The following is a 69593-nucleotide window of genomic DNA, read 5'->3' on the forward strand; positions in this document are numbered from 1 at the left end:
ACACACCTAACCACTGAGATCTTAAATCATATTTATGACACAGGAAACATCGCTGGTGAATAGTGGTGATATGGTACGTTCCATATTCATAACTTTACCAAAAAAAAAACGGAGCAACAGAATGCTCACTTCACAGAACAATTAGCCTTGTGAAATCTAACAAAGATCTTACTCCGAATCATGATGATGAGATTGAGACCAAAACTAAAATCGGAAATTTCAACAGCACAGTTTGAATTTTTACATTAAAAATGATAACAGAGAGATGCATGTTCGATTCTTCTGTTTATTTAAAGAATTTTGTATTTTATTCCACAATATCGTTTCTTTTGCCTTCTTGCATTTTATCCAGTGTTTACCTTTGAGTGCTTTCCCAGACGACAAAATCCGTCATTTTTACATTAATTAAACGTTTGCAGACGTTAAATCAATGTAAAAATGACAAATTTTGTTGTCTGGGTTCGTTCAAAATATATAAGTGTTTTACATCAAAACAACATTTTCCATGATTAACAATAGAGGTTAATGAGATAAAGTCTCAGCGAAAACGTGTCAACGAAAAAAAGACGGTTGCCAAATAACGTTTGACATAAAAGATGAAGTTAAAACCAAAGTGGCAGTTTAGAATAAACCTGGGTTTCGGCGTTACATGACTTGGAATTTTAGTTTTGGTCTCAATTTCATCATCATGATTCAGAGTAAGATCTTTGTTAGATGATTCACAAGGGTAATTGTTCTGTGGAGTGAGCATTTGGTTGCTCCGGTTTTCTTTGGTAAAGTTATGAATATGAAACGTACCATATCACTAAGGATGTTTCCGGTGTCATAAATATGATTTAAGATCTCAGTGGTTAGGTCTAAACCTCACTCATCTAAAGCTTCGAGAATTTCAACTGTAAAAGAAATGATATTGTGGAATAAAATACAAAATTCTCTAAATAAACAGAAGGCGTCGTTGGATTTAGAATTTTGTAATAGTTGAGGATTCTAATATATTGTAAGTTTGCATGCAGACGGCGACGCAGGATACATGTCAATTTTATCTGAGCAAACATTAAATAGTTTAAAAATAAATTTAATGCACTTTTTAGTTTTAAGATCACAGTGGTTAGGTCTAAACCCCACTCATCTAAAGCTTCGATAATTTCAACTATAAAAGAAATGATATTGTGGAATAAAATACAATATTCTCTAAATAAACAGAAGGCGACGTTGGATTTGGAATTTTCTAATAGTTGAGAATTCTAATATATTCTAAGTTTGCATACAGACGGTGACGTAGGATACATGTCGATTTTATGTGAGCAAACATTTCAATTTAATAGTTCAAACATTTTGCGCTAAATTTCATTTCAACTTATTTTTCTTTGTCGGAATAGAAAAGAAACAATATTGTGGAATAAAATACAAGTCAAAACTGTAGCCGAATAGGGAACTAGCCGAATCGGACTGGCCGAATCGGACTAGCCGAATTGGACTGTAGCCGAATAGGGAACTAGCCGAATCGGACTAGCCGAATTGGACTAGCCGAATCGGACTAGCCGAATAGTAGCAGACCCAAGCTATGCTGTTCTTACAACTTGCCTATTACCTTGCCTTGTCCACTCCCAGTGACTACCTACTATTCTTCTAGAAGTGAACTCTTGTATATAGCGACCTTTCTTATCTGTGTTTCTGATTCTGAACATCTGGTCGTAAACTAGGCTATTTTCTTGATGTAAAAAACTTGCGTAATAAGTAGGCTTTATTGTGTTCTTTTATTGTGTGCTTCTGCGATTATTTTCTCTTGTATCAGTCACCTGCTTTAAGTTATATAACGGAAAGGAAATCTTAAATTTGTTTTCGTCATCATGCACTGGCTACATAAATCCATCATTGTTAAATCTTTCAAAGGATGGCATCTCGCCTGGTGCGAGACAAATTTTCTGCAGATGTCCAGACTTCAAGGCCAGCAAACTTATTTATACATGTCATGCATTGTGATTCAACGTCTGCAGACGTTGAATCAATGTAAAAACGACGGGTTTTGCCAGCTGGGTTGTGTGTTTTTGTGAATGTGCAAAATCGCTCATTACAAAATCGCTCATTACAGAAACTCTTTTAGTGGAAGGAAGTCGAGTTACAACCGTGTTTATCTGTCTGCTATTCTTCATTCACATTGCAAAACATTTCTGCAATCTTGGAACAACAAGTGCATAAGTCAGACATAAATACAAACTTGCAAACACGTTGACAACTAAAAGTAGCCTACTTCGGTTATTTTATCTATAAAAGAAACCCGTTGTGTCAAATAGCACAAAACGTGTGTGGCAAAATGTTTGATGGCAGGCGTTAGAACTTCCATCAAAGCATTTTCCCACAGTGTTCAAAATGTTCTGGAAGAGAACTCTTTTCCATAAAAATAGCGGCTTTTTTCATCTGTATTTCTGAACATCTGGTCGGAAACTAGGCTGTTTTCTGCATGTGAAAAACTTTCATAGCAAGTATCCAACAGTCATTTCACCAGAGCAATATTGTTAATTGGCTCAAACGGCGAAATACAAACTTGCATAGACGTTGACAGCTCAACGTAGCCTAGGTTATTTCATCTGTAATAGAAACCCGTTGTGTCGAATAGCACGAAACGTGTGTTGCAAAATGTTTGATGCCAGGCGTTGGAACTTCGATCAAAGCATTCTCCCTCTGTGTTCAAAATGGTGGTGTTGACGCCTTGGGAGTTTCTCGTGTGAAGCGTCGCTTTTAGACCTTGCTGTGAAGTACCTGGCGCAAGAAAGTTTACGTAAGTCAGCACTTTTATGATTGCATCATGTGATGCCCCCCCTCCCGATTTTTCCTGGACCTGGCGACATTTAGTCCTCTCTAATTTTTTTCCTTTTCTTTTGTAAGGCACGGCGTTTGTTGAATAGTGATGGCGCGTGTCGAGTGACCTCGTCACCAAAAAAGGCAAAAATCGCAGCCCTGCTCAGAGGCTATATTCACAATATATGGCAAATATAGCCTTTGCCTAAAAATAAATATGTCAATGTTCAGAGTTGAACTGACTGGTAAAGCGGCGGTCGAACACCTTGTGGCTAGAATACGGTACGATACTGATAAGCCCAGCCTCATGGGCAAAACACGTGTCTATCGCTGTCAATTCTTGCTACTAATCGGCTGCCGAGAAACATGTTGTTGATTGAATGGTCTGAATGGCTAGCATGGAAGCTACACTGTTATGGTTAGCGAATCGTAACTGCTCTCTGTACTAGTGAGTGCTCAGCCTTGTGCTGATAGCCAGGAAGAACGCCTTTCTTCACAATGTTCAGGAAGTGCTTTTATCTGGGTCTGCTTGTTGTTGCTGTCATTGCACATTTACCACACATTTTTGTACAGATTGTTTTGTTAGATAGATTGCAAATAATTATCCCGCCAGAATAACTGTGGTGTTTGGACGCTGTTGTTTTAATTCCCAAATATTACCACCAAATTATTACATGCTTGAGAGTATGAACATATCTTGGTAATTTAGAAATCGATTAACTGTTTAAATTAACAAACATGATTTTCAGAGATCCTTGAAAAAATGGTGCAAATTCGTACATGGACTATAACCATTGATTGATACCCATAAAACTACTGTGTTTATTTCAGATTTCACTTTATATACCGGTACCGTAAAACGGGGTGACTTTACACTTGCCAGGTGGCTTTACACAAAGCGGGGTTTTGCACAAAAAATCAATTTACTGCTTTGCTGATAGGTTTTTTCAATTTTTTTCTTTCCAGCATGGTTCATCAATAATTAGTCTATAATAAATGGGTATAGATTAGTTGTTTTGAGTATTAGGTCATCACAATAAAATATAATTAAGAAATCTTTCAAAAAATTTTTTTGGACGGGCGGCTAATCTTCTTATAGGCTCACATATTATAATGTAAATATTATTTAAATCAGGAATATAAAGCTTTTGTTATCCATTATATTGGCTTTCAGGATTAGGCATTTCGAAAAGATATTGCCTTTCAATTTATTTGCTGTTGAACCATAGGCATACGAAGCCGAGCAACGTTATCAAGTTTAACATATTAAAGATTATTATATTTACAAAAAACACAAAACTACGCAACAATTAAATATCGAACGTTTTCGACATCACAAGACGTCCTCTTCAGGAATAATATACATACAACTTAACTACATCTAAATAAAATACAATGGTTAACTAAATCTATAAACAGGAAAAGACAAAAACTGCACAGTACTTCTGACTAGCTCAAACTCAACGATAGGCTCCACGAGAATCAAAGGCAACTGCATCAAAAGGTGTTAAACAGATCACATGATATGGTAGAAAGGCAAGGTGCGAAAAAACTAATTTTAAAATACAGAGAGCAAGAAAGACAAGCCGCAAGCATACAATTGTCTGTTCAAAAGTGGATTGTTACGTTTTATGTACAAGGCTTCCAAGATCTTAGTTTGATACCCAGACCTGCCTTTAGACATGATCTCAAATTGCTTGATAGAAACGTTGTTTTGACATTCTGTACATGAGAAAATGTGATCTTTAATTGCGCTTTTCTGTACAGAATTCAAATTGAGGTGTTCCCCAGCTCTAGTCGATAAATGTCTTGTTGACATACCGATGTATGTCAGGCTTGCATCACGCAAACAACTGAATTTATAAACGACATTAGAACATAGAGCAAGGGCGTAGGCGACTTCAGCTGGAAATATCTGCCTACTTTGAACGTTCGATACACAGGGTAAATGTCACAATCAAATTTCTTTTTGACAATTTTAGCTAGATTTTTTGAAAATCTTACCGAATCTTTTCCCAAGAATGGTACATCTTGGGAAAATACAACTTATCTGTGACATTTATCTTTCAGTTTCGTATCCAAAAAAGCTTTTAATATTTTATCAAAAAAGTGTGACTGGTATCCATTTAAATGTAGCATATTTTTCAACTTGTTAGTTTCATTGTGGAACAATAAGTCCGTCGAGCAAACCAAACGGGCACAAGATGAAAGACATAAGATTACGGCTAATCCAGATTTCCACTTATTTGGGCAAAAAGCGTTGTAATTTAAAAGTAGGCCAATGTTGGTGGGTTTTCTCCAGATTTGTTGTCAAACGAGTCATAATTTATTTTTACTTCTACATCTAAAAAGGCAATAGTGTCATAAGATTTTTCAACTGTAAATTTGATATTTTGATGTTGAGCATTTAAAAAGTTTAAAAATTGGGAACAAGACCGATCATTGTCAAAAACTGCAAAAATATCGTCAACATAACGTACATACATTTTAGGGTAAAAATCACGGAACACTTCAAACATTTTCGTTTCTAAGTGCGCTAAAAAGAAGTTGGACCAAGTGGAGAACCCATGGTGACGCCATCGATCACCATTGTATTTTATTTAGATGTAGTTAAGTTGTATGTATATTATTCCTGAAGAGGACATCTTGTGATGTCGAAAACGTTCGATATTTAATAGTTGCGTAGTTTTGTGTTTTTTGTAAATATAATAATCTTTAATATGTTTAACTTGATAAGGTTGCTCGGCTTCGTATGCCTATGGTTCAACAAGACAAACTCTCTACCGAAGCTGTATCAATTTATTTGTTATTCCACATTTTAAAAAAAGTGGGCGATCTCCAGGTGACTTTACACAGTTTTGATTTTTTAAAAATATTATTTCAGACTGAATTAAGTAATTAAAACGTAGCTGAAGAAGTAATTTAAATATGCCACGAACATATCATCGAAAATTGGGAACTCGGAGATATCGGGATTATCATGTTGAGAATCTTACTGCCGCTGTAAATGACTACAAGAATGGACTTTCTCTACGAAAATGTGAGGAAAAGCATGGTGTACCATTTAGTACAATTCAAAAAAGCGCCAAAGGTTTACACAAAATGCCATATGGTGGCCAGACAGTTTTTACAAAAGAGCAAGAAGAGTCGCTGGTGAAAGTGATACAAGTATGCGGAGACTGGAGTTGTCCATTATCTACATTAGAAATTCGAATGATCGCTCAGGGAATGCTGAACAAAGAAGGTCGAAATGTTTCATGTTTCAAAAATAACCTTCCTGGTACAGAATGGGCTCACAGCTTCTTAACACGACACGAAAGTGAAATATCAGTAAGACAAGCGCAGAACATCAAAACTGTTCGTGCTCAGACAGATGCAGATTGCATAAACAAGTATTTCGATAATTTAGCTGAAAGCATCGCCAATATTCCAGCAACCCACATCATTAACTATGACGAGACAAACATGTCTGATGACCCTGGAAAATCTAAATTGGTTTTCAAGAGAGGAACGAAATACCCTGAGAGGATAATGAACCAGACAAAGAGTTCGACTTCTGTTATGTTTGCTGGAACCGCTGCGGGATATGTATTTGCTCCATACATCGTGTTCAAGGCTGAACATATGTGGGATTCATGGTGCAATGGTGGACCACCCGATGCAAGATACAACCACTCGAAGAGTGGTTGGTTTGATAGTACATGCTTTTATGACTGGTTCACAACAGTTATTCTTCCCGTTTGTAGGATCCTAGATGGACACAAGGTTCTTGTGGGTGACAATTTGTCTTCCCACCTGAACGTTGATATCATCGGTTTGTGCGAAAAACATGATATTCGTTTTGTTTTCTTGCCACCCAACAGCACCCATTTGACTCAACCACTTGATGTCTGTTTTTACCGACCCTTGAAGATGAAGTGGCGAAAAATCCTCTCAAATTGGAAAGAGCAAAACAGACGACAAACAACATTGCCAAAAGATGCGATGGCACCCCTATTGAAGCAATTGTGTGAAGAAATTGGTTTTCATAAGAATGCAAGTCTGATATCTGGCTTCAAGGCAACAGGGATCTTTCCATTGAACAGACAACACGTTTTGAAAAGGTTGCCCGATTCTGCTGAACGTCAGTCAGCTGCAAAAGAGAATGTCAATGACCCTGTGCTTGATCATCTTCGTGCAATTTGCTGTCCTGAAAAAGCTCCTGCTACTGGTACTCGGAGAAAAAGAGTTCATGTTCAGCCTGGAAAATCTGTGGCAATAGAGGATATCCCTAGGACTTCAGAGAAACCAGTTGTGTCCAAGATACGAACCAAACGAAGAAGGAAATGTCTGGAAGACGATGAGAGTGAACAAGAAAATGAATCAGAGGAGTCTGGTGAAGAGGCCGCGGAGAATACCGAGGATGGTGTAGAGACTGATCAGGAGATTAACAGTGCTGGAGATGATTTAGCAAGCTTTACTCCAAAACGTGGAAACATCAAAGTTGGAGACTGGGTATCGGACCGGTTAGATTCACAGAAAGAAAAATCTACAGGGGAATTGTGCTGAAGACGTACACAGATGAAGACGATGCTGATTTTTCGGTGAAGTTTATGCGGCATCTGCGAGAAAACATATACGCATGGCCACAGGAAGATGATATCTGTGACATTGTTTTTGATTTGATCGACAAGGTGTTGCAATCACCATCTATTGGTAGACGAGATGAACTGACCTTTGATCTCTGAAATATACAATTTTAATTTGAACTTACCCTGAGTAATATCAATCTTTCTTCTTCTAACTCAATTAAATTGCTTGGTGTAACATTAAATCAACACTTGTGTTTAGAAAACTTTGTCAGTTCCACTGTTAAATCTTGCTTTTTTCATCTTAGAAATATTGGTTCCATCAGACAGTTTATTAATGTTGATGCTTGTAAAACTTTAACTCATGCACTTGTGACATCCAGGCTTGATTGTTCAAATTCATTGTTAAATAACATTCCACATTATATATACTATTTTGCGTCTTCAAAGAGTTCAGAATGCTGCTGCTAGGCTAATTACTTTAACACGTAAACGTGAGCATATCACTCCTATACTAAAATCCCTGCATTGGCTTCCAGTATTGTATCGTATTTGCTTCAAAATATGTCTATTAATTTATAAAGTTTTTCATGGTTTTGCTCCGAACTATCTGGACACTTTGCTTGTTCATTATAAACCTGCCAGAACTTTGCGTTCTCAACATCAATTGCTCTTGTGCAACCCTTCATGTAAGACACAATATGGAAATCGTACTTTCCCAGTTGTTGCTGCCAGTTGCTGGAACTGTTTGCCTATTTGTGTGAAAGAAGCTGAAAATTTAAATGAATTCAAAGCTCGCTTGAAAACGTTCTATTTCAATGAACATTATGACTGAATGTACCGTATTAATGATCACCATTGTCATGTACAGCGCCCAGGAGCATAGTTTGACTGTGGATGTGGCACTATATAAATATTGTTATTATTATTATTAACTTTCTGCATTGTTTAAAAGTGTACTTGTAGTCTTGTACCCATACTGGTGAATGGTGACTTGTATCTGATGAATTTGTAGCCCTAACTCAGTAAAAACCTTTTTTTAAAAACTTAAAAATGTGTAAAGCCACCCCAATAGAGCCATGACATTATACAATGAGGTTTTTCAGCACCTGTGTAAAGTCACCTGTTTGACGAGGTGACTTTACACAGTTTTCAGATTTAAAAAAATCAATAAATAAACCAAAGAAAATAATTGTAATGTTAGTACTACAATCACTATATATTAAGGTTTATTTATGCCAGCTTTGAAGGTATAATGATTAGTAGCCTTGTAGATATTTTAAAAAAGGTAAAAAAGTCGTGTAAAGTCACCCCGTTTTACAGTAACTCTGTTTTTGTGTGTTAATTTATTAATGCAGCACAGCTAACATTGCATACAAACTGAAAAATGGAAGACCTTAATGAAGAAGAATTTCATGTTCCACAGTTGCATGATGATGAAGAAGATGGTGATTCAGACAAAGAGGTAAAGGAAGTTTTGAAATATGATGTGCAATATACATTAATTATATATCTGTTGTTCTTGTGTATTTTAATTAATTAGTTTTTCATACTTTGCTTACTGCTTAGCTGTGTAATGTGTATACTGTATAGGCTACACTTTATATGATCTGTATAAGTATATACTGTATGCAGTTACCTTATTAAATTTCTTGTGCATGATGTTCGGTACTATGAACTCAGAAGCAGTGATCTTTGTTCTGTTTTTTTCAAAGTGGCTATTTTTATACAGTGGTTGCGATTAAAAATCATTGTATTGTGATAGGCGTTGCCAGAGTTCAGGTTATTTGGCAGCGCTGTTGTGGGAAATATAGCCACTGCCTTTTTTCTTTCTTTTGATGAATTTGATCTTTAACTTAGAACTGCATTTTGTTCATCAGATGTAGTAAAAGTGTACCGTATATATAATTGTTCTTCCTGACGAGAACACTATAAGGTGTTGAAAACGTTTGATATAAAATTTGTTTTAATTTAGTCTTTTCTGTGGGTGTAGAAAATAAACGTAAATATGCAAAATCTGATATGACATGTATATATGTTGTTATAATTTGAAACAGCGACAGATGTTCAAATGTATACTGTTATTAACTCCACAAGTGGTTCAACTTAAATATTATGATTTGTATCATCAATTTCTGTTTATTTCAGCTTGAAGTTGCCTTTAAATCAGGTTTGCTAAAACCTGGAATTTTCCGTCCTATCACTGCCCCTCCTCCTGTTATAAATGATCAGGTAAGCTACATTATGGTACTTGAGAAAGATCATTGATATATCATGAAGTAGCTATTCATAAATACCGCTGTGTTTCGGATCAGCGTATTCTGGTACGGGCGACTTGGCGCAAGACAATTGACCGCACCGCAGCCGACCTGTCACAGAGACATCTCAAAGCCAAACTATTTGGTGCGAATTTTATTTCATCTATTGACTGCATCTTGCCTTGTGAAGATATCTTTGTTTAATGAAGTGCCTAGTGAAAAAGTGATAATGGGTAATTAACACTTGTAAATAAAAGTATCTGCACAATGCAAAATATGCTTAATATATAAATCACGGTGAAGATGTCCCTGCGGCATGTCGGCCTTGATCGATTGTCGAGTATCAAGACGACCACGGCCGACTAGACTATGCGAGCCATTGTGCTTTTATAATTATAAAAGTGGAATGAAGTAAAACATGTTTTCAGTTCATCATTATATATACGATGCTTTAACTTCTATACATCAACATGCGTTGCTTGCATTAGTGAAATGACATTGCACCAGTATTAAGCCCTATCTTGTTTATATTAGGAAGGCCTTTTACAAAAACTTGAGGATATGAAGCAGCTAGATTTGGATTGGATTGAAAGGTTAGATGTAACTGTGCAAGCAAAAAGAGATAGTGGAGATGATGGTAAGCAAAAATTAATTCTACGATAGGACAATCATTACACAGGTCTACAAATTTCAACTTTTTTTTAGGTTTGGGTTTTGACAACTGATTTTGGCTAATTTTGGGGCGCTGAATCCGAAAATGAACTCAGATTTTCTCTATCACATCAAGTTTTCTTTTTATCATTGCCATTATTTTATGAAATTGACCAATTTTTACCCTTTTTAGTGCAGTAAAATGTCAAATATAATTATTTTCTGACAGCTATAAACTTTCAAACATAGAGATATTTTTTACACTAAATTCATAAATTGGTTCAGATTTCCTCTAAAATAAAAAAAATTCCTGTTATGATAATCGTAATAGGACATAGTGGAGATTGGTAGCGTTGAGTTTTTCCATGCTGGCTTGAACTCCCTGTTTGGCTTCTCAGGCGTTATCTGTGGGTCAGCTGCTATCACTGTGCAGCAGGGTTACCAGATGTAAATTTGTCAAGGAGCCAACTGCACGTTCAAAAAGGGCCAAAAAAGAGCCAACATTTAAAACAAGGGGATAAAAATAGGGCCAACTCAATTTTCAAGTCTAAGAAGCAATTTCACTGAATTAGCAACACATTCTTAGGCTTAGCAATATAGCTAAATATTTCACCTAAACAAAATCATTAAAGTAATACCTTAGTTACGGAAATATTTACTGTGTACCGTACACAAAACTAAGGAAAATCGACAAACGTTGTTGTTTGAAATAGGAATCAATCAGCCAAACATTTCCAGATTCAATTCACTATCATCCTCTCATTCGAGTTCACAGCATACACAATGTCTGTGGTAAGTTTTTCCCCAATTACCGTACTATTGTATTTCCTACCGGTACAGTACCGCTCTCATATCCTGCTTTCTACTTCTTTGGCATCCTAGTCTTTTGGATCAAGTCCAACAAACACAATTGAAATAAAATAGTATACCTGTATTACACTGCCACAGTAGCCTAACTAGTGTTATTGTGTTACAACCTTCACCAGAAGACAAGGCAAAAAGAATCACTTGCAAAAAGACATTCTACAATCCCTCACATTTTGAAAACGGCCAAACAAGGCCCAAAAAAAGCTAAAGGGCTAAACTAAAACTTAAGAAACCAAGTGGTTTCAAAAAGCGCCAGAGAGCCAACCCAAACTTGGAAATGATTTCGTTTATTGCAACAATATAGAAGGGCTTCTTCTAGAAATGGAATTACCACAGTATGATGCAGACGAATGGAGACTTTTCATTGATAGCTCCAAACAAAGTTTGAAGTGTGTGCTACTTCACAATGGTAATGTGTACGGTTCTATTCTGATAGGACATTCGGTGACAATGAAAGAAGAGTATCAGAACATCAAAACCGTTCTTGAAAAGTTAAAGTACTGTACCATGAGCATTAGGGTGGTCCTTAAAAATCATTTTTTTGAAATTTGCTGCTCCTAACCCTTAAAAAGTTTCCTCCTTACAAAAAATGAGGTCTTGAAAAACATTTTTAAATTTGAAGATAATTTAGAGGGTGCACAAGACCCCTCAAGTTTTGCGTCCCCCTAAAAATGCAAAATTTGGATATCTCGAAAACCGTTAGAGCTAGAGATGTGCTTTTGGTGTCTAAAGATGCAGAAGACAAGGTTTTCTATATGCTTTCTGAACATTGAGTATGCCTATCTTAAGTAGAAAAGCAGTTATTTTGAAAAAACTACTTTTTAGGGGGTTTTGCGTGTAAGATTCTTAGCTAAATAATAGTGTACACCAAAAAACACAATTCTACAATTTATCTTTCTAACCTGTTAAATTGTGATGTTACCAGTAAACAAATAGAACATTGCAAACATGTGTTGTAGGGTAGTAGGGTGGTCCTTACACAAGTAGCAGGGTCGGGTAAGGTGGTCCTTACGAGAAAATGAACTTAAATTCTGAGATTCGGTAATTTGTTTTTGAAAAAGGCTACAAAAGCACTTCTTGTAATCAAAGATAGGAAAACAATGCGCAAAGCATAAGCTTAGCATTATGACAAATTATTGGGCTTTATCAGAATATCACTGACCGCAAAATTAACTAGCTTTTCGCATTGCTTTGGCATAAAAATCACATAGTTTTTCTTTCCGCATTGTTAATTGTTTGCCAACACGTGCTTGTCAGCTAAAGTGGCTTTATTGCAGTTTGGAAATCGTTTCCGAAGGTCTGCAACCACCTGCATCAGATACTGAACCTGTTCTTCATTGTGATGATGGTTTTATTCCTCTGTGACAGGTGCGGTTTTATTCCTCTATGAAAGCTACACCTTGCTCAGCGTGGTCATCTGTGACAGTTAGAGTGTCTACTATCTTTGATGACTCACAGTAAGCATCACAGATTGCACACTGCACAGGTTTCTGGATCCTGTTCCATAAACTCAGTTGATATGTCCAGTTTTTTGAACAGTGACAATGACCCCTTAGTGACTTGGTCAGACAACTCCAGTCGATCAGTCATTGCAGAATTGATTGTCAGTCGTTAAGGGGCATCCTCAGTTTCTTCCCGCTCTTGTATTGCTTTAATCATGAGTCTTTTGGTTTGGGCCGATACAGAACGATCAAAAAAGGCAAGGACCGCTAGTTCTCCAGACAGATACCACAGGTGGAAGGAAAACCTGGATAATACAGCATTCGACACTGCAGTGTTAATGCTGGAATATGCTTTAAAAGACTTCAAAAGATTTAGATCGGTATTCGGGGCTGCAACAGGAGATTGTATCTATGCCTTAAGGTACAATTTTGTAGCAAAAATACACATCTGCAAGAGCCCACTCCTTTCTCTTTCTGTAAGTTTAAACTGGTCATAAAACATCTAAACTTTTAATGAGTACAAAATCTTCGACATTTCTTGATGCATTGGGCCAGGAGTCATAAAATGAACACCCCTCAGAGAAATAGCTCCCATAAAACTTAATGAGAGCTCTATAAATTCTCTGTTATCATCACATAAATCTTTTCTTTCCTTCAAAGATTTTTCAGCCCAAGCTATTAGATCCACATCGATGACTGTATCAGCTATTTCTCTGTTTTCAGCTATTGTGGTGAACCTTGTCTTGTCTGTAAACTCCCAGCGTGTTTGAAATCTTTTAAATACTAGAACATCTGGTGAAGCAGTGCTTCCCATGATTGTGGTAAAAGCTGTTTGTACTAGCAGCTCATGAATATGATGGCGGCATGCTAGATACAATAGGTCTTTTTGCAGCTCTTGTTCAATGAGGACACATGAGCCAAGCTTTCGCCCTGTGTTGGAAGCAGTAGTGCCAAATGATAATGCAATCACTTGTTCTTTTAGACCCCATTCATTGAGAGCTTTTACAGCAGCTTTTGCTTGTTTTGATCCCGTTCCGTTTGGCAATTTTGCTACTTGCAGCAGCTGAGATACCCCATTACCAGTTACAATAATCGGCAAGCGGTCGACATGCTGTTTGGTTGTTAAGTCTCTGAGAAGCTTTCCAGTTTTCATCCCAGTTGACAACCACAGGAACATTAGCTCGAAACTCAGCTAGACTTAGGGACATGAAAACAGTACTTACAGGTTGTAAAGATTATGAACATTGTGTATCTGCTACCCAGGTCGCTGGATTTCTAGTCACTTTAAACAGTGATATTTGTTTACTTGTAACATCACAACTTAACAGGTTAGAAAGGTAAATTGTAGAATTGTTGTTTTTGGTCTACACTATTGTTTAACTAAGAATCTTACACGCAAAACCCCCTAAAAAGTAGTTTTTTCAAAATAACTGCTTTTCTACTCAAGATAGGCATAATCAATGTTCAGAAAGCATATAGAAAACCTTGTCTTCTGCATCTTTAGACACCAAAAGCACATCTCTAGCTCTAACGGTTTTCGAGATATCCAAATTTTGCATTTTTAGGGGGACGCAAAACTTGAGGGGTCTTGTGCATCCTCTAAATTATCTTCAAATTTAAAAATGTTTTGCAAGACCTCATTTTTTGTAAGGAGGAAACTTTTTAAGGGTTAGGAGCAGTAAATTTCAAAAAAATGATTTTTAAGGACCACCCTAATGAGCATGGTTGGCTCATCTGTGTAGATTTAAAAATGCTGAACTTTTTGCTGGGGCAACAAAGTGGCTACACCAAATACCCATGTTTCCTACGCTACTGGGACAGCAGGGCCAAGGATCCGGTACACGACAACTGGGCGAGACAAAGTGGGCGATACCCACTTGGGCGAGACCAGGTGGGCGACGAGACAAGTGGGCGACGGACCATGTGGGCGACGAGTCAAGTGGGCGACAAGCCAAGTGGGCGACGGACCAAGTGGGCGACGAGCCAAGTGGGCGATGAGCCAAGTGGGCGACGGAAGCGAAAGTTTAGCCGTTCGGAAAAAATATGACTTTTAATTTTTACTTTAAAATACAATGGTTGATTTGTGGAAGGGAGGCAATGAGAGTTCTCACGCTGAGTTTCACGAAGCATTGGAAGCAACATTTTCATTATTTTTTGTGTAATAGCGCTTTGCATTGTGACATCATCTTGACACATTATTTTGCGATTTGCGGCGTCAGGGTTTATCGTAAAGCTTAAGAGAAACCTCTCAGAAAAGAGACAAACGAATGGCCAAAGAGTGGTTTAAGTCAGTTATGAACGCTCCCTAACCGTTATCGAAGCTTCTCAGTATAAAATATGACTTTTAATTTTTACTTTAAAATACAATGGTTGATTTGTGGAAGGGAGGCAATGAGAGTTCTCACGCTGAGTTTCACGAAGCATTGGAAGCAACATTTTCATTATTTTTTGTAGTCTAGCATAGTCTAGTAATAGCGCTTGCTGTTTGATGTTAATTTGCATTGTGACATCATCTTGACACATTATTTTGCAACACACAATCCAGTCTCTGAATATTATAAACACTTGCGGTAGGTCACTAGGTCAGCCAGTGGTGAGATCTTAACTACTAAGTAGCTGGTTTGGTAGGTACATGCATTAGACATTTGAAAGTTTGTAGTGATTTTCAAGCGAAACAGAAGTTTTTGTTAGTTGTTCGAGTGTGTTATTGTTTAAAATACATGTAAAAACTTACATACGAATCATTAACTACGGCGATTAGCATAAATTTGATGCTCTAAAAATAATCCATTAAAATAAAAATTTTGACAGAATATCTAAAAATAAAGTCATATTTTTCAATTTTTAGGTCATAAACAAAATGGCCCTAGTAATGACTGTCAGTCACAATGTGTTCTGTAAACTGCTGATTAGGGTGTATGGTTTTTTACAACCTATAGTGAAACCATTGTTTTTTGTCGGGAAATACGTAGTTACGACCACATGTGAAATATTTTTTCTCAACTCCATGGTTTCGAGGTCCCAACTGCCACTTTTCTACATTTAAACAAACCTTATCTACAGTGTGTAACAAAAAAATAAACGCATCTCTTGATTTTCATTAACTGATCTATTTTTTTGCTTCTGCTTCAAAGGCACCAAACCCAATATGTTAGCAAGTGCAACAATAACTTCTGTCCATTTTTTATTATTACGAGAACATGTAAGTTGAGTACTGAGCACACAAAAAAGTAGATACATTTTTGGTACACACTGTATGAAACCATCAACATTACTACAATGTCCAATGTACTCCTTTGATGCTTGACTGCACCAAAATTTTGAAATATCAGTCAGAAAACAAACATTTTAAACACTACCATAACACAAAAAGCACATAATCACATCAAAAACGAACAACAAGATTGAAATTTATTGCAGCAACATTCAGGGCTGTGGAGCCGGAGCTGTGGAGCCAAGCATTTTCTCTGGAGCTGGAGCCTTTTTTTAAATGTCTGTGGAGCAGGAGCTACAAAAGTTTTATCTGCTTCAGCTTCAGGGTTGGGTAGCCTAATCTTGATTAGCTTAAAATTAGGGAGGTATGCTAAAATTAAAAAAATCTGAGTACCCCCCAAAATTGTGCCACTGGGTGTAAAAAAACATATTATGAAAAAATTTTTGGGTTGCCCCTCCGGGAACTCCCCGCTACCGGGGGGTCTAACAAGCGATTTCCAAAATGCATGGGATTTGACACCTAACTTTTGAATCGGTGGCCATAGAAAGCTGAGACTGGTCGTAAAAGTTTCGTCTTGAAAAGTTAAGATAGGAATGTAACAGTTTCAGAAGTTTCAGGTGTGTAGTTTGGCCCGTACAAGCCCATTTTGGCCCAAAATGACCCATTTAGCCTACCACGATGGTACCAAATCAAAAATTTGGCAATAATTGGCCTTAATGAGTCGGAAATGGGCCTAAATTTTTGATTAATAAGCTATGATAGGGTTGCAATATTTTTGCATGAGTCATATATGCCCGACTTGACTATGCTTCAGGCACATCATTTCCTGCAAACACCAGAGTGTGTTACTTCTTTTTCGTCAATTGATATGTTCAAATCGACATTACATAAATCAACAATTCTCAGCTTGATCGATGTTTGCTTGCAAGAACACTGTAACGAAGGAGCTTGCTTGCTCTATTCCTTCAATCTTTTGCAAAAGGCTTGGCAACTCAAAAAGGGTCTCTGTTTGGTTTTGGTCCTGCTGCAAATGAGGACACAGGATCGCTGCTGAAAATTGGATCGGCAAGTGATGATGTCCTACAGAAACTGGATAATCTACCAGTTCACAACCTGGGTGAAGAACGTATGTCGGATTAGTGAACTACAAGATAAATATTTATGGTAAATAAAATCTTGATACAGTCTCCAGAAGTGTAATTCTCAATAAAAGCACGGATTTACTTAAAAATATTCTGAAGATTGACAAAAAGAAATGGGAAAAATCAGTACAAGACAGCAAAGAAATTAGACTGCAATGGAAGGAAAAGATGAAAGCTTATGAAGAAAAAGGTTACTCTGAAAAAGAAGCTCTTAATATCAGAGCAGAGCAGAGTAAACTTGCTGATTTAGATTTCCTGAAAGCGCAAAATCCACCAGGGCCTTTCACCACTTCTGAGGAAGTGAGTGCTTACCTTCTAAGTGATGTTGTAACAGATCACACATAAAAAACAAAAGACTTTGCACTGAATTTCGCTATGCAAAGAAGACATGCCACTCCCTAAAATCAAGTGCTTCAATATTCCGACTGAAATGAGACTATAAAAATTCCAGATTAGAAGACTACGGCAACAACCTTATCAGCTAGTTAGATAATCCACGTTCATGTGCAACTATAACAATGTTAGACCTCCAAAGTGTGCTTTCTGCTCTGCATTTGCTTACAGAGGCAAATTCAAGCTCCACATCAAATGACCAGGAAGCTGATTCTGCAGCACCAGCCTATCAAGTTGGTGAGTTTGTAGCTGCCATCTGGATTGAAGGAAGTGAATGACACTGGTACCTTGCTAACATTGTTGAAATTGTGAATGATGAGGCCTTACTACTTACATACTTCAAGAAGGTTGGCAACAGTAGACATGGAGAAATATGGATTTCCCCTGAAAATCCTGAACTTCTTGTTACTGATACTTATCAGATCATTCATAATAGCTTGGATGTGTCGTATGTCAGATCTGCCCGGATCAAATGCTATGTTTCAAATGAAACAGTTCAACTATTGAATAAAGCTCTTAATGAAAAGATAAAAAACACTAACTAATTTGATATCTGGAACTACACAATACTTCCATAACATTGGACTTTTGAAACATAACTATGATTATTCTTTATATGCGTCAGACAAAGCTGTCCATATCCAAAACAAAACAACAAAATAATACACAAACTGCAAATGCACAAACAAACAAACTATCATTTAATATTACATAGCAATAGCCTCCTGTTCTTATTATTTTATCAGTATATATACAGTATATGCTGAATATTATATATATAATACGTCGTATTGGTAACTGACACGTACATAGATTTATATTTCAAAAAAGCAAACATGGGCAAGAAAATTGAAAATGCTTTATAATGACTGGCTGTAATACCTATATTTCAATTTTTATGACATTACCCAAAATGTCTCTGATTTTAAACGTAATGACGTCATATAATCAATCAATTTTCTACAACTAGACATGCATATGATTCATTTGAAAGTACTAATTCGAATCATAACGTTTTAAACAAAAAAATATCCCGATTTCAAACTTATTAAGGTAAAATTTTGAATTTCATACAATCACGATAGGCCAAATAGGCCGTTTTGGACTAAAATGGGCCTGTCCATACACCTGACACTTCTGAAACTGTTACATTCCTATCTTAACTTTTCAAAACGAAACTTTTGAGACTGGTTCCAGCCTTCTATGACAACCGGTTCAAATTGTAGGTATCAAATCCCATGTATTTTGACAATCGCTCATAAAACCCCCCGGTAGCGGGGAGTTCCCGGGGGGGCAATCCAAAATTTTTTTCATAATATGTTTTTTTACTCCCAGTGACATAATTTTGGGGGGTACTCAGAGTTTGTACTCAAAATTTGTATTTTAACATACCCCCCTATTAAAATCAAGTAGTAATACTGATAAGCTGATGACATGAAGCTGAAAAATTACTACTTTAGTGTGCTTGCCCCTTTAAACAGAATTTTATATATAATACTACAATGCAAATTACTAAACCGTTGTGTCCTACTGTGGTAAATGCTATATTATAATCTATAAACAATACACATACTTAATGGAGCCGGAGTTGGAGTAATTTTTTAAAAATTTGCAGCTCCCGAGCTATTGCATGAATGCTTGATGGCTCCGAAGCTAGAGCCAGAGCTATTTGATGAATGCTTGATGGCGCTGGAGCCGAAGCCAATGCTCTCTTACAGTGGCTCCACAGCCTTGGCAACATTGAATGCTGCAAGTAATCAGTGCATCATCGAAATAAGATAACCTCTTATTCTGTCATCAACCCTCATTAAATTTTTCCTGTGCCTGCATATCATTACTATCCTTTACTTTTCCTTAAGTAATGCGTTTTTTCACAAAACCAATTGCTCTTTCATTTGACATCTGGTTGTTGTTTAATGAATTCATGCCAGATGTTTGGGGTAGCGAGTGATAAACATGGTGAACATTGCATGGTAATGTCATAAAAAGAGGCAAGTTTCTTTTTACTTCTCAACAACTTTGGGTTGTTTCTTTATTTAATGGGTTGGTAGTTATTTTATGGACATTCGGGTGCTAGTAGCTGAAGTTGCCATTTTACAGAGTTACAAAACTACCATAAAATATTCTGTGAATGAATTGAATAAGGAAAAGTATAATGATATGCTGCAGGTGGCTTAGTGGTTAGTGCGCTCGCCTCTGAAGCGGTAGGCATGGGTTCGATACCTTGTCGGGTCATACCAAAGACTTTTTAAAAATGGTACTGAATCTAATTTCTGCTTGGCACTGAGCAATGAAGTGGATTCGGGTAATAATGTACTCAGTTGCGCCTCTATACGGCTGCATTGACACTGTCTGCTTTGTAAAGCGCTGTAGAGCAACGTATTCTGCGATGGATACAGCGCTATATAAAAACTAAAATTATTATTATTATTATTATAAGTACAATAGCTGTTTTTTTTAATAATTAATCTATAAAACTCTTAGCTTCAGAGACTGCCGAGTAACTCATTCTAAGTCACAAAACGGCTGGGATGGGAAGCTGCACATCCCGGCAACAGCACTTCATGTTTGTCAATTTTGAGTGACCCGTTTGAGTTGACTACCTACCAGCAAACAGTGCTGGACCCTGTCAGCGACAATCTTTAAACTAAACAGCTCAATATGTTATTCCCTATAACATTGCAGCAAGGCTAAAGTATCTTTGGCTTGCTAATGAGATTAATTATTGAACTTGCAATTATAGTGCAAGTCGACCCCCGGTGTTTTCATAAAACTGACTTGGACACTTTTAGGGCCCTTGCAGCCACTGATTGGGGCCCTTCCAGCCCCATAGCTCTTTGAACCCCAGGCTAGTGACCACTGTGGCACACTTTTTTATATCTAACTCTTAATGTTACTCATATGTCATATCATACTAACTGCAAAAAGCTTCAAAGTCCTTTTTAGTGGTTAAAATTCCCATCTCCAGTAGGATGATTTTACATCAAATTTCTTTCTTGAGTTGGGACCTTGAATTGTTGGAGTAGGAAAAGAATATTTGAGATAATGAGTTTTCAGCTTATTTCCCGACAAAAAAAATTGGTTTCGTTGGAAAATTTGAAAAAAAGTTTTGAAACTGTACACCCTACTGCTGATGCGGCTACGCAGCGTCTAGACTAGAGCATTCGGATTAAAAATATCAGTTGACTTTAAGTGCCCAAGTTAAAATTATGACTTATGCATCTTGAGAAGTCCCACATAGTCTGTGGTGGATCCTGTCCATTAAAGTTTTATTGGTACTTTCACATACAACATTGTAAATGTAAGTTAATAGCAAGTCTCTATGAGACATTGGATTTTCCGCGCACATACGATTTATAGCGTCTAGAACACTAATTGTGCGCTGTTTTTTTTTCGATCATTGACCGATTTTTTAGAAAAATGTCTGAAAAAAATATAGCCAATTCGGTCAAAATGTGCAAAAAAATATATAGTCGATTCGGCCAAGTGTTGCAAGGTTGAGTTTCGCTGATGAACGTTGAAGAAACGTTTGTCTGTTCTAACTTTTCTCAGATAAAACACGAAAACGTTTCTCATCGAAAATCCAATGTTGTAGCGAGTCAGGAAGTGCAAATTTTGGTTTGTATCAGCTACTTGAAAGGAAATATTTTCATCAGAAAAAATGACCGAAATAAATAAAAAATGACCGAATTTTTACAAGTCATTTCGGACAAATGACCGAAAAGTCTCAGCAAAAAAAAAAACAGATTGCGCGTGCTATGTTGGTGGCTACAACGTTTTTATTAGCATCGATGGTGACCGGAAGTTTTTGCAACATACTCCATTGATAATGATATTTGAAATTCTTGATGATACCTTGGTCTGAAAGATGGACAGAAGAAGTTGTGTTTGCTGGAAATAAAACACAACTTCTACTTGCTTGGTGAGTTTTGTCGATGTTGTTGTTACGATGGTTGTTCAAATGTTCAAGAGCTTTTCCCGTGCCTTCCATATCCGTGAAATTTGCGCCTGTGCCACATCAAATTTTGCTGCAACAACTCTGGGGCGTTTTCATCTCTAACTCTTTGATTACAATTACTCTTACTACCACTCTTTGACCTTTCGTTTGTCTCTTTTTTGAGAAGTTTCTCTTAAGCTTCACGATAAACCCTGACGCCGCAAATTGCAAAATAATGTGTCATGATGATGTCACAATGCAAATTAACATCAAACAGCAAGCGCTATTACTATTATTATCACGTGCCGTCTCCGATCCGAAGGTTGGCTGTCACTTTCTTCCACAAGTCACGTTCTTCCGCTACTCTTTTTGTTTCTCCAATGCTTGACAAATCAGCCCACTGTATAACGTCATCTCCCCATGTTCGTCTCCTTCTTCCCCTGCACCTCTTTTCTTCCACCATACCTTCAATAACCAATTGATGTAGCTGTCCTGCCGATCCTCTCAAAATATGTCCCGCGAATTTCATCTTTTGTCTTGCTAAGTCGTTTGCCCATGTATCTTGCACTCCAATTCTTTTCCTAATTGCTTCGTTTGTAATGTGTTTTTTATATGATATTTTTAATATTCTTCTGTAGCACCAGAGTTGAAAAGCATTAATTTTTTTGCGAATTTCTTTGCTGTAGGTCCAAGTTTCACTTCCATATGACATGACTGGTTTGATGTAACAGGATAGAAGTCTCAGTTTTTATTGTAAATTTATTTCTCCTCTTAAAAATTCCTTGCATTTCCAAAATGACGCTTTTGCTTGACCGATTCTTCTTTTTATATCATTGGTGCATCTTCCATCTTGTGTAATGAGGGACCCTAGGTATGTGTATGTGGAGACCTGATCCAATTGTTCTCCTTCCAGCTTAATGTTTATTTTATTATTTCCATTGCTTTTTTTGATGAGCATTGTCTTTGTTTTCTTCAAATTGAGTTTCATTCCGTATTTTTTACTGATTTCATTGATTTTGTCCATGCTTTCTTGTAGTTTTTCTTCTGTGTCGGCGAGTATGACAGTGTCATCTGCGTATCGTATGTTGCTTACTATTTGACCATTGAATTTTACTCCGTTTTTGTTTAGTGTTGTTAATGTTTCCTTGATTATTGCTTCGCTGTACAAATTGAATAATATTGGTGAGAGTATGCAATGCATCCCTGCCAAACCCCTTTGAATATCGGGAAAAATTCTGTGAGACTGCTACCACTTCGAACTGCTGCTGTTTGTTTAAAATATATGTTTTTTATTTGTAAGTCTTCTTTCTAAGAACGGGACATTAAATTTTTCGAGCAATTGCAGTAATTTGGTATGTTTTATCCTGTCAAATGCTTTGCTGTAATCTATGTATGCAATGTAAGTGTGTTTTCCTTTTTCTATTCTCCGTTCGCCAATTGTTCTTAGAAGGAAGATTGCATTTCTTGTTCTGGATCCTTTTTTATATCCAACTTGATTTTCATCAATTTGTTGTTGTATTATTGGGGTGATCCTTTTTTTGATGATGTGGAGCAGAATTTTGCTGGCGTGTGAAATCAGACTTATAGTCCTGTGTTCTTAATTCACATCTCATTGTTTTTGTTATTTTTGATATTGGGATCAAGATACTCTTAGTGAAGTCATCCGGAATTTCACCACTATTGTACATCTCGTTTATTAGTTTCGTCATGTTCTGCAATCCCGTTTCTCCTAGTTGTTTCAGAAGTTCCACAGGAATTTCATCTATCCCACTTGATTTTCCATCTGGGAGTCTTTCTATGACATCTCTAACTTCATGTTCCATTATTTTTGTAACTTCAGATTTTGCTGGTAAAATTTCTATATTGTCTCGTTCATCATCATATAGTTCTGACACATATTCTTGCCATCTGTTGGTTATTCCTTCTTGAGTTTGTATTACTTGTCCATCTTTATCGATCAGCCCCATCTTTGCAGCTGGAGTTTGACCTTTCATTTCTTTTAGTTTGGTGAACAGTTTTGGCGATCTCATGTCATCTAAATGCTCCAACTCTTTGCACTTTTTTTTTCCAGTAATCTTCTTTTGCTTTTCTACACATTTGTCGGATCTTTTTGTTTAGTTTTTTGTACAGAAGTGCGTTTCTCTTAAGCTTCACGATAAACCCTGACGCCGCAAATTGCAAAATAATGTGTCAAGATGAAGTCACAATGCTTCGTGAAACTCAGCGTGAGAACTCTCATTGCCTCCCTTCCACAAATCAACCATTGTACTTTAAAGTAAAAATTAAAAGTCATATTTTACACTGACAAGCTTTGATAACGGTTAGGGAACGTTCATAACTGACTTCAACCACCCTTTAGCCATTCGTTTGTCTCTTTTCTGAGAGGTTTCTCTTAAGCTTTACGATAAACCCTGACGCCGCAAATTGCAAAATAATGTGTCAAGATGATGTCACAATGCAAATTAACATCAAACAGCAAGCCAAGCCTTTAAACTCATATTTTTTTCCGGCAGCCATCGTGGCCTACCGGGAGCTCCTTTTCGGCGGCCAAATTTGCGCGCTTGGAGGCCAAAATACAAATAACGATAGCACAAGTAAATAGAATTAAACTTGCTACAATGCTAAAATGATCACTTAGATCACTAATGCAAGCAACGCATGTTGATGTATAGAAGTTAAAGCATCGTATATATAATGATGAACTGAAAACATGTTTTACTTCATTCCACTTTTATAATTATAAAAGCAAAATGGCTCGCATAGTCGGCCGTGGTCGTCTTGATACTCGACAATCGATCAAGGCCGACATGCCGCAGGGACATCTTCACCGTGATTTATATATTAAGCATATTTTGCATTGTGCAGATACTTTTATTTACAAGTGTTAATTACCCATTATCACTTTTTCACTAGGCACTTCATTAAACAAAGATATCTTCACAAGGCAAGATGCAGTCAATAGATGAAATAAAATTCGCGCCAAATAGTTTGGCTTTGAGATGTCTCTGTGACAGGTCGGCTGCGGTGCGATCAATTGTCTTGCGCCAAGTCGCCCGTACCAGAATACGCTGATCCGAAACACAGCGGTATTTATGAATAGCTACTTCATGATATATCAATGATCTTTCTCAAGTACCATAATGTAGCTTACCTGATCATTTATAACAGGAGGAGGGGCAGTGATAGGACGGAAAATTCCAGGTTTTAGCAAACCTGATTTAAAGGCAACTTCAAGCTGAAATAAACAGAAATTGATGATACAAATCATAATATTTAAGTTGAACCACTTGTGGAGTTAATAACAGTATACATTTGAACATCTGTCGCTGTTTCAAATTATAACAACATATATACATGTCATATCAGATTTTGCATATTTACGTTTATTTTCTACACTCACAGAAAAGACTAAATTAAAACAAATTTTATATCGAACGTTTTCAACACCTTATAGTGTTCTCGTCAGGAAGAACAATTATATATACGGTACACTTTTACTACATCTGATGAACAAAATGCAGTTCTAAGTTAAAGATCAAATTCATCAAAAGAAAGAGAAAAGGCAGTGGCTATATTTCCCACAACAGCGCTGCCAAATAACCTGAACTCTGGCAACGCCTATCACAATACAATGATTTTTAATTGCAACCACTGTATAAAAATAGCCACTTTGAAAAAAACAGAACAAAGATCACTGCTTCTGAGTTCTGAGTACCGAACATCATGCACAAGAAATTTAATAAGGTAACTGCATACAGTATATACAGATCATATAAAGTGTAGCCTATACAGTATACACATTACACAGCTAAGCAGTAAGCAAAGTATGAAAAACTAATTAATTAAAATACACAAGAACAACAGATACTTAATGTATATTGCACACATGACTTCCTTTATCTCTTTGTCTGAATCACCATCTTCTTCATCATCATGCAACTGTGGAACATGAAATTCTTCTTCATTAAGGTCTTCCATTTTTCAGTTTGTATGCAATGTTAGCTGTGCTGCATTAATAAATTAACACACAAAAACAGAGTTACTGTAAAACGGGGTGACTTTACACGACTTTTTTACCTTTTTTAAAATATCTACAAGGCTACTAATCATTATACCTTCAAAGCTGGCATAAATAAACCTTAATATATAGTGATTGCAGTACTAACATTACAATTATTTTCTTTGGTTTATTTATTGATTTTTTTAAATCTGAAAACTGTGTAAAGTCACCTCGTCAAACAGGTGACTTTACACAGGTGCTGAAAAACCTTATTGTATAATGTCATGGCTCTATTGGGGTGGCTTTACACATTTTTAAGTTTTAAAAAAAAGGTTTTTACTGAGTTAGAGCTACAAATTCATCAGATACAAGTCACCATTCACCAGTATGGGTACAAGACTACAAGTACACTCTTAAACAATGCAGAAAGTTCAAATTAAAATTGTATATTTCAGAGATCAAAGGTCAGTTCATCTCGTCTACCAATAGATGGTGATTGCAACACCTTGTCGATCAAATCAAAGACAATGTCACAGATATCATCTTCCTGTGGCCATGCGTATATGTTTTCTCGCAGATGCCGCATAAACTTCACCGAAAAATCAGCATCGTCTTCATCTGTGTACGTCTTCAGCACAATTCCCCTGTAGATTTTTCTTTCTGTGAATCTAACCGGTCCGATACCCAGTCTCCAACTTTGATGTTTCCACGTTTTGGAATAGAGCTTGCTAAATCATCTCCAGCACTGTTACTCTCCTGATCAGTCTCTACACCATCCTTGGTATTCTCCACGGCCTCTTCACCAGACTCCTCTGATTCATTTTCTTGTTCACTCTCATTGTCTTCCAGGCATTTCCTTCTTCGTTTGGTTCGTATCTTGGACACAACTGGTTTCTCTGAAGTCCTAGGGATATCCTCAATTGCCACAGATTTTCCAGGCTGAACATTAACTCTTTTTCTCCGAGTACCAGTAGCAGGAGCTTTTTCAGGACAGCGAATTGCATGAAGATGATCAAGAACAGCGTCATTGACATTCTTATTTGCAGCTGACTGACGTTCAGCAGAATCAGGCAACCTTTTCAAAACGTGCTGTCTGTCCAATGGAAAGATCCCTGTTGCCTTGAAGCCAGATATCAGACTTGCATTCTTATGAAAACCAATTTCTTCACACAATTGCTTCAAAAGGGGTGCCATCGCATCTTTTGGCAATGTTGTTTGTCGTCTGTTTTGCTCTTTCCAATTTGAGAGGATTTTTCGCCACTTCATCTTCAAGGGTCGGTAAAAACAGACATCAAGTGGTTGAGTCAAATGGGTGCTGTTGGGTGGCAAGAAAACAAAACAAATATCATGTTTTTCGCACAAATTGATGATATCAACGTTCAGGTGGGAAGACAAATTGTCACCCACAAGGACCTTGGGTCCATCTAGGGTCCTACAAACCGGAAGAATAACTGTTGTGAACCAGTCATAAAAGCATGTACTATCAAACCAACCACTCTTCGAGCGGTTGTATCTTGCATCGGGTGGGCCACCATTGCACCATGAATCCCACATATGTTCAGCCTTGAACATAATGCATGGAGCAAATACATATCCCGCAGCGGTTCCAGCAAACATAACAGAAGTCGAACTCTTTGTCTGGTTCATTATCCTCTCAGGGTATTTCGTTCCTCTCTTGAAAACCAATTTAGATTTTTCAGGGTCATCAGACATGTTTGTCTCGTCATAGTTAATGATGTGGGTTGCTGGAATATTGGCGATGCTTTCGGCTAAATTATCGAAATACTTGTTTATGCAATCTGCATCTGTCTGAGCACGAACAGTTTTTATGTTCTGCGCTTGTCTCACTGATATTTCACTTTTGTGTCGTGTTAAGAAGCTGTGAGCCCATTCTGTACCAGGAAGGTTATTTTTGAAACATGAAACATTTCGACCTTCTTTGTTCAGCATTCCCTGAGCGATCATTCGAATTTCTAATGTAGATAATGGACAACTCCAGTCTCCGCATACTTGTATCACTTTCACCAACGACTCTTCTTGCTCTTTTGTAAAAACTGTCTGGCCACCATACGGCATTTTGTGTAAACCTTTGGCGCTTTTTTGAATTGTACTAAATGGTACACCATGCTTTTGCTCACATTTTCGTAGAGAAAGTCCATTCTTGTAGTCATTTACAGCGGCAGTAAGATTCTCAACATGGTAATCCCGATATTTCCGAGTTCCCAATTCTCGATGATATGTTCGTGGCATATTTAAATTACTTCTTCAGCTACGTTTTAATTACTTAATTCAGTCTGAAATAATATTTAAAAAAAATCAAAACTGTGTAAAGTCACCTGGAGATCGCCCACTTTTTTTAAAATGTGGAATAACAAATAAATTGATACAGCTTCGGTAGAGAGTTTGTCTTGTTGAACCATAGGCATACGAAGCCGAGCAACCTTATCAAGTTAAACATATTAAAGATTATTATATTTACAAAAAACACAAAACTACACAACAATTAAATATCGAACGTTTTCGACATCACAAGATGTCCTCTTCAGGAATAATATACATACAACTTAACTACATCTAAATAAAATACAACGGTGATCGATGGCGTCACCATGGGTTCTCCACTTGGTCCAACTTTGGCCAACTTCTTTTAGCGCACTTAGAAACGAAAACGTTTGAAGTGTTCCGTGATTTTTACCCTAAAATGTATGTACGTTATGTTGACAATATTTTTGCAGTTTTTGACAATGATCAGTCTTGTTCCCAATTTTTAAACCTTTTAAATGCTCAACATCAGAATATCAAATTTACAGTTGAAAAATCTTATGACACTATTGCCTTTTTAGATGTAGAAGTAAAATTAATTATGACTCGTTTGACAACAAATCTGGAGAAAACCCACCAACACTGGCCTACTTTTAAATTACAACGCTTTTTGCCCAAATAAGTGGAAATCTGGATTAATCTTATGTCTTTTATCTTGTGCCCGTTTGGTTTGCTCGACGGACTTATTGTTCCACAATGAAACTAACAAGTTAAAAAATATGCTACATTTAAATGGATACCCGTCACACTTTTTTGGTAAAATATTAAAAACTTTTTTGGATACGAAACTGAAAGATAAACCCGAAGAAGACGATTTTAGCAGCTTTTTTGATGTACCATTCTTGGGAAAAGATTTGGTAAGATTTTCAAAAAATCTAGCTAAAATTGTCAAAAAGAAATTTGATTGTGACGTTTACCCTGTGTATCGAACGTTCAAAGTAGGCAGATATTTCCAGCTGAAGTCGCCTGTGACGCCCTTTGCTCTATGTTCTAATGTCGTTTATAAATTCAGTTGTTTGCGTGATGCAAGCCTGACATACATCGGTATGTCAACAAGACATTTATCGACTAGAGCTGGAGAACACCTCAATTTGAATTCTGTACAGAAAAGCGCAATTAAAGATCACATTTTCTCAAGTACAGAATGTCAAAACAACGTTTCTATCAAGCAATTTGAGATCATGTCTAGAGGCAGGTCTGAGTATCAAACTAAGATCTTGGAAGCCTTGTACATAAAACGTCACAATCCACTTTTGAACAGACAATTGTATGCTTGCGGCTTGTCTTTCTTGCTCTCTGTATTTTAAAATTAGTTTTTTCGCACCTTGCCTTTCTACCATATCATGTGATCTGTTTAACACCTTTTGATGCAGTTGCCTTTGATTCTCGTGGAGCCTATCGTTGAGTTTGAGCTAGTCAGAAGTACTGTGTAGTTTTTGTCTTTTCCTGTTTATAGATTTAGTTAACTATTGTATTTTATTTAGATGTAGTTAAGTTGTATGTATATTATTACTGAAGAGGACATCTTGTGATGTCGAAAACATTCGATATTTAATTGTTGCGTAGTTTTGTGTTTTTTGTAAATATAATAATCTTTAATATGTTAAACTTGATAACGTTGCTCGGCTTCGTATGCGGGTCTGCTACTATTCGGCGAGTCTGATTCGGCGAGTCCGATTCGGCTAATCCGATTCGGAGAGTTTCCTATTCGGCGAGAGCCTTTTTCGGCAAGTGCCCTATTCGGCGAGTTTTTGAAATTTTATTTTTGAAAGGGAATTATTGGGTATCGTAGCCTAATTATAATTGCCGTTTTTACATCGTTAAACGTTGAAATCGTGCAGAAAGAAATAAAAATAAAATGTTTGAAATATTAAATTAAAATTCGTTATGTCAGTTCAGTTGAGTTGTTTTTATTTCTAACCATCATATCAAAAACAATACACGTCAACATAACAAAGGTAGAAGCGACAAAACGCGAACGTTAAAACGTGCTTGAATTCGTCATGTCAGTTCAGTTGTTTTTATTTTTGATCATGATATCAAAAACAATTCACGTCAACACAGCAAAGGTGTAGAAAAAGGTAGAAGCGACAAAACGCGAACGTTAAAACGTGCTTGTGACCGAAGTAAGTTATTGAGTTGAAAGAAATTTGGCACGGTTGCAACACCTTCAGAAAAATTTAAGAAATGAAGGGAAAATAAACAAAAGAAAATGTTACAAAAAAATCATGTTTAATGTCTAAAAGTTAGTACTTTTGAATAGTTAAAATGATTAGTTTGGATCAACAAATGTGTGGCCTACAGCTTGGATTGAAAGGAAATTATCGGGTACCGTAGCCTAGTTATCCCGACCAGCAGAAATTGCCGTTTTTACATCGTTTTAACGTCGCTAAACGTTGAAATCGTGTAAAAAAGAGAACTTTGCTGACTAGGATACGTTGAAACTGGGAAACATTCACAGAAGCCCTTGGATTTGTTCCAAGAACCCATTTAGCCTAACAGTTCATTTGTACATTGATTCAACGTCTGAATACATTATCTTAAAAATGCAACGTATCGAAGGGTTTCTGTAAATGTTTCTCAGTTTCAACGCAGGCCTTAAAACTCGTGTTTTTTTCTGGCAGCCATCGTGGCCTACCGAGAGCTCCTTCTTGGCGGCCAAATCTGCGTGCTTGGAGGCCAAAATACAATAACGATAGCACAAGTAAATAGCATTAAACTTGCAACAATGTTAAAATGATCACTTAGCGTTGTTGAAGTCTGGGCGACGTCCTGCAATAGAATCGTTGTACCACGCATTAAATGCTTTATCGGGATTGTAATCCGGTATTGCGGGACCATCTAACAACCTTAAATTGTTTTCACTGCTCGCAACTCAGTAAATTGTTTCAACTGCATACCGCCTTTCATAAAACCTGACCATTTATACCGTTATGATGTCACCATTGAGGGTGTGAAGTCACTAACACACAGCCGGAACATTTCCCAACTATGAAGACACGTATTTTTCCCTCGGATGTCAACTAATCTAGTTCTCCTTTTTAACAACGATTCAATGTCCGACAACATTGAATCGACATAAAAACGACAATATTGCCACCGATGTAAATCAGCACTTCGGATTGACACTTTGTTAAAATAAACGTAATCGCAGCAGAGCTGGATGTATTCCATACAATAGCAAATGTTCCCGCACAATGCAACAGTGGTGATTATGACGCGCTGACCTAATTCTGCGTCACTCTTTGATACTACATACTTTCGACAGTTAATCCACGATCATTCTATTGCGAAATTAAATAATTGGCTAGAAGAAACCGGCGGCCAAACTTGGCCGACTGAGAAGGTAGCACCGGCGGTCATTCAAGCACTACCGGTACTTAGCGGCCATGGCCGACGGCTGCTTTAAGGCTTGCAAGCGCTATTACTAGACTACAAAAAATAATGAAAATGTTGCTTCCAATGCTTCGTGAAACTCAGCGTGAGAACTCTCATTGCTTCCCTTCCACAAATCAATTATTGTATTTTAAAGTAAAATTAAAAGTCATATTTTTTCCGAACGGCTAAACTTTCGCTTCCGTCGCCCACTTGGCTCATCGCCCACTTGGCTCGTCGCCCACTTGGTCCATCGCCCACTTGGCTCGTCGCCCACTTGACTCGTCGCCCACCTGGTCCGTCGCCCACTTGTCTCGTCGCCCACCTGGTCTCGTTCACCTGGTCTCGCCCAAGTGGGTATCGCCCACTTTGTCTCGCTCAGTTGTCGTGTACCGCAAGGATCAGCACTGGAACAAAGAAGAGTGGCCTCCAAGGCTCACCTTGACACCTGGAGACAAAAATATCATACGTGATCAGTTAGTTGATATCAAAAAGATTCTCTTGCCTCCTCTTCACATCAAACTTGGTCTCATGAAACAATATGTAAAAGATTTCGATCATGAAGGAGAGTGTTTTAAGTATATATGTTATGCTTTTCCTGGTCTCAGTGAAGAGAAAAAAAGAGCTGGGATTTTCAATGGACCACAAATCAGGCAATTGTTAAAGGATAAAAATTTTGTAAAATCAATGTTGCCATTCGAGGCTAGAGCTTGGAATGCTTTCGGTGCTGTTGTGAGAAATTTTTTTTGGAAACAGAAAAGCAGAAAATTATAAAGATCTCTTAAGGGAGCTACTGCTTAGTTTTGAAGGTTTGGGATGCAGGATGAGCATCAAAGTTCACTATTTGAAGAGCCATGCGGATGAGTTTCCAGAAAACCTTGGGAAAGTTAGTGAAGAACAGGGTAAACATTTCCACCAGGATATTAAAATTATGGAGGAACGTTATCAAGGTCGGTGGGATTGTCGTATGATGGCCGACTATTGCTGGAGTTTTAAAAGAGAAATTCCAAATGCTGCTCATAAAAGAAAGTCCCTCAAAAGAGCATTTTTAAGCTTATAAGTGAAGAGTTCATATTTTATGAAAGCTCTTTTTTTGACTGTTTCTGAACTCGCCCTGCCCAAGTCCCTTTGAGTCAATCTTTATTTTGGCACTTTGCTATTTCTGTGTGTGTCTTCAAAATTTCTGCACTCCATTGGAATGTCTATGTGCACATTGTGTGAACTGTAGGCTATAATTCAGATAATACCTTGTCACTGTCCTATCGACATGTTCGTCAGCATAATGTAGCATTTGATGTTATTATGGTTGCTCTTTTGCATGCCTATTTTTTATTCCAAGGCATGAAATTTTAATAAAGACAACGCAAAAATTGTGTGAATATAATATAGAATGCTTGTTTGCTAACTAAAGCTAGATTATTGCAGGTAAAACAGTGTTTATTGCATCAGAATTCCTTGTTTTGACAACAGCGGGGGGGCAAAAATTGATTTTTTTCAAAAATTAGGGTTATTTCATATCTCAAAAACGTGATGTGATAGAGAAAATCTGAGTTCATTTTCGGATTCAGCGCCCCAAAATTAGCTAAAATGAGTTGTCGAAACCCAAACCTGAAATTATGTGTAGACCAGTGTTATCATCGTTCCCAGACTGCAAAATTTTATGTTGTTTTGGCAATTTTAAAACAAATATTGGAAACTATGTTTGTGCCGCAAGTGTTAGTGCAAAGAATTCAAAACCAATACACCCTCATCTTCACCTACAGCAGTAAAGCTAATGTCAGGTAATAGTGACCTATATAAAATGCTTGCTTTTGTTGGTGTTGACAGACTCGTTCGACGTTCACAATGACTTCCAACGAGAAATATCCTTCTACGAACAAGCAAAAGATTCCGTTTTATTGGCGATGAAAAACCTTCACACGGCCGGCATTACCACTAAGCGTCCTGACGATTACTTTGCAGAAATGGCAAAGAAGGACGACCACATGAAAAGGGTACTTGCAAATCCAAGAGTTGGATGTTGTATTTCATAAAATTTACTTATTGGTCGCACGTAACTGTGTACTTAAAACATATATTACTTAAAGCTTATTGTGTGAAAATATTTGGAACCTTATTATGGCCTTGTTGTGTTCATTCAATCCTCAAATGTGCTTAAATATACACTGTACAGTAGGGTGTTGCAGGCGCCCCATGAAATTTAAATCTTGGTTTCACCATGCTTACCTTTTTTGTGGTACTGTGTTTAGATCAGTAGACCACAAATATGAAGTTTCATAAATTTTCATCGACGTTTACCTCCACCGCCGAGGCCATTTTGAGGCCCACTTTTTGAATTTTTTCATGTTTTTTGCCACTAGAGGGCGGTGTATAAGTTTTGCAATATTGGGGGTATATTTAAAAGATGCTCTATGATGTTCTGAATAATGTTTAAAAAAAATTGGAGAAATGGGATAAGTATACCCAAAAATATTCAAGTTTTGTCCCTAATTGTTTGCACAATACTGCCCCTAGTGGTGAAATGAAAAATTAAAATATCTTAAAAACTACTCATCATATTGTTATGGAACTTGCATGCAACCCCCCATTTTCATGGGTAAGGAATTTGATATTATTATTAGCAATATTTTTGCAAAATATTACCACTAGAGGGCGGTAATTCTAATTTTGAACTATTTTTCTGTAAAAAGGCGATATTGTTGCATTTCTTAAGCTGTGCTATCTGAAGAATACAATTTCATGGCTTATGCACAATAAAATTTATTCAATTGTAAAGAAACTGCATCATGCCTGCACTATATCAATAAATCCAAACAGGCAATGTGAGTCTTAGTTAACACAATTTCCGCAAAGGCAGTTGTACATCTTCATTGTGCTGATAAACGACATTTTCTAAGATTTGATATCTTTCTTTGAATATAGTTTTGCGGATTTTTTTTTCTTGCTTTGCTAGATGAAGAAAGTCGGATACCAGTTTTACCCCTCTGCTGAATCATTACAGACTCTGAGTGCACTTATGATACCATTAGCAGAAGCATAGCCATCATCTATTTCCTACTCTTTCGGGTGTTTGGCAAGAAAAGTTGTTGAAATGTGCAAAAGTACAAAAACATTTTTCTGCTGGCATTTGCATAGGAGCACAATGACAATGAGTTATCATTAACAATGTCTGGCAGCTCTGGCTTACTGTATCCATTACCTAACCTGTTTGTAACCTGGCCATGGAAACTTGCATTTAAACGCAGCAGAGTTCCAGCCAAAGCTTCTTTTTCATCCATAATGACTTGTTTGTCCCATAGAACTAAGGGGATCAGCTCCCTAGTTACATACCATGTGTGCCTACCTAAAGCTTTTAAAGCAGCAACACTGATAATTTTGTCTACTGCATCATAGCTTTTGATGTCACTTACCAGTTGCAAATCTTCTCAGGGTGCTGATGCAGCAATCGGACAGAATCACTATGTTAAATTGTATTTGTGACTTGGAAATGATTCCTTGTGGTAGAAAGTCTTGCAGCATTACTATCTTATAGCAATGGAGCTGCTTTCCCATCCACCTTGCTCGATGGACTGCACCGCATTTCATGAAGTTGTACTGTCCACTGTTGATTCGAATGTACACTGCCATCAGGTCTAAAAGTTCTTTGTAATCACCCCTCTGATAATTTTGCATGTCTCTCTCAAAATTTATAAGTGCTTCCACTTTTTCTGCTTTGAGTTGTTACAAATTTTCCCAACTCTTGAGGAACTTTGGTATGCAGTACAGCTGCAGCGTGTGGGGTTGCATTGAATCCTTTGTTTCGGAATCTTTTGAATAGTTCAATGCCTGGAGAGCTTGACGTTTCGACTTTCAGGGCTTCCCACACATGAGAAAGTATAACTTCTCCAGTATGTTTTCTGCATGCTAGGCAGAGAAGTGGTTTGTTTAGCTTTATTTGAAGAAAAATGCATGCAGCAGAAAGATGGCTTGAAAAAAGGTTTGGGTGTTGTTGTTTTAAATTTTTCTCGTTTTTTCATTCCATCTCTATGCTGCATGCATTTCTCTTCAAATGAAGCTAGACAAACCACTCTGCCTAGCATGCAGAAAACATATTGGAAGATGTGGTGCAGTCCATCGAGCAAGGTGGATGGGAAAGGAGCTATATTGCTACAAGATGGTAATGCTGCAAGACTTTCTACCACAAGGAATCGTTTCCAAGTCACAAATACAAAAATTAGAGTGATTTGTTGACTTTTGTAGTTAATGGATGCTGGTTCAACTGTCCAATTGCAGCATCAGCACCCTGAGAAGATTAGCAACTGGTAAGTGACATCAAAAGCTATGATGCAGTAGACAAAATTATCGGTGTTGCTGCTTTAAAAGCTTTAGGTAGGCACACATGGTATGTAACTAGGGAGCTGATCCCCTTAGTTCTATGAGACAAACAAGTCACTATGGATGAAAAGGAAGCTTTGGCTGGAACTCTGCTGCGTTTAAATGCAAGTTTCCATGGCCAGGTTACAAACAGGTTAGGTAATGGATACAGTAAGCCAGAGCTGCCAGACATTGTTAATGATAACTCATTGTCATTGTGCTCCTATGTAAATGCCAGCAGAAAAATGTTTTTTTGTACTTTTGCACATTTCAACAACTTTTCTTGCCAAACACCCGAAAGAGTGGAAAATAGATGATGGCTATGCTTTTGCTAATGATATCATAAGTGCACTCAGAGTCTGTAATGATTCAGCAGAGGGGTAAAACTGGTATCTGACTTTCTTCATCTCGCAAAGCAAGAAAAAAATCCGCAAAACTATATTCAAGTGATGGAGGAGGATCGAAGAAAGATACCAAATCTTAGAAAATGTCGTTTATCAGCACAATGAAGATGTACAACTGCCTTTGCGGAAATTGTGTTAACTAAGACTCACATTGCCTGTTTGGATTTATTGATATAGTGCAGGCATGATGCAGTTTCTTTACAATTGAATAAATTTTATTGTGCATAAGCCATGAAATTGTATTCTTCAGATAGCACAGCTTAAGAAATGCAACAATATCGCCTTTTTACAGAAAAATAGTTCAAAATTAGAATTACCGCCCTCTAGTGGTAATATTTTGCAAAAATATTGCTAATATCAAATTCCTTACCCATGAAAATGGGGGGGTTGCATGCAAGTTCCATAACAATATGATGAGTAGTTTTTAAGATATTTCAATTTTTCTTTTCACCACTAGGCATAGGCGCCGACTTTTATTTTTGCACGGGGTGGCGGATAGCACAATATGGCAACCTAAAAACTTTCAAACTGCTTGTTTTTGTTTGATTTTTACTAAGCGTGTTTCGTAGATGCAATTGTCTTTTCACACCTGATTTGTAGCTCGATAATTTACAAAGCAACTTTAAAACAAAGCGCAGGAGGTATGTCGTGAATTTTATTGTTACGTTGCTGCTCTGACACTTAACATTTGGCAAAAGTATTTTTGCGAACAGCAGCTCTGTCAATCCAACTGTTAATCAACTGGTCAAGTTGTAACCGTGAAGCTTCAGCTTGATGAACATTTAAAATTAGGACGTGGTTCAATCGCTGTTGCGTCATGGTAGATCGCAAGCAGATTTTTATACTCCTGAGTGCACTAAACGATCGCTCCGCCTCGCAGGTGGTGGAAGGCAACGATAAATAATCTTCCACCTCCCTGATCGTGCTAACGCCTTTTGGCAGTGGCACACTTTCGTTTCGTTCAGGCGTTTGGTCACTTTCATGCTGGCTGAAATCCTGACTAGACGCAACAAAAAATGGCTCAATGGAGGGCTGCAATTTTGAACGCTTTTTCGGTGGCATTTTTAAGTTGAATGAAACTGGAATGTCGGCGAAAACTTTTACTGGACGACTTTTCGTAATTTTTTCTATGATGTAACAAGCAACTCCTATGTCAGACCAATAAATTCCCGCCTCACAGTTTGTCACGTAATATTACTGCATGAAGTAGATAACAAAGTAGAAATTAAAGCATGAAGTAGATGACAGTACACTACAATTGAAATCTGAAAATAATTCAAAATGCAAAATCTTGAGTAATTGAAAAATGTTGCTTTTATTATTGGGAATTGGCAGGGGGTGTAGCTTTCCTCGAATAGAATCATGTAAACGTGTAAATTTGCAGAACGTTAAAACTGCTACTTTACTAAGTGCACTTTTTAAATAAAACTCAAAAAGTTTCGAAAATTGCATTTTTTTAATGAAATTTGAAAATAGATATTCATTTAGGGGGTGGAGCTATCAATCATTGAGATAATTTTATTTCTAAGTATTTTATAGCTGTCATAAATTATAGCGATATTATGAGCAGTTTAAATATTTTCAAAAAAGATTTTTGAGGGAGGCTATAGAAAGATCGTATTTCATTGATTAATAAATCCCATTGTAAACCTAACAAATGTAACAATGACTTATGACCAGTTACAAATAAAACGATCGCAACAACAACAAGGAAAAAACTCGTAGCCACGTGTTGCGTAATCTTCATGTAGCTTGCTTGATGTTACTCGAGTATCATGCTTGTGACAAAAACAATCATTTTCTTTGCAATACTGTATTGGTTCACCTCTTGCTTTACGTTGACTTGAAGCGAAAACCAATGATCAAATAAAGGTTTAAACGTCCGTTCAAATTACATTTATTTGCAGTAAGTAATGTAACCTAAACGGGGTGGCTGCCACCCCGCCACAGCGGTTACGGGGTGGCGTGGCCACCCCGTAACCCCGTAAGTCGGCGCCAGTGCCACTAGGGCAGTATTGTGCAAACAATTAGGGACAAAACTTGAATATTTTTGGATATACCTACCCCATTTCTCCAATTTTTTTTTTAAACATTATTCAGAACATCATAGAGCATCTTTTAAATATACCCCCAATATTGCAAAACTTATACACTGCCCTCTAGTGGCAAAAAACATGAAAAATTTAAAAAGTGGGCCTCAAAATGGCCTCGGCGGTGGAGGTAAACGTCGATGAAAATTTATGAAACTTCATATTTGTGGTCTACTGATCTAAACACAGTACCACAAAAAAGGTAAGCAAAATCCGAGAGGGTCGGGGCGCCTGCAACACCCTACTGTACAGTAAATTTTGTTTTGGCGTGTACATTCTGGCGCAGCCGACTTGGCGCGAGACAATTGACCGCAGCCGATCTGTTGCAGGGTCATTTCACCGCGAAACCACAACATATAATTTTGAATTAGCCCAGCAACATGTGATTTTCTTGCTGATATTGTTTCATATCAAACACGTCTCTTGCAGGTCAGAGAAAAACTATTATCACTACAGCGGCGAAGAGAAACCATTGAAAAAAATAAAACGAACTTCAAGTTAAGGAAGTATGGCAAGCAAGTACAGCAAGCTGTCACCAAGGAGCGCCTTCAAAAGAAGAAAGAAATGATGAGTGCCGTTAAAAAGTACCAAAAAGGTACTTGTTGAAAACTGCCTTTGGAACATAAGGTTCAAAGTTCTGTGATTAAGTTTTGTTTTGATAGCTTAGATCAGGGGTGTGCAACCTTTATTAGAGGAGGGCCAGATATTAACAACTGGGTGAAACCGCGGGCCGCACGTTTATTTAACATATGATTTCTAGTAGTTGCAGGCACAAAACAGTAGATTTTTTGTTATTCGTGTTATTCTTATGGCATTATCGGGGGTTATCTCCTCGCAGAAATAATGTTAAGACGCATAAGTAGCTGAAGAAAACTGCTATTCAAATTTATTGTCATACCGACTTTAAACGAGTTCACTGAGAAATTTGCAGCTGGTTTCTTTTTCCGACGAGTTTTTCCAAATTTACAATAACAGAAGTACTCGCAATTCGAAGTTCATTTTCCAAGTGTTCGTTTGTCAGAACCGATCGATAGGGAGACTTCATGACGCCCATTTTAGAAAAAAATTGTTTCCACAAATACGTTGAGCCCAAAAAAGCCATTTTTGAAGCCATGGATATTTTTAAATATGGAAAATCATCTTGATTGAGATGTTTTCGGTAAAAATCGCCAAGATTCATTTCTAAATAGGCCTACTTTGTTTTCAATCCGTTTTCTTTTGGAAGATCAATCAGTTCAAGTTATATCTGCAGGTGCTTTGTCAATGTCTATGTTGAATGGCGAAGCGAATATACGGTACATAACAAATGTTAATGAGATTTAAGTCATTGAAGTCCTTGAAACGAGCCAAAAAGTCATACAACAGTTTTTCAAGTTGGTCTGCAAATTTAGTTTTCTTCTCAGGATGCATTCCATAGTCTCTCAAAGTTGGAAGGTGGAAAAGATTTAATGTCTGTAGGCTACGTGAGCTTTCCAAAGTCGGAATTTGTTCATAATGCATTTTATGTGACCATACATTTTACGTTCCAAATAATTAAATACAATGGATTAGCCGGTGGTCGGTGGGAGATTTCTAAAATGGTTAACACAAGGTGCGAAATCGATAATAATCCACACCACAATGAATTGTTCACACATACCAGACTAAACTAAATTACAAACACGTTTCGCGGACCGTACACAATTCAAAATTGGCACATCTTCGCGGGCCGCATTTGGCCCGCGGGCCGCACGTTGCACACCCCTGGCTTAAATCAACGTCTCGTAAGTAGTGTAAATCTACTCTCGGGGTGAATTTCGTCATTCATAGGCGTGTATAAACGTTTGTGAAAACTGCAGACGTGTTCAAGCCCCTGGGTACTTTGTAAAATGTTTTTGCTGATTTGATTTGAAAATTGTTGGCAAAATTTACGCAGCATCCCTAAAATTGTTGCAAAAATAAAAGATAGGTACTTGATTTTTCAGGAAAAACGAAAAAATTGGACTTTTTGGAAGACGATCCTGTCAGCGCAGCTCCTCGAAAGAAGCCATCACAATTGCAAAGGTTACAGCAACAAAAGTAAGTCTAAGTATACTTAGTTTATGCTGAATAGCTGTTATTATTAAACTAACACGTGGTCGTTTAAAAACTTTCCTCCTTATTTTTTCAGTAAATTAAACCCGAAGCGAGCGTATAAAAATAAGAAGTTCGGTTACGGCGGCAAAAAGAAAGGGGAAAAAAGCAACAGCAAAAAAAGTTTTAATGCTGGAAAATTCAAAAAGAACATACATGGAGGAGGTGGCGGTAACAAGGTATGTCATGTTTTTATCATCCAATTTCTCATTTCTTCGGAAAATAACTAGATTCTATTTGGTGTGATGATAACATATGGAACAACTGCATCCTACTTGGTTGCCAAGTGTGAGCTCCCGATGTTGGGGTGCTCAGCGAAGGCAAGTCGACGGACCCTTGTGTTCTATAAGAAGCAACTTAGGTTTGTGGTACCGGTACCGAAATAGAGCAAAATTGCGAAAGCGGATTAAGCTGTTTCGTGCCACATATCCACCACCCGTAATACTGAATTGAAGTATAAAATTAAGTCAACCTAACTAAAAATATGAATACTTGTAGAACTTACATTTATCTTCACTTTTTTCGCCATCTTTAGTTCGCAGCTGCAACTATTTACTTTGATTTTGCAGGGAAAAGGTGGGAAAAATAAACGCCCTGGAAAGAGCAAGAGAGCAACGGGAAAATCTAAGCGATAAAGTGGCTGGATGTGTTGTGCTCTGCTCCTGGTTGCCAATTAATCGCACTGCCATTGCAAATCATTTCCGTTGGAAGGGCGATCCTGGTTTTACTTTGCAAACCTCTGTTTTCCTACTCTGAGCAGAAACCCCGTTTACTTTTCTCGAGTGTTCTTATTCTGCTGTAACAAGAACTGTCTCTTTTTTTGCGTATGTGGTACTGGGGTTTCATGATCTGCAAGCTAAAGAGCTGATTATAACCGCATACATTGTCATCTTTCCTTCTCGTTAAATAAATCTTGACGGAAAGTTACTGAAGTGTCCTGTCAGGTAACAAAGAATTGCCGTGCAACGGTTGTGCTCCGTGACATCTGTTGCGTGGTAGAAGGCAGTATTAAAACTATTAATCAAGGATCAATGATAAAAATACTGTTTTTCCAATCTCGCAATAGGAGACGTTACACCGTTTAGATAGGGTTTGCTCAAATCAGGGTTGTAAAAAACACGTTTTTTTTAACCTAACCTGCCCGGGTTTCATGGTAAAAAACGGGATCTTTAGTAAAAAAACTCGAGTTTTATCACGTAAAAATAGCCGAAAAATATTTGGGAAATTTGTTTATTGTTTATGCGATATGCATTCGTGTGAAAAACATGCTCTTAGGCAGTGAGCTGCTGCTTGCCAAGCTTGCTAAATGTAACAAGAATTTATTTCAAACATATACATTAGTTTCTTTTCTAGCAATAGTTTGATTTTTGAATCTCTCCTCTGAATGACAAAGCCTTGATAGGTAATTCCAAGCAACAACAAAACTAATGCTACAAACGATAGAAATCTTGATGAACACCCAAACTTTGCAGTATTTATTTAATTAGTTGTTGAAAAAACTTTGTTCTTTTACAGGTGTTGCCACAAGTTTTTTTCTTGAACAGTTTTCTAAAGTTAGAGCAGAACTTCTCATCTGGCAACACTAATTATGTAGATCTAGTCATTACCTTTTTAAAAAACCAGCCCACCCAGGTAGCTACTACAACCGGTTCAAATACCATACGTGACCATCTTTATGCTCTTAATTTACCCCATTGTCAGCTGCCTGACGAGTGGTGAGAGCCCAGGTGCGGCACCCCAAAGGCGCCGGTTCGATACCGCCCAAGAGCATGCGGCCGTGTCTCTGGCATGTCTGAAGGTGGACATGAAGATTGGCTTCCTTGCCTTTCCGTCCACTCAATCTAAACTTCTACCGAGCGTAAGCATGAATACGATGACGGACGACTCTATTCTAATTGATGGCAAATATCACAACTTTTGTAAATCCATCTATCGCAGTATTGATTGATCGAATTTTTATCCTAGGACTGGGAAAGCTTCTTGCAGAGCTTAATCCTGGCAGTTTCGCATACTTGTAGAGGCTTTGAATCACTGACGCAGGCCCGGTAACCGAGATTGACAGAGTGGAGTTTCCGATTGTTGAAATGTAGAGTTGCCAGAGAATTATTCCATCCATTAGATGCCCTTGAATGGAGAGCAGTCCTTTAACGTGCGTTGTTCAAGCGCACACCGCGAGAGTCGAACCAGCGCCGCTTGATTTTAAAGCTTCTTCGTTTTAGAAGTCATGCGCTAACCAACTGAGCTATCGGGGCGGACTATTGCCTGTAGGCTACTTGGCACGCAACTGACCCAAGAATAGTTTCTCATAGGGTGTAAATACTGTAATCAAAATAAAGTAAAACATCTACCGGTACATGCTTCAAATTATACTGTAGTTAATGGCTAATAAAAATAGATGTCTACTATCAGATTCTCATCAAGGTGATTGATTTACCTGTAAATTAGAATTGTGTGCTTTCCAAACATCATATGACGCATTTGAAAGTGTCAGAACTGTCATATGGGTTAAAACACACCTCATAAGGGCCTAAGGGGTGTGCTGAAAATGACATAGGCTACCATAATGTGATGTTTGTTTGCCACCAAGCTCTTTGACCAGTCAAATGAAGCGACCTATTGCAGGGTATGTTTATTGTTTACTTACAGTGCTGAAGATTCAATGCAAATATCGACATGTTTTATCAAACCAAAAATATCAACGAAGCTAAACGCAGTCAACAAAAAAAAATGGCTAAAACGCACTTCGGCATTCGACAACTCAAGATAGCCTATCGTTTGCAGACATAACAATTGATTGAATAACTTTCTTAAAATATTTAAAATTTTATGAACAGTTTACGACTGCATGCAAAACATTTTGTTGTTTATTGCATATTTTCCGTTTGTTCCTTCAATTTCCAAGCTGCGTCCATGTATTTTGTTATTTCGGAGTTTTGCAAGGGAAAGTTCAGGCGCTTATCATTTCGATTTTGTTTCACCTGCAACAAGAAGCGATGGTGAATTCAAGCACTCAACTAATGAAAGGTATATTCACACATTTTAAGAGATAGTTTTCAACATAAGTGGTTCATTATGTAAACTTGGCGCGATACGTTTGGTCAACCAAGTTGCATAATGTTTTCCGACACGCCTTGCAAAATCGGCGATTAATTTTGTTCTCCTAAAACGCTTACTTTTCTGGCGTCAAAGTAATTTAAACATGCAAGCCGGTAAAATAAGCACTACAGATGTCAGAAACCGACAAAATCATCGATAGCACCTTACCAAAGGTTTATGCAGCCAACCGTACTCTTGAGCCTCTGTCTGGGGATGAGGATATTTGAAAACCGGTTCTTGTGTAGCTCTGTGTGTGATTTTCAGGAAATACTCTGTTTAATAGGAAAATGGTCAAAATAACTGACCAACCAATCAAATCAAAACCATATTACCAAATTATACGCGGAAGCATGTACCAAATGCTCTTGTAAGCATAGCCTATTGGTAAATCTTGGTTTATAGTGCAGTCGTGGGAGCTTAAAAAGTGGTGTTTGTGGGAAAAAATTTTTATCAAGCTGATACGTTGTTCAGACCTTCCCCATATTATGCAAATGGCTCAGAAAAAAATCCCCATCAATCGGATGATGGGAAACCACTTTTTGGGCCCTTTTTCCAAATGACGTCACAATCCCTTTTGGGTCCAACATATGAAAATTTCAAGTTTTTCAAAATAGGACATATTATACATCATTTTTTAGCTTTTTTCAAGGGGAACAACTTTTTCTATTAACCAGAACCCTGAAAATGTACAGAAAAAAAGTTATTACCGATTAAGCAAAAGGATAAATCCATGAGTTTCAGGCAAATTTGAAATTATTCGTCACTGTTGGACTTATTCTTCTATATTCCTTAACAAGAATTAAACAAAGTAAGCGAAACATAAATTGAAGCTATCATCATCATCATCAAAAACGTCAAAGATGTTGCTTTCCTCCTCGTCTTGTCCCGTTTCATCTTCATTGTACGAGCATTCCTCTTCTTCGGTACCAACATCGACGTTTTGCAGAAGTGAAAAAAAGTCTTCATTCTTAAGTTTTTTCGTCTAGTCTCTGGAGTATGTCGTTTATACTAATTATTACTTTGATACGAAAAAGATGTGAAACTATCTTTGTATTTCAAGCATACTTACTATACTATCACATGCAACACCACGACATTCACCACACGAAGAACCACGTGTCATTCCATAGTTACGACAGGTGCAAGTTATCGTTCCACATGGATTTTTCCTTGATTTCTTACATCTGCATCTAATTACTTTGGTCAATGTTTCTGGTGCTATATGCATATATCCGTCATTATTGGGACAAGTTCGTTGTTGCTATTGTTTCTCCATCCCCATTCCCCATTCACAAACATTGAATTTAAATTCTTCACCAAGTAAAGACGTAGCCCATGGAAGTAGGCTGCTCTTTGGCTTGGTGTTAGCTTTTCCTGTGCAATTATTTACTTCGTCCAGGAGCGCTTCAACAAAGCCTGGAGCATCGAAGAAGCCAACCCAAGTATTAAAGATATCAAAGAAGATCTTCTTTTCCTCCATGCATGGTCAGGATGCGACACAACGTCATCGACATTTGGAAAAGGGAAAGGAAGTTTGGTTACGAGTTTGCGAAAATCAGAAACGCTGAAAGAGAATTCTGCAATTATCAGCAATGTCTGGAGATCCCAAAATAAGGTCAGAGAAGCATCTATAGCTGCATTCAAGATCTGGTATGGTGACAACCGACAATGAAGATTCAACGCTTACTACACTCAGGTAGCCTATGTATTGTTACGTAGGGATTATATGATAATTTTTACACTTTTAAGATATTGTCCAATTCTAGATACCCTGTATGTAATATTTATCTTTGTTTACTTTTAGACATGGCAAATACATGCATATGGCATGCAAAGGGATAACATCATGAGTGCCAGTCTTCCAATGATGCAGTAACATAATAACTACATCAGTATCATCAGCAATGACATTTACTGGACCTTTTCGAAGAGAAGCATAATCAAGGGATTTCGCTACAATGGAACTGTCAGCATCATCAGAGCAGTTGTGAACTTCAACTTCGGATTGTATCAGCAGAGTAGAAACAAACTTGATGAATTCAGCCTTGTTTTCGATGCAGATGAGGTAGCTATCTTGAGCAAAAGGAAGTGAATTGCTCGGATCTATTTTCACAAATGTGCTCTGTGGAACGGACTTTCGGCGCAAGTGCTCGTAACTTTTAGTACTTTCGTCATCATAGCCATCAAACACAACAACAGCATGGGTATAATGGTTTTGGATATATTTCACATACGAATTTCAAACTTCATTCCTTTTTTCCAGCGAACTTTATGTAGTAATGCACCACCGTCGATAATAGACGTCACTTGCTTGTTGATTTCCTCCAAGACATGCGACGAAGAACCAGGCACAACTTTTCGAAGAGAGGTTTGTCAGGCTTTCTCATCATGCCTTCCTTGAACATCGACATTGGCTCTGAAGTCAACTCGAATTCGAAAAATTGCTCAAGGCTTTCCTCTCTTTCAGCAGCAGCAATCATCCTATTGAACATGACTTTCGAACCAATACCACTTGCACCACTTTTTGTTTTGTTTACTTCCATTAAGGATTCTAATGGCTTGATCAATCTTTGCGTTTGATTGATGCGTTAGTAACTGCTACCCCATCTAAACCTTTCTGGATATTTTGACCAATTTGCTCCGCTTGTTCACAATTGACGTCATTTTTTCCAGCGATGGACACTAGACCGTTTGAAACGGAAGATAAGTTTACATCTGGTACCAAGAATGATTGTTTCGTTGTTAACCAGGCCAGAAATCTTCGTAATCCCTCTTTTTTCTTGAAGCACCCAACTCTTCATGCTGGTTGCTTCAGAGAAACTGAGCCTTGCTTAGTTGCGTCATTGCTTCATGAATATTTGCCGAGTGACTCACACCCAAAACCCAAAGATGTCGAACACTTTTCTGTCATACCTTTAACTTCCGTCAATCCTCCACGCGACTTATTTGAGCGCATAAGAGTTTGCTCGATCGCAAGATCTGTCCAAATTCCAGTGAAGCTTTTTGCTGTCCTCTTTACTGTGTGCTGCTCGGTTTGGAATTGACCGTACAACCATAGATGAAAAGAGAATTCTGCAGTTATCAGCAATATCTGGAGTCATGGTGTTGAATGTAATACTTTAGTAAGTGTGCTTGAAATACAAAGATAGTTTTACATCTTTTTCGTATCTAAGTAGGCTAATCATAATTAGTATAAACGACATACTCCGGAGACTAGACGAAGAACTTAAGAATGAAGACTTTTTTTCACTTCTGGAAAACGTCGATGTTGGTACCGAAGAAGAGGAATGCTCGTACAATGAAGATGAAACGGGACAAGACGAGGAGGAAAGCAACATCTTTGACGTTTTTGATGATGATGATAGCTTCAATTTATGTTTCGCATACTTTGTTCAATTCTTGTCAAAGAATTTAGAAGAATAAGTCCAACAGTGACGAATAATTTCACATTTGCCTGAACTTCATAGATTTATCCTGTTGCTTAATCGGTAATAACTTTTTTTCTGTATATTTTCAGGGTTCTGGTTAATAGAAAAAGTTGTTCCCCTTGAAAAAAGCTAAAAAATGATGTATAATATGTCCTATTTTAAAAAACTTAAAAATTTCATATGTTGGACCCAAAAGGGATTGCGACGTCATTTGGAAAAAGGGCCCAAAAAGTGGTTTCCCATCATCCGATTGATGGGGATTTTTTTCTGAGCCATTTGTATAATATGGGAAAGGTCCGAGCAAAGTATCAGCTTGATAAAAAAATTTTCCCACAAAAAAGCTCCCACGACTGCACTATTAATTCAATCACTGAAGAATAGAAGTGAAGGCAATCACTGCAAAGAAAGAATCGACCACCTCCACTAGTGGGGACACAACCGAATTTGGATGATGATGACTTCTCGCAAAACCACTTACCATCCTCTTCGCCATCTGCAGAATCGTGGTAGGAATTCGGTTTTCCAGCCAAAGTATACACTGAAAAAACAACAAAATATATTGCAATTGTTGTAGCTTACCTTTAAAAGACTAATTTTCCTCATAGGGAACGTTCAAATATTACGTAACGCTTTTTTTCCGAATTTTTGACCCCCCTCCCCCATGTAACGCCAACGTAACGCTTTTTTCAATCCCCTCCTCCCCCATGTAACGCTTTTTCACTACGAATTCAGCACAAAAAACTACCATTCCGTACTCGAAAGCGTTATGTAACGTTTTGCTTGAACCCCCTCCCCCCGATGTGACGCTAACGTAACGCTTTGCATAAACCCCCCCTACCCCTCGAAGGCGTTACGTAATATTTGAACGTTCCCATAGCCTAATAGGCTGATGGTGGTGTGCCGTAAAATAAGCGAACCAAACACAAGCTATTAGCTAGACTAGTGTAACACCTACTTAAACCAGAAAATCGGTCGTTTTTACATTGATTCAATGTGTGTTGACATTGAAACAATGCAAAAAAGAACGAAAATCTTGCTAGCTAAAATAAATCTACCGGTATCACTAACTTTGACTGCAAGCTACCGTAGCCTACATGAAGAAAGCTTATTTTTACTTAAAACTGTGAATTTTGCATGTGCGGAATAAGAAAATTGTTACCCACTTGTTTTAAACGGATTGACACTGTAGTTCGTATATAGTTTTTGATTTCGCATTTCTTTTCTGATGGTTTCACACAAAATCGCATTTTGATGAACAATGTTGACGGGTCCTTTCTCGCGTGGCTGTTTTGCTGCCATGTTGATTTACAGCGCTCAGCGGCTCACGCAAGTAAGTTTTAACCTTTAAAAACAATGGTTAACATGCTTGGGTAGTTCGAACTAATAATAATGCTGTGGTTTTATTTATTATCCCTCTACAACAAGGGTCTCAAACTCAAATTGCTCTGAGGGCCAAATGAATACTTGTGAATTTACTCAATACTTTTTTGCATTGAGGAAAATTAGGCCTGTGTCTCTGGCTCGTTCCGCCATTCTAAATTTTGCAGACAGGTGCTACAGTCCACGAATTTTAGATCCACACTCTCCTTCCACAAGCACCTCGACTCCACAGCTTAGCCCTAGTAACCTAATCTGGTGGACCTTCCCCGGGCACATAACCACCCCAAACTCACACTGCTCTCCGCCGCCGTGGGAGTGGCAGGTCATTTGTTTGAAGTCTCTGACCTGGCCATGTTTACTGTGCTCTTCTCGCCGTGTTAATTCTTTTGTACTCATGTGTTGTCGATGGTGATAAAACAGTTCATCACCGTTCAATGAACAAAATAACAGAGTAAGTCCACAACAAAAGAGTTTGTAAGAACAATAGTAGCCCTAATAAGAATAAAGAGATAAAAAAACACAGTAAAAACAAAAAATGCGAATGGAACGACTTGGACGTGGGGAGCAAAAATCTTGCAACCGACTCCCAAAATGCGCGAAAAAATGAAATCTTTGAAGAACTCACTACCACAACTACTGTAGTCTACCAAGGTTGCTTTTACGATAATGGTATGTAACAATCCGAGTTGTAAAATTGTGTAAAGTTTGATGGGTATATTCGGACTTTCTCAGCAATTATAGAGTGAATATTATCTTGTAAAGTGAATAAGAGTGAATTTTAATTGTTAATTATTTAAAAGTTCAAAATTGCATTGTGGGCTATGTGTTTGAGACCCTTGCTCTACAACTAATAAGGTCTTTTAGCTAAAGGGCTCATTTTTAGTTTTGTATGAGCTTTAGAATGTCATCACATTATTAGGCCTACCCGATTTATCCCCACTGCGTTATGCAAGAAAGAATACAATCGGTACCGCTTTTGAAGTTTTCAATATGACGCAACTTGGAATCGATCTCATATCTACCAGCACTAGAGCTGAAGACGAAACCCCTCGGCCACTGAGCTGATTGGGTAGCTCAAAGTCAACTCAAACTGCATGGATTCGTTGTAATGCATCTAGCTTACATATATTGATTTCCATTAAGGATATGCTAGGGGATCTCCTGACTAAGAAGCAGCGGGCCAGCGATTCTCCATCAAGTATCAATTAATCATTCTTTATTACAAAATACATGGAAAATCAGCAGAGCCCTATTGGCATATGCATTTCGCTCTAACTTTAGAGCATCTTTAGTGCCTAAAAAGCAAACATAAGAAAGCAAAACCTAAAAACTGTCACTAAATAAATAAATAAATGAATCTGCAGTAGCCTAAGATACTGACCAAGACTAACTGCCAAAACTAACTGGTAGAATACTGCGTAAATATTAACTGGCTGCGTAAAATATTTATAGGCAAATTTAAATTATATTTAAACTAAACTACACGAACCTAACTACTATGACAAAATAATGATGACAATGCGCAAAAACAAACCAAGGTTGATGAGAGTCGAATGGCTAAAGCAATACGTACAAAATGAAACTGTGTGAAGATGGCATGTCAAAATAAAACTAAGTGACAGAACATAGCAAAATCAATGGGTCCATGACCTAAGTGTTAAGTGCAAATCAATAAGATAGCGCAGCGATAAATTCACAATAAAATGAAGCTGGAAAAGCAGGACCAGCGATCAGAAACCTCTATTTAACAAGAGGCAAAATCATTCTCTTAATGTTAATCGAAGATTTGATTAGTGATGCCCATTTATCTTCGCACATGTCCACATCTGCAACGGGTGGCTTTTCAACAAATGTTACTGTGAAACAGTCTGCAAAAGATGGTTTTGTGTTTATGTACAAAGAGTGGCAGGAGGCGTAATGTTTGAGTAATGCCGCCTTATCACCCCCCGGACTGGTGTCAAAAGTGTTCCATGCAGACCTATGGCCGGACCACCTGGTAGAAAAGCGATTGGAGGTTTGGCCAACATATTGTTCCGAGCAGAGTTTGCAGGAGGCAACATATATCACGTAGTCGCTACAATTAAGGTCTTGCCGAAGTTTGATTACACTATCCCTAGATTGTATTACCCGGGTCCAAGGAACCATATTTTTATTATGGTTCCGGAAATTACCGCACAAAGCACAATGTCCACATGGTTTAGAACAGCCGAGTGTCTTTTCAAGATTGTCCGAAAGTGCAATGGAACGGTAGTTGGTCAGGGTGTTGCCAAGAGTGAGAGGTCTTTTATAAACAATGCATGCTGTCGGTTGTAGGGCTTTTTCTTTGGCAGTAAGTTTCATGGTAGTGGAAAATGAAGAAGCCCAAATTGTGCGTTTATTGGTAGTTTTGTGATTCTTGGGGCCAAACCGTTCCTTCCAATTTTTTGCTAATGTAGTGATGCGTTCTACCATGTCCTGTTTAAAACCAGAAAAATTACATTTATTCTGTAGTCTTCGTAAAGAGTTGAAAAAATCTTCATCCAGCTCGTTGAGACGTCTTAAACATCTAGCTTATTCTATTATCTATTATTATCTATCTTATTTATTATCTAGCTTATTCTTATATCTAGTTGCATCTAGCTTATTCTAGCCTATCCATTTGGCTACTGAGTAAGGTTTCTCTACAGCCCCGAAGCTCCAAAACTAACCACCAAGAGTCCAGTTGAACAAATATTTCATTGAAACAACTGATATAAAAAATTACAAAAAAGCCGTAGCGCTTACCTGCTTTTTTTAAACTAAAATATGCTAAACTAACCCTCAAACTTGATCAGTTGCGTTCGCTTGTGGTTGCCAAGCGTTTGGTTGTTTGGAAGCTTCGCCTCAAACAACCAATCAAAAGCTTTGCTGAAAAGGCATTTTTTTCTCTGTTGCGTCATAATAGATTTGTACAAAGAAAGGACACGGTTGGGTAGATTGACTTGATAGGTTGAGATTATGCAAGACTGCGTCCAGCCTCAGTTGAGTCAGTTTTGTAAAAGTTAAGTTCTTTAGTAAATATTGTTTAATTTAATTGTATATGACGCAGTTTACATTCACAGATGATTTGTAATCATTTTGAATAACAGGATTAGGCTAATTGACTGAGACTTTAAGAGGTTTTTGTACATAACTTTGACTTTTGTAAGTGTTTTTAAAAGTAGATTCACCTATATTTATGGAAGTTTTTATTAGATTTTACTTCCATACAGCCTCGGCCTTTGTCCACTGGTACAAGATTAATTAAGTCTTTAAAATTTGATTTTCAATTTGAGAAAAGGGAAAGTAAAATTACTTCTATTTTATTCAAAATATAACTCTGTCAAATTTGCAAGCCACATATTACAGCAGTCAGCAAATGAATTTAGTTAGCTTTTTTGTCCTATCTAGGCTTACACCCAGTAGTTGAAGATTTAGATTAAGTAGACTAACCTAAGAAAGTCTTTGTGTCCACCTTCAGGCATACCTTTCTGTGTGTTTCCAAAGACACAGCCACATGCTCTTGAGCGGTGTTGAACAAGTGAATTTTAGAACACTGAGTTAGGGCTCTCACCACTCGTTAGTTAGGCTAGCTATTAAGTCAGTTTTGTTTTTATCTTTTTTAACTTAATCTGTAACAGTTCTATTTTTAAAATTAGATCTGCAAGAATTGTATCATTTGTTGTAGATCAAATTTTTAGAATCAATGGATCAAGATTTTGAAAAAAGACTTTTACGGCAACAAAATGGGCCAGCAATATCACCAATCTTATCTGTAAGCATGCAGTTATGTATTTAAATGTTTACTAAGTTTAACTGAGTTTTTTGTTTAGCCAACTGCAATGTATGTTTTGAAGGGAGCAAGTCTTTTAGGCGCGGACAGTTAGGCGTTGGTCAAATAGGCGCGCACACAGTGACGTCGGGATATTTAGGTGCGGAGCACTGTGTAGCCCGTTCATTTAGGTGCTATTCCTAGTAAAGTCTGCAGATTGTATCAGCTTGGCAGGTAGAGTAATGCTTTTCACACAAAATGTTATATTGAACAAAAAAATATATTGTTTTTTTTAATACGCGTGTTCGGCATTTATTTGTTGTCAGTCCAGGTTTGCGTCGGCGAAAGCTTTATCAATAAATCATTCAAGTTTCCGAACATTCTGACTGAGTTCACTTTTAGTTACGGTATATAAGTCAAATAATAAATACACTAAACATCAGTAAAAAAATATACCGTAGGCTGTATTCAAGCGGGTGGTAGGCTTGAGTGAAGAGTAACTTAGTTTTCCATCAAAACCCCGACTAGGTTTTGCCAAAGCTGAGCTGATTCAATCTGCATACTTTACTAGGAATAGCACCTAAATGAACGGGCGCCACAGTGCTCGCATCTAAATATCCTGACGCCACAGTGTGCGCGCCTATTTGATCGGCGCCTAACTGTGTATGCGCCTAAAAGACGTGGACCGTTTTGAACTGCGAAAACTTTTCATACGTGCAGCCTGCTTGAAAAATAAATTGTATGCTGTTTTTATCAAAGTTTTGGGTTTTCAAGTGTATAACTGCATATGTTTTTCAGAGCTATTTTTTTACACGTGTCGTATACCTTCAATCTTACTTTAATATACAGTACTGATTAAACTAAAGAACATTGAATTTGCAAGAAAATTTTAACTTGTTTTTATTAAACACTAAAACTTCTACAATGTATTATATATTACAGCCATCTTCATCACCATTTGCAAACAGACACCACCCAAGATCACTTCCTCCATCTCCTGGTGGTTTGTCTCCTGTGAAACCTGAACGTTGCAGCGATCGCTTTATTCCCAGCCGAGCAGGCGCGCGATGGCACATTGATTTTAATCTGATATCAGAGAATGGAAATAATAAAAAGACAAACAATAATGGCAATCAGTCTAATCAACACCAATCTTCACAGCAACAGCAGCAGCAGCCACAACAGCAACAGACCCAATCACCTCAGTCATCCAATCAAACAAGGAAACAGCGAGATGTCAATGAAAATGGAAAAGGTTTGTGGTGATAATTTATAATTTGCCTTACCACTACACTTTCAAAACCGTTGCACCTTGAAAACTTGAAATGAACATATTTTGCAATATGATAAGTATATATGACATAAACCCCTCAGATGATAATGAAACAGATTCGCTTGGAAAAAATCTTATCACCAACATATAAAGTAAACTAATTAATTGGGAATTGTTTTTATAGTTTAAATGTTACGAAAATACCTAGTAGTTATTACTTTGCAGATAGCTTGGTGTATCAGTGCTTGTTGAAAAATGAACTATTGGGCACTGAAATTGATAGAATAAAAGACAGTCAGTCAGAAGATCGAAGAGTTACTGGCAGTCCTTGTTCAGAAAAAAAGAATTTGTTTAAGGTATGAATGGACAAATGAATTCAACTCCATACTTATAAAACTTGATGTCAATACTTTAAGGTGGATGTAAAGATAGGCTTCCTAATTTTTCCATCCAGGTTATTGTTTACCTTGTTAGTAGGAGCAGTAGGCTACTTGCTTATGATTTAAGAGATAAAATGCTTATTAGTATTAATTTCAAAGTTTGTTGTATTGTATTGTCACTAGATAATTTTTAATCCTTTTTGAATCAGTGCTCAATCAATCAGTTGTAATTTTGTCAGATTAATCTTTGTCCTTGAATTTTCTATGTATGGGAGGCAACAGTACTGATAGTTACATTGCAGACAAAACAAACGAAAAATCTGCATTAAAAGATTGAAGAAATAGGTTTTAGTTTTACACTTTTTGAAGGTCTTGAAAGTTTGTTAAATGACTCCATTTTGGGACTGCATGCAATTTGCCAAGATTGAGTCTAGAATTAACAGTTTCTGAAGTGTGCTTTGCATTGCTTAAAAAGCCTCAAAGTTGAAATTTATCAAATTGGTATTGTTTTAACACAAGTCTGTGATTAATCATTTCCACCAAATAGATTCCATATTATATGGTTCTATTTCTATTCATATTATATGGTTCAAATTCTATTCATCAAGAGTTAATAAGCATTTTATATGTGAACGACGTAAAGATGTTTATCTTCATTCCACGGCACTTTTCACTAAGCTCGAACTGAAGCGTTCATTTGTTCTCTCGGCATTTTTACCAGTGTAGAACACGGCCAAACTGAATACGTTCTTTTCTTTTTCGGTTGTTGTTCTTTTCTGTAGCATTTGGTGCAAGTTTTTGTAAAATTTTCACAAATAAAAATATCCAATGATTAACAGATGCTAGTTGAAAAAAGTTAATTCAGGTTAAGGTTTTGCGCTAGTTATTTAAGTCTGGAGCAACTTGTTTGGGATTTGGGAATGAAATCTCATCCTTGCCATATTTTCTAGTACTCATTACGAATGAAAAGAGTTGATAGCAATGAATCGATATCTCCCTATTCACTTTCACCAATAGGTTCCAAAAGGTATGATTGTAACCAACATATTATAATAATCAAATTTGTGTGTTTTTGATCGTGTAGTGGTTTTGCATCAGCTTGATTGAAAGCAATCCAAGTACATGGACGCAAACTGCGATAATAATTGCTATTTACTAAACTAATTACATTTACAGCTACTTTTTGCTAGAACTGTAATTTATGGCTTTATGAAGTGCCTTGTTATGTCCTAAATTCTCCAACTCCATAACTTGGTTGATCAGTGAGATCCTTCACGTTTTTTCCACATAATGGCTGATTGTTTACAGACGTATGCTTCTCAAGTGGAATTGAGGCAAATCTATAAATGTTTGTGTTGTGAATATTTTTTAGTCAAAAACTCTTACGGTCTCCACGCAAACCGATGCGTAGAATCCCAAAAGTTCCCTTCAAGGTGTTGGACGCTCCTGAACTTCAAGATGATTTTTACTTGAATTTGGTCGACTGGTCATCAAGCAACGTACTCAGGTAGGAATCCACATTGTCACACTTCTATTGTTTTCAATGGTTGTCCTTTGCTTTTTTGCATACTCCAAAACCATGTTCTTATATTGGAGCGTGTATATCATATCGTTTGATTGTATTTATGCCCTTAATACGCTACTATACAGTATGCAAGGACGGTTGTTACGGATAGTTGCAGAGTTTATAGGTCGCCGCGAATAAACGAATTAAATGCAAATACAACATTACTGCAAAAAGTAATTACGGTACGATATAACAAACTGAGATTTGCTAATACTGTAGTAGCGTCACAATAACGAGAGATTGCGAAGGCACCACAAAGGTCTTCAAGACAATTAAGGGATGAAATATGCATCATTCAAAGCATCGTTACACTCAACAACAAGCCCGGAGGTTGCGTGTCCAGTAGAAACTATCTGAAGCGATAGATAGTTAACCTTTAGCCTTTTGCGTCCAAAGCAAATCCTGCCATTACGACTGTCACAGTGGAAATGTCAGACTGGTGGTTTATGTTAATCAGTGATAAGAATATCATTTCAATTTCTGCTTAATTATCCCAAAGTGTCAGTTTGCGTTGATTTGGCAACACTAGAATGGCCACGGTAGCTTTTGAAATTGTTCAGATTTTTGAACAACAACTTTAGTAGTATCGATCCACCATTACAGTGCATCAAAGAAAAATTTTGTAGGAATTTCTTTGCTTATTCTTATTAACTTGGTTTTGAAATATAGTATACGACTGTTTATGTTTCTAAAAATGTTATTTGTTGAAACTAAGTGTTGATCTTACGAAAATTTTGGTTGATCAAATGCGCGTACTTAGAAAAATAATAGTATTATTATGGCAAATAAACCATGATCATAACCACCGGTCTGGACGGCAACGCCTCAGCGAAGGCTGTTTCATGCAAATTTTGTATATTTCCCTTAATTTTTTAGATACGAGATTCACCTTCACTAATCATTTCTTGTTTTCCATGGTTCAGTGTTGGACTTGGTGCGTGTGTTTATTTATGGAGCGCGTGCACGAGTCAAGTCACACGTCTGTGTGACCTTGCCGCGGAGAACGACACGGTCACTTCGGTCAATTGGAATGACAAGGTGCGAATTTTTCAATTGTTGTTGACATGTTAATTGTATTCCAAGCCATTAGCGGCAGCTGTTTTTTTTGCTTGACTGTATCGGCTCAATTGATAAATGAACAAAACGCGATCGCTATACATTATACAACTTGATTTTTTTTCAGACTATTCTGCAAGTTGTTCAAATTTCTATAACTACATACCAACGTGTAGCATATTTTATTGTGTAAATACAATAGTGCTGTTTATGTGCTGTCAGATTACCACACAGGGGATTTTATTAGCGTTGCTCATATATGCGTTCCAGGGCAACTTGGTAGCTGTGGGAACCCACAAGGGACTTGTGCAGGTGTGGGATGCGGCAGCTGGCAAGCGCATCGTTCAGTTGGAAGGTCACACAGCTCGTGTCGGCGCCCTCGCATGGAATGCTGACCAACTGTCGTCAGGCAGCAGAGATCGAATGATCTTGCAACGTGACGTCAGATCGCAATCAGCCGTTGCCAGCGGCAACCCGGACCGTAAGCTTGCCGGCCACAGACAAGAGGTACGTGGTGTAACATCCCAGACAGCGAAATCCGTCATTTTTATATTGATAGACGTTGAATAGATGTAAAAGTGACGGAGTTTGCTGTCAGTGATGTAAATGTTGCGTGTGAAGCTTGCCTAGAAGAAATTTTGCGCTGCGTTTTTAAACCAAGTAGAGTTTTTTATTGAACTAATGTATTGTATTTGTCTCCCATTTTTTTGTGCTCTCCGTTAAATGTCTTTGAGGTTGCATGTGGATTGCATTTGTGATGGTTACGTACTACTGGTCCTGTATTTTCAAATGGCAGCAGTCTTTAATGCATGCCTGCTAGCTGGTTTCTTTTGGCACTGATGCAATTGTCACAAACCTGCTTTTTCACTCAAGTGACATTCGTCAATGGAACTTTTTACCAAGTAGAACAATTTTTAAGGAACAAAGCCATTTACTCTCATAGTCAATCAGTCATTTTCTTATGACGCGAAATTAAATTGCCCGACTTTTTCTACAGGTATGCGGTCTAAAGTGGTCGCCTGACAGGCAGCACCTCGCCTCCGGTGGCAACGACAACAAGCTCCTTGTCTGGAACGCCAGCTCGTCGTCGGCATTCCAGCAGACACCTGCGCAAACTTATTCTGAGCACATCGCCGCCGTGAAAGCGATTGCTTGGTCTCCTCACCAGCATGGCTTGCTGGCGTCGGGTGGCGGCACTGCTGATCGGTCAGTTATTGTTAATTTGTTTTTTTCCAACCACCAAGTTAATCTTTTTTAAGATTGGTTAACCATCTGTTGACGTTGACAGAATGTAAAAAAGACTGATTTGCTATCTGGAACGATGACGATATGGCCTTAAAATAATGTAGCATCGTGTTTATATTTTTGTGTCGGTGTTTAATTATATCTTCAAACTCAAAACTGACTCTGGTACAAAAGAAAAGCAAACACGACTGCATCGCAAAACCTGCATAACAAAAATTCGCGTCTTATTATATAAATCCATTCCTGTCACATCAATAGTACTATTTAAATAGAAGAAAGCACTTTTTGACGAAGGGAGTGTAGTATAAAGTCAATACAGTTGAAATGCATTTTCATTGACAGCAAGTTTGTTACCACAAATGTGCGCTCTATGTAACTTTCGCCGTTGATTTCAGGCATATTCGGTTTTGGAACACTCTCACGCAGCAGCCTCTCCAATGTGTTGACACCGGGTCTCAAGTATGCAACTTGGCCTGGTCAAAGCACGCGAGTGAGCTCGTCTCCACGCACGGCTACAGCCAGAACCAAATCCTCTTGTGGAAGTACCCTTCGCTGACTCAAGTCGCCAAGCTCACCGGCCATTCTTATCGGGTGCTGTACTTGGTAAGTTGAAATTTTTGCCACTCAGTTTGAAGGCGCGTTACCCAGCAAGCTGAGGTTGTTTTTTACAGCGGTTCAACGTTAATAGACGTTATAAAAGAAAAAATTGTGGCATCATCCCTGAACTGGTAGTTTGTTTTTTCGATGCCATGCATGTTGTCATTTGCTATCAACGTCACCTGTTTGGCAGCAAATAGTCATTGTACTACGATACAACGTGTGGAAACGTTGAAACGATGTAACAAAGGAAACAATAAGCGACTCAGCAACTTTTAAATTTCGTCGCTTAGCATTGATAACTCAGACAACAAACCAGTCGGTTTGAATATTGAAAATCGATGGACTTGTTGCCTGGGAAGTGTTGCAAAGAACTACTGATTTATCTGAACAAAATAGCAACGAATCACATTCACAAAAGTTCAAAGCAAATTACAATTCTTCGCAGGCGACTTCTCCAGATGGTGAAGCTATCGTGACCGGTGCTGGTGACGAAACATTACGATTCTGGAACGTATTTTCAAAGTCTCCGTCCAATAAGGAATCGACATCTGTCTTGAATCTGTTCACTCGAATTCGCTGATGGTGTTCCAATAAAGAGTTTATTTTGTTTGTTTTTTTTTTGTTGGGGGTGGGGGAAAGCATGAATGCATTGGTGGAACGCCAACCCATACAGCAAATTAGCCGTTTATTATATTGATACAACGTTGAATCAGTGTAAAAACCGGCTGATTTGCAATCTGAGTACTTTGTACTTTAAATGTTCAGCAGTGTCTCTTTCGTGACCTCACCAGCGCTGAACCCGGCGGCTCGGTCTAACGATTCTTGTTTTTACTATGATTTTCTGCACGGTGGCCTGTTTCATGACGTCGAATCAAAATGTTAATATAACGCTAATTGCTTGCATGTTAGTTATTTCGTTGTTATTTCGGTCGTTGTCACGATGTTTTATGTTAAACCAACGTTAGTTTTTTTCTGTTCCTACCCAGAAAGAATTTTTTTACACTCTGCTGGCGTTGAATCAATGTAAAAAATGGATTGACTCTTGTATGGCTTGTTATTGCTTTATGAATATTTGGTTGTCTTATCAGCATGCGAAACGATTATTTTAACTGTTCCTTTTTTCTTTTTTTTTCTTTTCACTATAAAACGTTAAAATCATATTAAAAGTAAAACAGCTGAGTCCTGGCTGATTTTCATTCACTAAATGTTCTTTTTATGTTGGTTTTGCTCCAGAATTGGCAAATTCCATACTTTTTTTATCACAAAAATACCACTTCGTTAGTTTCTCTTGCACCTCTTCATTGCGTAGAGTTTTCTTCCCAACTACGAAGTAAAGACACAGAACATCTCGCATTGCAACTGACTGCAATGCGCTTGTGATGTAAGACACAGTTCATACAGTATTTTAATCAGCACTGAAGTATATTTTATTATTGGTGTTAAGATATCTTATTCGGTTACCCATGCCGAGACACCCCCAGGTTCCCAGGCAGCATATCAATCATTTTTTCATTGATTTGCTGTGTGAGTTCCTGCTTCTGACAAGTGATATTTTTAAGTTGTTTTATTTTTAAGTTTCACTACGTAGAATCAACGTTTATTTTCTAGATTGTTTTGCATTTATTTTTATGGTTTCGTGCAACGTCTTGGACAGCAAAATTCGTTATTTTTGTATTGATTCATCGTCGAATCAATGTAAAAATGACGGGTTTTTCTGTCTGGGGTACCCGTCTTGCTTCCATACGCCAGTTGCTGGTGGATTCTACGTCTTCGTAACAGCTTGTTCATCAAAACTCTTGGTAACGTTAAAACGGTGTCACACGGACAGCTTTTTCGTACTTTATGTTGATAGAGCGTATTTTTCTGTTAAAAAACCGTTATAACAATAGCTGCGTCTATTTGTAACCAAGCGCATTACAGTCTGACAAGGTTGGAAAATATCGTATATTTCCCTTGAATTAGCTTTGACTGATAAAACAACAACGAAATGTGTCCTCTTAAGGTCACTCCTGCACTTCTGTTGCGTGTTTGCGACTTACATGACAGTAAAATACGCGACGAAAAGTGTTTCGTTGTGCCCACAAAGCTTGCGCATGATATCCTTTGCGTTCTCACCACATGCTCCTTGCAAACATGTACATATTGATTACGTTTTTGGTTTCTATTATACATTTCTTTACCCTGCATAAATTCTGCTGACATCAAATATCGTTGACGTCAGCACACATGCCATCGTTGGTGAAGGTCTCAAAACATTTCTCGATTCTTTTTCACATCTAGAAAGGTTCCTCAAAACAGCAAAATCTAACATTTAACATTGATTTACGTCTGTAGAATGTAAAAATGACGGATTTTGCTGTCTGGGTGCCAACCATACCAGTATGTGGTTTCGAACATTAAGTCTGAACGCCTTTAAAAATATCGGTGGCATTTCGTGGTTTCTATACCCTCGCCCACCGTCTGCATGGTAACATTTCACAACTATATTTCGACCACGTTTATTTTGTTTTGTAGTTATATAACCAGATGAAACCAAGCAACAACACGGCGTTTAACATAATATGAAGAAATTAACTAGAAGTTGCAAACTTCTTTGGCTATACACTACAGCTTTGTAGTCCTTTTCAAGTGTTTCAATAACTGGTTTACTCATACATTAAACGGAATAAGAAATCAGGGATATCTAAAGAAGGAATCTTTAGGTATCCCTGTAAGAAATGCAATAGAATGCTTTAAAAAGGTTCATTCTTGTCAAGCCAATGTTGATTCATAGTCTTGACAAGGACTGACCTGCTGCATAGCCGAAAACGTTCACAATTTCTAGTTTATTTTTATATGTTACGTTAAATATCGCGTCCTTGCTTAGTTTTATCTGCTGATGATCTAATAAAGAAACTTCTTTCTGCGTTTTTCGAATTGTTGCATGAGGACATCCACAACCAGCATATCAGTCTTTTATTTACATTAACGTCTGTAGACGTTGAGTCAATGTAAAAAGAGATTGACTTGCTATATTTGCGCACTGCCGGCAAGGTGTCTATATCTAACATCCTCCATACCGATACTTTTTGCAGTTCCTATGAAACAGTGACCGTTGGTCAATCGCTATTTCAAGGCAGCCGCATGCTCGTATTTTTGCGTTCGTTTCAAATTAGTTAACATCTTTGCTGCTTCTTGTAACGTGAAGTGACGTCGAAGTTACGTAAATTTAGTTGTTTGTTTGGGATTGCTCTGTCAAAAAGCTTTGATGAAAATATTCCACAAACACTTTACATAATTATTTTCTGTCTCAAATCTTTTAATTTTTTCATTATTTTTATTTATTTTCGACGCCACTCGCATTATTAACAGAGCTATTGTGTTCTTGTCAGTAAATGTGTCTGTATGATCACGAGTTGTTGACTGGAAAGAGAGGAGTTGGCAGAACAATGAGGGAAGATAAAAACGCAGCTATTTTGTGTAGGGGAGAGTGTCCAACAGTGCCCCGCTTTTTGGAAAATTGAGGTTTAGACATAAAAAAAAAAAAAATTCAAAATTTTTTTTTCTATTATGAAACTTCATCCTTTTCTTTAGTATTTCCACATAAAAAAAAGTTTAAAAGTTTTACATAAATTTCATAATCAGGCGTTAAAAATCACCTGTCAAAGTGGGTGATGTCTTTAGTTGCAATGTTGAGCCACTCTTTTTGCATTGATTACCCTAGGTATGAAACTTGTGTTAGTACCGGTAGTATTTCACATGATGGATGTCACTGAGCTGGTCAGGTCAAGACAAAACCTTTAAAAAGTGGTACATAGGCTACACAATTATCACAGACACAAAATATAACAGCAACAATTATCAAAACATGTGGGACACGCTGTCTACCCGTCGTGGTGACTGTGCTTAAACGAAAGATAGCGAATAGGTTCCAAGGAACCGTACGAACACACTGAGCTGTAGTTTATAGAACAGCCCAAGTTGATTTAATTAGAGCTGTAATTACCTTTTTAAAAGCTTTAGTGTTATGACATGACTTAACTACCAATTGCAATGGCGAGGAAAGTGTTTATTCAACAGTCAATCAGTGAAAGAACATGCAATGCAGGAGATTAAAGACATCATTGATTTGGCCTACATGGAAGGTATTAACACAAGATACAGACACAACACACTTTGGTAGGCCTATATTGGCATGTGGTTCACAAGAAATGGCTTGGTAACCTTGGTTTATAGAGAAAAATAACCAAATTTGACAGACAAAATTACTCAACAATAGGCCTACATTTAGTTCTATAGCGAGTACGTCTTGCCATTTCTTGTTAAGAGGACACAAATAGCTTTTTAATTCAGAAAATACCTAACAACCTGCAATTTAGAACATAAAATGTTGATAATCATTTTGGCACTGTACATTGATTAGTAAAATCTCATGGCTTCCAACAGTGCTCCACCGGGGCACTGTAGGAGACCTCAGGGTGGGGCAGTGTTGGAACCACGGGCCTACAAGATAAAATGGCGTCAGTTTTTTTTACCCAGGCCTACGATCTGAAACGTTATTACTGAAACCTAGTCTAGTGACTGACCAAACATAAAAAACTAGTGAAGCATCCCTGAAGCCACCGTAAAAACTGTAACAAAAAAAGTAATGAAGTTCTGAAAATTTACTTTTTACCACCTAAAACAAACTTTCATTTCTGCCAACAGCAAGCAATGACTTATTTCTGCCTAACTTAGTTTTAGCAGCTTCTACGGACCACGTGGCCATGGTAATGTACGCTAGAGTGAATAATTTATCACGGATTGCGAAAAACGATGGGAGGGGCACTGTAGGAACCCGGGGCACTGTTAGGCACTCTCCCCTATATGTCTGGTTTCGCAGATTGGCCACAAGAAAGACTGCCAAACTAAGTGTGTAGTGTTCATTGTTAGCAACTACAGGATGCTTTTGGGTGTCCATATGCTGCACGTTCGGTTTTTCTGTAAAAAGTACTTGCATCTACCTCAGTCACTTTCTGGGACTCTTGACAACGCACCATTTCAGTATGACGTGGTTTTAATCGCAAGTCAGCTTGTTCAAGGATCGAAAATGTTACTCTGCACACCAGACTAGATCAAATCAAGTGATTTCACGACATGCCATCTATGTGCGGCAAACTAATGAAGCAACGGACGTTAATTGCATACTTAAGTAATATTCTACAAAATATCTATAAGACCTGTAATTGCCGACCGCTGGCATGTTACAACAGCCTCTAAACCTACATAGGCTAAAACGTTAGCTTTCGTTTTGGCCCCTTGACAGATAGTGCTCCTTCTCGCACATTCTACGGGCGCACGGTTTGAGGTGTTGCGTAGGCAAAGAACGTAGCCTATGCATCGATTTGTACAGTTGGAAACATTAACTATAATCTTTCTAAGTAGGCCTAGGAAAGTTCGTGAAATGAAGGACCTTGCTAGTTGTGATGAACACTCGACCTTGAAACCGCTAAATAAAATTTGTCACTAACCTATAGGGCCTATGGCGCAATTGCATTTGGCACCTCCCTTCCGTCTTAATTCACTATCTTTGTTGAGTTTATTTTCTTATCGGTATTTTCCCCACAAATTGATGGGCTGCCTACCATTTAAAACAGTTAGGCTACTCAACATCAGAACCGTTCAAAACAACTTAATTTTTACTAACAAAATTCTTTCAAAAAAAAGTGTAGGCTTACTTGTAAACGAAAAAAATCAAAACAATTTTTTTTCTAGAAAAGAAACAATTTTACTTTACCTGCAGCCTTAGCCTAAAAAGTTGATGATTTTTTTATCCGTCTTGTTTTAAGTTTGCAACATAACGACGAAATAACTTTTATTTCGAAATGAAACAAAGACAAAGCATTTCATGTCGAAGCAAAGCAAAAGGATGTTTTTTTTCGATCCAAAATGCCTAGCGTCTTGATGCATTTAAAAATAATTTTCCTCCAAAGATTTTTCTTTCAATTTGAACTTCCTTACACAGAGTTTGTGGCCGTTTCTTTACTCAAGAATGAGATCAACGCCATTGATGCTATTTTTTAAAATTACACTGGTCAACACAACTTTTCTTGCATGGAGTTTTTCAATGGATTAAGGGTAATTTTGGGGTGCTGAATCCGAATCTGACCTCAGATTTATCCTATCACGTCAGGTTTGTGAGATATGATAACAGCAAATTGTTACTTTTGTCAAAAGTGGAAGATTTGACGTTGCGTTTATTGCACATACACATTGTGCTATAACCAGAAACCCAGACCATGTAGTACATAAGTAGCTGAAATACACCCACCAACTATAATTTTGATACCAATTTGTTTTCTAAGCAACATTATTAACCATGCAGTAGTAACAGTAGCGTATTTAGGGGGGAGGATAAGGGGCGATGGTCTCCCCCTAATGATCAGGTAAAAAAAATCATAAATTTTGCAAAAAAAAGTTGTAGCGCAAGACATAATTGCTTGGGTGATTTATCCTGCGCAACTGTGTCACAAGACCTAAGAAAAAAAAACAAAAAAAAACAAGACCTAAGGGGCGATAATAGGCCTTTTCACCAACTTTTTGGCAAGACTTGCTCAGTTTTTGGCGAAGAAATCCGAATGCCGCGGAGAGCACCTAGACAACAACATTGACCTAACATTCCAGCTGAAACCGCGGAGATCTATTTCAAACAAACAGTTTTTTTTCCTTTTCTTGACAATTGCATGGCACAAATTCACGAGAGATCCAATGAGCACTGCTCGCTAGCTTTTAAAGTCAGCAATCAGCGACAGCGAGCCCAACGCGCTAACCACTCGGCCACGGCAGCCGTGGCCGAATATCGGCAGCCGTGGCCGAGTGGTTAGCGCGTTGGGCTCGCTGTGGAGAGCCTGCATGTTCGACTCCAGCCACCCGCACTGGCTGTTGTTTCTCTGGGCAAGAAACTTTACGATAATTGCCTCTACCTAGTAATCGATTTCGAGTAATGGGTAGTACCAAATTTAAGTCATAAGTAGAGTAGACAACCGGAAACAGACATTGCCGTCGGCTGCAGCGTGGGCCAGGTGTATGTCGGAAGGCGTACACCGATGCATAGCGCTCAAGTCCGCTTTCCCGCAATGCAGGATAAAGATAAACAAACAAACAAACACATGATATATCTGCCTTCATTGATTCATGAAGATGAGGACTGCCCGATCGACAAGATTTTCGACTTCTACCATGCCTACCATGAAATGCTGGATGTTGAACCAAGCAATTGCTTTGCAGCTACCATTAAATTACTAAGAGCGAATTGGCTTGCAGTTTCTGTGGATAAAAGACATGCGACTTTTGTGGATGCGTGTCAAGCTGTTGAATAACTAGGCAATTATCCATAAATTACTTCGAAACTTTGCTACGCTTCCAGTTACAACTGCCTCCAATGAGCGATGTTTCAGTTCACTAAAGTAGCCTACCTGCAAAATTATTACCGCACGACCACGACCGAGCCACGTTTAGATGGTCTACTAGCTCAGATGTATTAAAACAAGGATATTATACTCGAGTATGATGCAGTCATTGATATATTTGCCAAGCGCAGCCATCGCATTAAACTGTAAATTGTCATTGCGAATCGCCGAGAATGTTCAAAAGGTAGGCTATTCGAGGTCGGAAGGACTAACTTATTGTTTATGTTCTGAAGTGTTTGATATCTTTTGTTGGTTCATTGATTGGAACAGTAACTTACTTCTACGGATTCGCTCTTGCTTTTGGACCCCCTCCCCTCCTATCTGACGGCTTCAACTAACCCTCTCCCCCAACTCTGACCCATCATATGACATTTTAGTATAGCCTACTCCCCCTATTTAAACGATCAAACAAGTCTAATTTTTACCCAAGTAGAAAAAATTTGAAACAATTAACAACCATTTTCACCAAATTTGAGTTTTCCATGTACTACCGTTGAGACTACCCCTATTGGCCTCCAGCCGCTGAGTCAGCCGCTATGCGGCTGACTGACACAATGTCTTGGCCCCCCCCTAACAAACTTTCTAAATACGCCACTGAGTAGTAACAAGCTAAAAGGGAGGCTAAAAGTATAACTGACCCCCACCCCCGTCAATGTTTTGCATGAAACCACAAAGATTTAAACAGGCCTATAGCAATGCTTGTTCAGTAACCTTATTTAAGCTGTTTTGGCCTGTCTAACGTTAACATTTCCAAATCTTCCACTTTTGACAAAAGTAGCAATTTGCTGTTACCATATCTCACAAACCTGACGTGATAGGATAAATCTGAGGTCAGATTCGGACTCAGCACCCCAAAGTTACCCTAAATCAGTTCTCAAAGCTCATGCAAGAAAAAAAAAATTTTTGTTGACCAGTGTTATTGCCATTTAAGTCAATCCATCAATAGTTTATTTGTTGGAGGTATGAGACAGTTGCATTTTGAGCTAGGCCTCGTACAATTTGTTGAGACTGGCGTTGACACATATTAGGCTATACTTGCTATAAATAATTTATGCTTTTAGTGTTGATTACTTTTCTATAGCAGCGTGATGCTTGAATACCGTCGTTTTATTCGCGTTTTTGATAAGGCAGGGCAATTGATTACTTCCACCCAGGGCAATTCAATGAATGTTGCTCATTAACAAGTGCAGGTAAGCCAGCTGCTTTCAAGCTGCAATTTCTCATGCTTTGTTCGAAGAAGTGAAATCTAAGTTACTGTTGTTTCACAGTTGTGGCCTTTCGTAGTAGACCAGTTGCGTAGAATTCCAGCTGTTCACTAGAACATTAATAGCCTAAAGTAGTGGGTGCCAGGTAGCTTAGAGTTCAGCCTATGATTACAACTGCGATGCTGAGTAGGCCTATCTAAAATTTACCAAAAGTAGGTTAATCAAAGCTACAACAAAGATATAAATTCGGAAGTCATAATTGCTCAAAAGCAAAAAAAAATTCAAAAATAGTTATTGGTGAGCAACTCATTTGGGCCGTTTGAAACAAACTTCTGTTTCAGTTGCAACAAAATTTTAGTCTAAAATAATTTTGGAAATACAGTAGCAGTAGGCCAGTAGCCTATTGTATCCATATGCCCTAGGAGGGCCTATAGGTCCTAGACTACATATATTTTTAAGCCGGAACAGTTTGTGATTTTTTTAAGCATAATATGGTCAGTAGTGTTGATAAGGAGGTCCAGTAGCCTAATTACTTTTGGACCAGGGCCTAGAAAGAATTTAGGGGCGCGGAGTTTTCTAAAAGGCCAGCACGAAAAATGAATATAACGTCTCTTAAAGTTTACTGTAGGCCCGGTTGCATTTGCGCCCAGTTCAATGCGTTGTGGAGACTACTTCTGGTTTTTGGGGAAAACTGCCTGTTTCCTCGGTGATTTTACTAACATTTTCTCAATAATCGATTCTTTGCACAATGTCGTTTTTAATATTCACAATTTAACACGGATTTTGTTTGATATTAACCACTTCATAAATGTTTGTGTCGTCAAGTGCCTGGGTTGAATTGACAACAAGTTGTCTTGATATTACGTCATTAACTCTCTTTAAGTGCGCGTGAAAACTCTTTCATTCATTTAATTAACATAATTTGCTATGTAGACTATAATTTAGCTATCTCACAACAAATGTGACATTCAATAGATCCTATAATTTAGCTATCTCACAACAAATGTGACATTCATTAGAATGCAGTGACCTTGCTTTGTTTTAGTCTTTCAATTAATTGTTTTTCAAGACGACCTCTTTCACCATTTGCATACTTCAGTGCTTGTCCTTCAGTAAGGAAGGGAGAGGTTTTGTTTTCAAATTCAACTTTGGCCTTGATTTTCTGGTAGCCTACAACAGAATATTTTAATATATTGAGACCTCTGTTATAGCTTTTTTGAAATTTCTGTCCTTGAATAAGCAAAAAAATCTGCTCAATCTATTATGCTTTGTCATGTTATATCTCAGAAATTCCGTGTTTTCACACAATAACTCGTTGAAGATATTTTCCGGACTAGCAGAGTAAACAGTAACTTGAGGAAAACATTTTCCAGTTTTTATTTATTTTTCTTCAATTGGAGTTATTGTCTTGGCACCAGCGTAAATGTTTTAACCGGTAATATTTAGCAAACCTAGATAGGAATTAGCGTGACTATGTCTTCATTAAAATTCTCAGAAAGTAGATTATTGTTCTGTAACTTTAAGGTCTCTTTCGTGGTGGAGGCTGCGAAGGTGCAGAACAAGATTGTTTAAAGATAAAAGTTTCTTTGGATCCGGAAAAAACAGCTTATCAGCAGGCACAAGCATCTATAAGCACTTTATTGCTTTTAGGCTATGGGCCTAGGTGTAAAAATCAAGGTAGGCTACAATGCAAAATTATTCACTATACAATCTTACCTGTTTCTAATTTAATTGCTTGTTTTGTCACGGCTGGCGTGCAGTAAGTGGTGATGTTTGGCTTGTAAAGGAGTAAAAACACAGAGTTGCTGTTTATTTCGGAGCATTTCAAGGGAAGCCAGTGGTGTTACGTCAGCACCTCAGTGGTGTTATAAGCTTGTATATGCGCTGTAGCCTCAGTATACCACATGAGACTTTTATTGACTAAGGTAAAACATCATTACATTTTTAACTTATGTCAGTGAGTTTGTCTGTGTAAGGAAACTAAAATCTCATACACCTCAACTGTGATGAACATATGCAGGTTTAACTGCTTTTGGAAGAAAGAAAGAGAACATTAAAAAATGGCTGATACATTCACAACAAAAACAGATGATCACATTATTTCGATGTGAAGTTTCAAAAAAGCAATGAGATTAAAAAGTTTCAAAAAAGCAAAGCAATAAGCAGTAAACTGTTAAAACTAAAACATTTTTTTTCATATAAGTTAAGCTTTTATAAAGTGTAGCATTCTGTTGCATGTTAATTATCGTCTGTTGATGATTCAATTGCACACCGGAATCGGTTAAAATTGTATAGATTTATAAATCAACCATGAAATATAAAAAAAGTTTGCTTGCAACAAAAACTACCACATGATGCTGGTAAACTGTGGTTTTAAAGAGTTGTGTTCTGTGTAAGCTGTGGCATATCTCAATTGCCGTGAGAGGATCTGAGTTGCGAAAAAATATTCATGCTAATTAATTATTTTACAACTTTGCAGATATTAGGCTATAGCTACGTCATTTTGTAACAGATTGATCTGATAGAATTAGCAAAGAATGCCAAAAAAATGAAGATTTCAGAACGTGACGAAAAGAAAGGCAACTAAACTTTCTGGTGAGTGCTGTCAGTGATTGTATGGTGAGATTGAATGTAGGCTATTGATTTGCATGCACATTACACAAGCGAGGCTATAACAAAATTCTATTTTTAAACGGAAACGTTGTTGAAGCTGTGTAGCCGACGTAGGCCATTTAATGACGTAACCGACTTTTGTGATCACTTTTGCATGTAATTTCTTGAATTATTAACTATGCAGTCATATTTTGTACTCTTCCATGATTTCTGGCAAGATTCATCTTCGGTTGTTTTACTTGTTATGCAAGACGTTGTCATGGTGGCTTTAGACATTGATAAAAATAATTTACGTAAACTAAACAAAACTCTAATCTTTTTTTGGTCATTTCGATTGCACACTTGAAGCGAGATTTTAATTCCACGTAAATTTACCAAATTTGAAACACACTTTTGCATATGGACCATGTAGCTCCTGTTTAGTTTTTGCTATTAGGTTTTTGTTTTTTTGTTTACCAGAATAAAAGCAGCTGCAAAAACTAACCCTGTCGTTTTGAGACATTCACTTAAAAAGTTTATCTTATCGTATTAAATCAATAAAACCTTATCTTTTGTACTTCATCTTGTAGAAGATAGTTAGTTTCAATAATAGCCTAATAAACATTTAGGCCCTTCGTTGTCTTGCAA

General features: G+C 37.6%; 3 protein-coding genes across 7 annotated transcripts; 2 read left to right on the forward strand and 1 right to left on the reverse strand.

Moving 5' to 3' along the window:
- Nucleotides 1-8696: 8696 nt before the first annotated feature.
- LOC145782240 (putative rRNA-processing protein EBP2) lies at nucleotides 8697-40848 on the forward strand. Of its 2 annotated transcripts, XM_082594023.1 has the most exons (9): nucleotides 8697-8832; nucleotides 9516-9599; nucleotides 10160-10262; nucleotides 17069-17077; nucleotides 32796-32962; nucleotides 38245-38410; nucleotides 39780-39873; nucleotides 39965-40106; nucleotides 40497-40848. In XM_082594023.1, exons 1-9 carry the CDS (start codon nucleotides 8755-8757, stop codon nucleotides 40560-40562), a joined length of 909 nt encoding a protein of 302 aa, XP_082450149.1. In that variant the 5' UTR covers nucleotides 8697-8754; the 3' UTR covers nucleotides 40563-40848. The 2 variants fall into 2 exon arrangements, with proteins under 2 accessions (XP_082450149.1, XP_082450148.1); XM_082594022.1 differs by lacking the exon at nucleotides 17069-17077.
- A 1387-nt stretch (nucleotides 40849-42235) lies between these two features.
- LOC145782466 (cilia- and flagella-associated protein 144-like) lies at nucleotides 42236-50690 on the reverse strand. 2 transcript variants are annotated; one of them, XM_082594257.1, is made up of 5 exons: nucleotides 50595-50690; nucleotides 47615-47793; nucleotides 46930-46989; nucleotides 43192-43295; nucleotides 42236-42905 (listed from the first exon to the last, which is right to left on the reverse strand). In XM_082594257.1, exons 2-5 carry the CDS (start codon nucleotides 47748-47750, stop codon nucleotides 42792-42794), a joined length of 414 nt encoding a protein of 137 aa, XP_082450383.1. In that variant the 5' UTR covers nucleotides 47751-47793; nucleotides 50595-50690; the 3' UTR covers nucleotides 42236-42791. The 2 variants fall into 2 exon arrangements, with proteins under 2 accessions (XP_082450383.1, XP_082450384.1); XM_082594258.1 differs by lacking the exon at nucleotides 50595-50690 and adding an exon at nucleotides 48955-49141.
- A 193-nt stretch (nucleotides 50691-50883) lies between these two features.
- On the forward strand, nucleotides 50884-58340 carry LOC145781934 (fizzy-related protein homolog). Of its 3 annotated transcripts, none has more exons than XM_082593633.1 (11): nucleotides 50934-50993; nucleotides 51530-51603; nucleotides 52543-52855; nucleotides 53099-53229; nucleotides 54204-54280; nucleotides 54626-54760; nucleotides 55744-55858; nucleotides 56147-56383; nucleotides 56874-57082; nucleotides 57517-57724; nucleotides 58167-58340. In XM_082593633.1, the coding sequence occupies exons 2-11, from the start codon at nucleotides 51535-51537 to the stop codon at nucleotides 58299-58301; spliced, it is 1629 nt and encodes a 542-aa protein (XP_082449759.1). In that variant the 5' UTR covers nucleotides 50934-50993; nucleotides 51530-51534; the 3' UTR covers nucleotides 58302-58340. The 3 variants fall into 3 exon arrangements, with proteins under 3 accessions (XP_082449757.1, XP_082449759.1, XP_082449758.1); XM_082593632.1 differs by having other exon boundaries at nucleotides 50949-50993; nucleotides 51517-51603; XM_082593631.1 differs by having other exon boundaries at nucleotides 50884-51603; nucleotides 58167-58339.
- The last annotated feature ends 11253 nt before the right edge of the window (nucleotides 58341-69593 follow it).

The sequence above is a fragment of the Aplidium turbinatum genome, chromosome 13 (assembly GCF_918807975.1).
Source record: "Aplidium turbinatum chromosome 13, kaAplTurb1.1, whole genome shotgun sequence".
In the NCBI taxonomy this organism is placed as follows: Eukaryota; Metazoa; Chordata; class Ascidiacea; order Aplousobranchia; family Polyclinidae; genus Aplidium; species Aplidium turbinatum.

Bases quoted from the DNA above. Each gene is read 5' to 3' on its own strand.
- LOC145782240 (XM_082594023.1), top strand. From the start codon at position 8,755: ATGGAAGACCTTAATGAAGAAGAATTTCATGTTCCACAGTTGCATGAT. The intron at 8,833-9,515 runs GTAAAGGAAGTT...TGTTTATTTCAG, and splicing joins ATGGTGATTCAGACAAAGAG to CTTGAAGTTGCCTTTAAATC. The intron at 9,600-10,159 runs GTAAGCTACATT...TGTTTATATTAG, and splicing joins CTCCTGTTATAAATGATCAG to GAAGGCCTTTTACAAAAACT.
- LOC145781934 (XM_082593631.1), top strand. From the start codon at position 51,535: ATGGATCAAGATTTTGAAAAAAGACTTTTACGGCAACAAAATGGGCCA. The intron at 53,230-54,203 runs GTATGAATGGAC...CATATTTTCTAG, and splicing joins AAAAAAAGAATTTGTTTAAG to TACTCATTACGAATGAAAAG. The intron at 57,725-58,166 runs GTAAGTTGAAAT...AATTCTTCGCAG, and splicing joins CTTATCGGGTGCTGTACTTG to GCGACTTCTCCAGATGGTGA.
- LOC145782466 (XM_082594257.1), bottom strand. From the start codon at position 47,750: ATGGCAGCAAAACAGCCACGCGAGAAAGGACCCGTCAACATTGTTCAT. The intron at 43,296-46,929 runs GTAAGTGGTTTT...CCTATTAAACAG, and splicing joins TGCAGATGGCGAAGAGGATG to AGTATTTCCTGAAAATCACA. The intron at 42,906-43,191 runs GTAAGGTGCTAT...TTCTTGTTGCAG, and splicing joins GTTGGCTGCATAAACCTTTG to GTGAAACAAAATCGAAATGA.